Source organism: Primulina eburnea, chromosome 4, assembly GCF_022965805.1.
Source record: "Primulina eburnea isolate SZY01 chromosome 4, ASM2296580v1, whole genome shotgun sequence".
NCBI lineage: Eukaryota > Viridiplantae > Streptophyta > Magnoliopsida > Lamiales > Gesneriaceae > Primulina > Primulina eburnea.
The window spans coordinates 28048901-28120989 of record NC_133104.1 but is presented as its reverse complement, the minus strand read 5'-3'; the positions used below and the strand labels follow the sequence as shown (position 1 = coordinate 28120989).

The 72089-nt window shown below is 36.8% G+C and overlaps 1 protein-coding gene and 1 long non-coding RNA gene across 5 annotated transcripts; both read left to right on the top strand.

Moving 5' to 3' along the window:
* Positions 1–41808: 41808 nt before the first annotated feature.
* On the top strand, positions 41809–42288 carry LOC140830368 (uncharacterized). Its single transcript, XR_012117605.1, has 3 exons — positions 41809–41850; positions 41919–42128; positions 42204–42288. It is a non-coding gene; the product is annotated as an uncharacterized lncRNA (long non-coding RNA).
* Positions 42289–42376: 88 nt separating this feature from the next.
* LOC140829809 (uncharacterized) lies at positions 42377–45962 on the top strand. 4 transcript variants are annotated; one of them, XM_073193099.1, is made up of 8 exons: positions 42377–42496; positions 42585–43315; positions 43454–43684; positions 43799–43975; positions 44042–44149; positions 44231–44294; positions 44386–44484; positions 45744–45962. In XM_073193099.1, the coding sequence occupies exons 3-8, from the start codon at positions 43503–43505 to the stop codon at positions 45840–45842; spliced, it is 729 nt and encodes a 242-aa protein (XP_073049200.1). In that variant the 5' UTR covers positions 42377–42496; positions 42585–43315; positions 43454–43502; the 3' UTR covers positions 45843–45962. The 4 variants fall into 4 exon arrangements, with proteins under 4 accessions (XP_073049200.1, XP_073049201.1, XP_073049197.1 ...); XM_073193100.1 differs by having other exon boundaries at positions 43420–43684; positions 44114–44149; XM_073193096.1 differs by having other exon boundaries at positions 43420–43684.
* Positions 45963–72089: the final 26127 nt, after the last annotated feature.

Here is a 72089-nt window from a genome sequence, read left to right as displayed (position 1 = left end):
ATTCGTTTGAGCATGACTTTTAAAATTGCATCAAAATGTGTTATTTTGGGTTGGTTGTGCACAGGATTAGCGCCGCAGCGCTCGCCAGCACCCGTTCTGCGCAATCCAGGCGCCGCGGCGCTAGGCAGTGCGGCATTGCTAGCGCCGTGGCGCTAGGAAGTGTCGCAGCGCAGCACTGTCCAGCGCCTAGGCGCTCGTCCATGACTTTTTAAAAGCACTATTTTAGGCTCATGTGTTCTATGTTTTGGGAAATGTTCACACATCATTTTAGGATCTGTTTCGGGAGTTGACGTCATGGTTTAGTACAATGATTAAAGGAGGTCAAGTCCCGAGCGATTTAGAACGTCATAAGAAAATTGTCATTTTAGGTGGTGAGCACGATTATTATGTCTAAGTATGGAAATTAAGTGCTTGAACTCTTGTTATTATGTACAGCAGCGGCCCAAGCGAGTTCCAATCAATCCCTCAACGCCAAGTAAGTATGTTTGACGTGCAAAGATAATACTTTTAAGTTTTTGAGGTATGCTAAATGTCTTGTAACCAATTATGTATGTGATTGGAAAGCGGTAAAGCATGACCAGGGACCAATCCACCCCGTTAAAGCATGAACGGGTTTAGATCAGGATTGGAAAGCGTTAAAGCATGAACGAGGACCAATCCACTCGTTAAAGCATGAACGGGGATCTCATGTATGTGGCAGTGGATCTTCCCTATCAGCCCAATACTGTGGTGTAGTCTAATCGGATAGAATATCTGCTGGGATATAACTTCTAGGAACCCACATCATGTCTCGGTATCTCACAATCATGTCGCTTACTGTATACAAGATACTACCCTTGGCCTCATCCCTCTGCTTCCACTTTGCCAACTGCTCATCTGCTGACTGACCACTGCGAATACGGTCTAGAAGGGAAGACTGAATCATCAAAGTAAATAGACGGGGAACTCTACCTCGAGGATAAGTCTCTAGATCAAACCTCTGCATCTCAGACTGAAGAGGCCTCGAAATCGCTAGATGAGCCATCACTGCGACTTTCTTGCTCAGTGCATCCGCAACTACATTAGCCTTACCCGGGTGGTAGCTAATGTCATAGTCATAGTCCTTCACTAGCTCCAACCAACACCTCTGACGCATATTCAGCTCTTTCTTCGTAAAGAAGTACTTGAGGCTCTTATGGTCGGTAAGATCTGGCACTTCTCCCCATACAAATAATGCCTCCAAATCTTCAAGGCAAATACTACGGCTGCCAACTATAGATCATGGGTAGGGTAATTTTTCTCATGGATTTTCAGCTGACGAGAAGCATACGCTATCACCTTCCCATGTTGCATCAATAATGCGCCTAAACCGAGTTTCGAAGCATCGTTTTACAAAACAAATCTCTGGACCCTGACGGCATGGCCAATACTGGTGCTGAGATAAGAGCTTGCTTCAAAGTATCGAAGCACTTCTAACACTCGACGCTCCACACGAATTTAACATTTTCTTTGTCAATGATGTGAGTGGAACTGCGATGGAGGAGAATCCCTGAATAAATTTCCGATATTACCCTGCTAGCCCAAGGAAACTACGGATCTCTGATGCATTCTGCGGCACACCCCAATCTCTGACTGCTGCAACTTTCGCTGGGTCTACCTCAATACCACTGCTAGAAACAATGTGGCCTAAGAACGCCACCTTCTCTAACCAAAACTCGCACTTACTGAACTTTGCGAATAACTTGTGCTTTTGCAAGGTCTGCAAAACTGTGGTCAGATGTCTGCTTTCATCCTCTTGATTCTTCGAGTAGACGAGAATGTCGTCTATGAATACTATTACAAATTGATCAAGATACGGCTGAAATACGCGATTCATGAGATCCATGAAGATCGCTGGCGCATTCGCCAGACCGAACGGCATCACAAGGAACTCGAAGTGGCCATAACGAATCCTAAAAGCAGTCTTGGAAACATCGGCATCTTTCACCCTCAACTGGTGATAACCGGAACGCAGATCAATCTTTGAGAATACCGAAGCTCCCTGCAACTGATCAAATAAATCTTCAATCCTCGGAAGTGGGTATTTGTTCTTACTGTAACCCTGTTCAACCCCCGGTAGTCAATGCAAAGTCTCATTGTACCATCCTTCTTCTTCACAAACAAGACTGGCGCGCCCCATGGTGAAAAACTCCGGTGAATGAACTCATTGTCAAGAAGTTCTTGAATCTGCTTCTTAAGTTCTACCATCTCTGTCGGTGCCAATTGGTACGGTGCTTTGGAGATCGGAGCCGTACCTGGCATAAGCTCAATCGAAAACTCCACCTCTCCCTCGGGTGGCATACCAGACACGTTCTCAGGAAAAACATCTAGGAAATCCCTAACAATCGGAACATCTGAGGCTGATTGACTGGGTGCCTCGGGGGCAGATATAAAAGTCGTTAAAAACGCCCGACACCCTCTATGCATGAGCTTCCTAGCCTGGACACAAGATATCAAACGCGGTAAATGAAAGTACATGTCTGGCTCGAATAAGAATTGCTCCATCCCAGGCGGTCGGACTAGAACAGATCTCCGCTGGAAGTCGATCAAAACTCTGTTCCTTAATAGCCAGTCCATCCCCAGAATGATGTCAAACTCTGGCATCGGCAGAACGATAAGATCCGCATAAACAAGATTTCCATGAAGCTCGAGGTCTATGTCTCGGATCACATTAGTAGTTGTCATCTCCTCAGCAGAAGGCAATACTACTGAATAGGCTATATCTAGCCCAATGGTCTTGACCTTGAGAAAGTTAGCAAAGGTCTACGAAATAAACGAGTGGATAGCCCCTGAATGTATCAAGGCTTTCGTAGCTGAACCCGCTATAAAAATTCTCCCTGAAAGATTGGAACGCTAAGCTGAACCCAATAGTTACAAGAGCTAAACTTATAGACATGCAAAAGCCAGAGTTCTCCTAAATTTAATTCCCAAAAATAACACTGATTAGAGCATGCAATCATATCATCAATTCTATTTTCAAAACCTCGACCCGAAACATAAATTCCCAAAACATTGAATTTCGAATATTAACTCAAAGCTTTAAGATACCTGTCATGAGCATGGTGTCTGGGTTCGTCTCCGCTGCATGGAGAGCAAAGACTCTGCCTTGAGTAGGCAGACTCGCTCGACGGCACTGCTGCAGCAAGTGGTCTGGACTACCACACTTGTAACACTTCCCTGAGCCATACATACATGCTCCGGCATGGCGGCGTGTGCACTTAGGACAGACTGGGTGCTCAAAGTTCCTCGGGACTGCGTGTCCCTGCTGCTACTGTCCTCTGTTTCTTGGCGGGCTGCCTAAAGTGCCTCACCTTGGCACCGGCATCGTTCGCAATCAGGGGCACAAAATGGCAACCCCTCTCAAATTTATGGATGAACTCCGTAACAGTCAAGTTTCTCTGCCTCAGGGTCATGAACTCCCTGGTCAATCTAGAACGCACTTCGTCAGTAAAATATTTGGAGTAAAATACCTCTGTGAAGCGCGTCCAACTAAGAGTAGCCAAGTTCAGGGCTACTGATTCTCCTTCCCACCATAAACGGACATCTCCTCCGAATAGATAGATGGCACAACGAACTCTGTCTGCATCCCCAAGCTCCATAAACTCAAAGATAACCTCGAGGAACTTGTTCCAGCCCTCGGCAATCATAGGATCGCTAGTCCCGGATAATCCTTCAGCCTCATCTTCATGAAGCACTGATAGGTAGCCTCAGGCCCTGTAGGCCTGGCTGTATCAGCGTTGTTCTCCGCAAACTGTGCGAAGAACTGAGTCATCCCAGCTAACATCTGGGCATTCATGTCCGATGGAGGTGGAGGTGGTAAATCTCTCTCCTACCTCTGATTCTGACCGTCCTCCTGGCGAGGTTCATCCTCTCTCGTGCGCTCAAGCATGCATCTAGGAGGCATATTGTTCCATATATAACCCATACATAACTAACATGCATAATCTCTATGATTTCTTTAAATTTAAATAATGCGTAATCGAAATCTGAACGTAAAATATTTCATGAAAACATGTTGTTAAAATATTTCATGCTGTAAACAAAATGCGTAAATGTAAAACTTACAAACCGAAGGCGTGACTTCGTGAGCTTCTCGAGGTCAGTAATAGTACAACCCTTTACAAGAACCTGGCTCTGATACCAGCTGTAGAGGCCCGAAATTCGTATTTGAAAAATTGCGGAAAAATTTAAAATTTTCTTTTAAAATAAGTAATATGCATCATTCATAAATTAAACTGGTCAAAGGTTCAACATAGCAGTGGAAGTAAATGTCTGTTTTGATACAACAAATTTAAAATAAGCAATCGCGATAAAAATGTTTGATCATAAAAATGGTAAATGACCTGAAGCATGAGGTCATCGGGTTCCTACTACTGTCGACCCAAGATGGCTCACTGGTCCCCGCCCTCAGTCCCGACCTCATCAGTACCTACAACAGTCAAGTCTAGTGAGTCTAAAGACTCGACGTGTATATATCGTAAATAACAAGTAATTATAATAAAATCGCATGCAAAGTAAAAATATCATGTGTATGGCGTAACGTGAAAATATCTTGTCATGTATAATTATAAATACGTGCATAACTGAACTGAAAATCGTAAGTGAAATATGTGAGGCCCGGGGCCGAAGAGGGCGGGGGGTGATCGCCGGTGCCATCAGTTGCACGGACAATGAGCGGCTCCTGGCAGGCTTCTAGGTGGAGGGAACATGAATGAACCGACCCACACGGGAATGAGAGGGATTCCGAGACTGTGCAATGTAATAGACTGAACAGTTGAAGAGGGCTTAAAAGATTTGATTGGTACTACTCATATCACGAATGTAGTATCCCGATGCCTAATTTGAGTTAATTATTGGATTAATTGTATTTCGGTGGGATCGGAAGGACCGAACCGGGTTCGGATCGTCCGAAGTTGGTTCGGATCGTCCGAAGTGGGTTCGGATGGACCGTTCTGTTCGGAGTCAGACGAGTCATGTCATGTCAGAGTTCGGATCGTCCGATCAGGGTTCGGATCGTCCGAAGACAGGTGGCTGGACACGTGGAAGACATGCAATGTTCGGATCGTCCGAAGTGGATCGGATCGTCCGAAGTGTACCGGATCGGAGCGTCCGAAGTGGATCGGATCGTCCGAACGTTGTCTATAAATAGAAGCGCGAGGCTTCACTTTTCACTCGCCAATTCCGAGAGTTCCAGAGCGTTTTAGTCGTTTCTGATGGGTTTCTAGTCTTTTCCCGAGGTTCGGGCACTAGCGGGGAGCTACTGGTTTTGTAGCGGAGCTGTGCTCTAGTTGGGGGCTAGCGGCATCAGTGGGCTGACTACGGACGCAGGTATAGTTCTGGGTTCCCTTTGAGATTTGGGAGTATCTATTAGTCTAGTTAAGGCTTTTAGATGTGGTTTAGTGATATGGTATCACTTGGATTGTAGGCTTGATTCTAGGGCTGATTGCTAGGATCTACTGGTTTGAGGTACGAAAGTACTATCCGAGATAGCAGGATTGAGTATGCTTTACTATGTGTTGCATGTTTATGTGTTGCATTATTATCTGTCATATGATGCATGGTTTATTATGCGGCATTTGCATAATCATGTTGAGCCTGATTATCTTTGAGATAGCCTGTTGAGAGGGTGCTCAGCCCTCATTTGGTATGGGAGCCACCTCCTGGTGCGACGGCGCAGAGTGCTACATACCTTGACGTCATTTGTCTGAGCAGTATTTCGTTATACCCAGATCCTGGTATCCAGTACATTTTGCATACATGCATGTCATAGTCTTGTATACTCATGCTTTCGGTACTGAGCGTTTTATGCTCACGTCCTCGGTTTATCTCTGTTTTGGACACCCTATTCGATGGGGCAGGTCTCAGGTTAGACGGTCCAGGAGGGAGTGGACAGGGAGCTGGCAGAGGTTGACCTGTAGTTGTTGGTATTTGTTCTTGGAATTTAGTTCGATCTGGTTGTTTAAGTATTTTGTACTTACAGATTCGATTGGGTTGTATTATTGTTTTTCCGCTGTTTACCTGATTCAGTTTTAAATGTTAATTTTGCATGCTTAAGTTCTGATTAGTAGGTGATTCTGGAACGGGTCACTACAACGAAGGTGCATCTTCTTTTCGGTAGCTCGTCACATAAGAACTTCAAAGTTAAGCGTGCTTGACTTGGGGTAATTTTGGGATGGGTGACCTCCTGGGAAGTTTCCCAGGGTGCGTGTGAGTTAGGACATAAGCACGCTGGAAAGACTCGTCTTGGTACAGTGAAGATAGTCGTCGAATCTGGTACGTTACAGTTGGTATCAGAGCCGACCTCTCTTAGTACGGTGTGGTTCGGGGACGAACCAAGCAGAAGCTGGTGGGCATGTGAGGCCCGGGGCCGAAGAGGGCGGGGGGTGATTGCCGGTGCCATCAATTGCACGGACAATGAGCGGCTCCTGGCAGGCTTCTAGGTGGAGGGAACATGAATGAACCGACCCACACGGGAATGAGAGAGATTCCGAGACTGTGCAATGTAATGGACTGAACAGTTGAAGAGGGCTTAAAAGATTTGATTGGTACTACTCATATCACGAAGGTGCATCTTCTTTTCGGTAGCTCGTCACAAAAGAACTCCAAAGTTAAGCGTGCTTGACTTGGGGTAATTTGGGATGGGTGACCTCCTGGGAAGTTTCCCAAGGTGCGTGTGAGTGAGGACATAAGCACGCTGGAAAGACTCGTCTTGGTACAGTGAGGATAGTCGTCGAATCTGGTACGTTACAGTTGGTATCAGAGCCGACCTCTTAGTACGGTGTGGTTCGGGGACGAACCAAGCGGAAGCTGGTGGGCATGTGAGGCCCGGGGCCGAAGAGGGCGGGGGGTGATCGCCGGTGCCATCAGTTGCACGGACAATGAGCGGCTCCTGGCAGGCTTCTAGGTGGAGGGAACATGAATGAACCGACCCACACGGGAATGAGAGGGATTCCGAGACTGTGCAATGTAATGGACTGAACAGTTGAAGAGGGCTTAAAAGATTTGATTGGTACTACTCATATCACGAAGGTGCATCTTCTTTTCGGTAGCTCGTCACATAAGAACTCTAAAGTTAAGCGTGCTTGACTTGGGGTAATTTTGGGATGGGTGACCTCCTTGGAAGTTTCCCAGCGTGCGTGTGAGTGAGGACATAAGCACGCTGGAAAGACTCGTCTTGGTACAATGAGGATAGTCGTCGAATCTGGTACGTTACAAAATATTTGCTCGATAGAGCCCTGTCATGAAATACCATATAATAGTTTTCTGTTGAGAATATGTTCTACGCAAGTGGCTCATAACGTGAAATGAATCGTCTGATCAGACTAAACCACAGTATACCGGGCGGTAGAGATCTACCAATACATGAACATGAACCGGTCAGTGACCACCGGATGAAGTAATAATCCCATGATAAGCTGCAATCCCATTAATGTGAAGTGGCCACAAGCAATATCGCATATATCTAAAAAATGAACATTTTATATTTTTATGCACGTAATATAATTAAATCTTGTATTATTTTACCGAATGGGTTGGATCGTTCCGAGGCTCGCTGCGACCTAATTGTTATATGAAAAATATGCAAATGATTTTACCTTGAAAATAACTTAGTCATTGAACCCAAAAACGGGCCAACTAGACCAACAACTAAAATTCTAACCATGACTCCTTACCAACCCGAACCATCATTTAGTCATTATTAAAATACACCTAAAATGATTAAATAAAGCTCCAAAATCTGTGCAAATCGAAATTTGGTGAATGGAGGTCAAAAACAAGAAACGCTCTTTCGAGAGTCATTTTGGCACATTACACCGTAAATTCTCGTCCGACCTCTAAACTTAACCGAATCCCGAACGGCCAAAGACATGACCTTCCTAACTCGATGAGGTACTGTCCAGTCCAAGGCCATAGGCTAAAAGCCAACTGAAAACTCAAACGAGCCTCTGACCCTAAGCACCAAGTTGCTGTCCAAAATTACAGCAGCAGCGCTTGCGTTTCCTTGCTTCGTTTTCGAGGCTATTGGCCATTGGGGCTTGAACCACCGACCACAGCCTCTTCCCAACATCCTAAGGTATGGCATGAACCATGGCTAAGGGCCTTAGGCCAGCCACAATCCAATCCAACATGTTTGACAACACACGCTTCACCCGAGAGCGCATATGGCACGCGTGGGGTATTGCAATTTTCTTGCTGTCATGCATCCTTCCAGTGGCCATTTGATTGACCATGGCATGATCTAGACATCATGAGTTATTGTATGAACTATGGCTAAGGGAAAAAAGTCAACGAAGATCCATTCCATCCTCAAAACCGAAAACCAACTTGTGCAAAAAATTTCAGAAATTGAAAACCGATGGGGCGTTGTTCTTGTTTGTTTTAAAAACTGTTAGGAACCACGAACCAAGCCATGAAAGGCCGACTTGGACATGTCCTAGACATTTCAAGGAAGTACTATGACAACGGTTATAGGTCCAAAGGCCAACCGAGATCCGAACCACAACCTGGACAACCCAAAGATCAGAAATCGCGACTCAAAAATGCACCATGGACGAGTTGATGTCCCAATTCGGTTTTTCTGGGGTGAATGGCATGCAACTAATGAATTAAACCCTTCCTAAAACACCCTATAACATGACCATAAGGAGCCTTGAGCCCCTGGAAATTGAACCAACCCTGAAACAACTAAAACATACCAAACCGTGAAGGCATAGGAGAAACAAAAATCTGTGCAGAATTTTTCTTGTTCTTGTTGCTGAAAATTTCGGTTTTTGCCTTCTTAATCATGCACATGAAATGTTACTAAAATATAGGACTTGATTGAAGAGCAAGGAATAACATATACATGCCTTGGAATTTTTTGGAAAGAAAAACAAACAATTACGACGACGCGGCGCGGAAGAGACGGAGTTGCTTTGCTTCTTGCTTTTCTCTCTTGTTTTCTTCTAGTATCCTAACGATTTTTCTCTCCGAAAACCTACTGAATTTTGAGACCAAGGAGAGGGAGGGGAGGCTAGGGAAATAAATGGGAGGTTGCAAGATAAAAGGAAGAGAAAAATCTTGTTATCTTTCTAGTTTGTGAGAAATGGAATGATATGTGATATGATTTGATTTGAGAGATAAATTGTGGGATGAGGGGCCCGATTTCTTGCTCACAAAATAAGGGATGATATTGTTTAATTGTTAATTAGTGGTGAATAAAAGTGAAGGAAATCATCTACCATGTAAAGAATAAGGAAAGAAATTAAAAGATGGAGAGTTGACAATATTTTTAAATTTCCTAATGGAGGTGGCCGATTTTATCATTTAAAATATGGGCAGGAAATTGCTTAAATAATGCATTTTAAATCTTTAGAGTTTTATCTACCCATTAAATATTTTAGTGAATAAATAAATTAATTAGTGAACTGATAAAGATAAAAAATTGTACATTAATTAAATGTTTTATAATATAAATATATAGTTTTTGTTTTATTAAATGTTTAAATATTACATGTTTTATAATAAATTGTATAAAATATAAGTTGTGTGTAATTATAAGTTTTTACTATTTTTTACAGGTTCGATAAAACAAGAATAACATTGGCGTTGCAAATGGGATTAAGATGATTCTTGGACCTATAAAAAGTTGATTATAATATCTACAATATTGTTGACAAGCATGAAATAAAAATCCTCTCACAATTGGGATCAAATTAAGCAACAAAGAAAGTTACCAAAGGAGTGGCAGTTTTACCATGCTCTAGTATTTTGACCATATCTCTCAAATTACTTGGTCAAATATTCTGAAAAAAATACCACAACTAGACAACTCAATTATCCACATGTTTCTTTTTATGTGAAGAAGCAAATTCGGAGAAGAAGATTTTCAAAAGTGATGTGTAATATAATATTAATTTCTTGGAACACCAATGAAGACTTATGTGTAAAAAATAATATTTTATTTGTGGTTGTCTCCCCAAATTTGGCTATAAATAGGGGTGCATTGTAATGTATTGAGATATCCCTTATTCTATGAACAAACCTTTGAGTTCATAATATTTCTCTCTATATTTTTCCTTTATTTCTTCATTTAAATATAATTAGCATGTTAATTTCATATTCAAAGTTTTACACTTTGAATAATGAATAGCTAACTTCCTAAAGTTGAGATGATAAGGTGAAACTCTTGGCATGATAATAAGGTTATTAAAAGGTAAGAATCTATGTTTTATATTATTTAATCATTATTTATTATTTATGTTATATTTATTTCTTTAAGCATTTTTATACCCTACATATAAGTGGGAGTTTTGATTTATTGTTGCTATATGTTACACTAAATTCTTGGAACCATTTAAATGTTAGTTTGGTATTACCAACCATTTAAAGTGGATGCCTTGATTTATTATATATAAATATATTATAATATTAAATTCTTGGAACCATTTAAATGTTAGTTTGGTTTTACCAACCATTTAACTTGGATTCCTTGATTTACTATATATAAATATATCATAATAATATTTTCTTGGTACCATTTAAATGTTAGTTTAGTTTTACCAACCATTTAAAGTGGGAACCTTGATTTAGTTTTTACAAATATATATATATATATATATATATATATATATATATATATATATATATATATATATATATATATATATAGCTCAATAAAACATTTATAAGTTTTGGTATATATTATATATTTATGAGATAATAATTTATAACATAATATAAATATGATTATTTAATATATTGGAACCATTTTATTAAGTGGATTTCAATATTATTCGTTAATGTTAACTTTATTAAAATACCAAGAGTGGATCCTTTAATCTCAACTACTTAAATTAAAATTTGAACAATTAAAATTTACCCATTAAATATTCAAACAATTAAAATTAAAAAGAAACAAAAACAAAAACAAAACAAAAAGACATTGTAGTGGACTTGTAATTACCTTAGCCTCCTTGTGGATACGATATTCGGACTCACCGAATTATATTACTTGTGGACAACCTGCTCTTGGAAGTGCAACAATCAAAGTCGCCACAAGTTTTTGGCGCCGTTGCCGGGGAAGTATAATTTAATTTCAAGTTTATTTAATATTGTTTATAGTTTATTTTTCTTTATTTGAATTTTTATTGCTTTTGTGTGTTTTTTTTTCTTTTTCTTTTGCATTTGCATGAGCATTTGGCCACGTACACTTAGTGGTCGACTCATTCGAAACAACCCTTTATTTTTACAAAACATGGCGGAAGAACCCATCCAAGAAAATGAAGATGAAATTCAATCTCAACATGATCATGATAGACGAAAAACACTTAGAGATCACATGAATCCTACACGTACTAGTACACCTTCATGTCTAGTTTTTCCCCCTGATGCATCTCATTTTAATTTTAAACCTGGTATTATACAACTTTTACCCAATTTTCAAGGCTTAGATTCTGAAAATCCATACATCCATTTACGAGAGTTTGAAGAAGTGTGCAACACATATAATGATCTAAATTGTAGCATGAACACCATTCGACTTAAGCTTTTTCCTTTTTCTTTAAAAGATAAAGCTAAAACTTGGCTACAAAATCTTAGATCGGGATCCATTCGAACTTGGGATGAATTGCAACAACAATTTTTGAAAAAGTTTTTTTCCATCGCATAGAACAAATTCTTTCAAAAGGCAAATCATCACTTTCACTCAAAAACAAGGAGAAACTTTTTATCAGTGTTGGGATAGATACAAATAATTGCTTAATCTTTGTCCACATCATGGTTTTGAAATTTGGAGGGTTGTTTCTCAATTTTATGAAGGCTTAACACCTAAAGATAGGCAAATGGTTGAATTTATGTGTAATGGAACATTTGAAGATAAAGATCCAAACGAGGCAATTGAGTATCTCGATTCATTAGCTGAAAATGCTCAAAATTGGGATACTATAGGTACAATCGAACCATCAATCAAGATTCAATCTCCTACATCTGGTGGAGGTATGTACACTCTGAAAGATGAACATGATCTTCAAGCTAGATTTACCTCTTTGGCAAGAAAAGTTGAGGCACTTGAATTGAAAAAGAATGGTCAATTAAAATATGTTCAAGAAATTGTGTGTCACATCTGTGATACAAGTGATCAATTTACAAAAGATTGTCTCACTTTGCCCTCTTTTAAAGAATGTCTCCATGAACAAGCCAATGTTTTGAACAATTTCAAAAGGCCAAATTTTGAACCATTTTCTCAAAATTACAATCCAGGTTGGCGAAATCATCCAAATTTTAGTTGGAGGAATGATAATGCTGCACAATTTTCACAACCACATTTCCAAAATCAACAAAATTTTCAAAATTATGCACCTTATGTTCCTCCACCTAAAAGAAATTTGGAAGATACATTGAATTCTTTCATTGCAAAGCAAGAGTTTATCAATACTCAAACTGCTCAAACCATGACAGATTTGAAAGATACTCTTGCTAAATTTGCATCTGCAGTTAATGTTCATAAGAAAGGTAAATTTCCTTCACAACCTATGCCTAATCCCAAGGATCATCATTCACAAACTGGAACTTCTGGAACTCAACCGATGGATCAGGTAAAATCTGTTATTACCCTTCGAAGTGGTAAGGTTGTGGAAAAATCCATTCATGAACCTTGTGAAGATGATGATAAATCAACTTTAAAGGGTAAGGAAGTGGAACCCATAACTTCCGAAGAGGAGGTTCAACAGATAGTGTCACCACCATTCCCTCATGCACTGAAAAATAAAAAAAAAACAAATTTGAATTCTGATATATATGATATTTTTAAACAAGTAAAAGTTAATATTCCTTTATTAGATGCAATAAAACAGGTACCATCATATGCTAAATTTTTGAAAGACTTGTGCACTGTGAAAGAAAATTGAATGTGAAAAAAAAGCATTTTTAGCCGAACAAGTAAGTGCAATCATTCAAAATAATAATACTTTGAAATACAAAGACCCTGGTTGTCCTACTATTTCATGTATTATTGGAGAACGAAAGATTAAAAAAGCCTTGCTTGATCTTGGAGCTAGTGTTAATTTACTTCCATATTCAGTTTATCAAGAACTCAATCTAGGCGAGTTAAAATCTACTTCGGTAACACTTTTACTTGCTGATAGATCTGTTAAAGTGCCAAGAGGTATGGTAGAAGACGTGTTGGTCCAAGTTGATAACTTTGTATATCCTGTCGATTTCATAGTTTTAGATACACAACCTATCGAAGCTTGTAATGCAATTCCTGTAATTCTGGGTCGTCCATTTTTAGCAACTTCTAATGCTCTTATAAATTGCAGGAATGGAATAATGAAGTTGTCATTTGGTAACATGACCTTGGAGCTCAATGTTTTTAATCTTTGTAAGCAACCACATGACAAAGGAGATGAAAGTGAAGATGAAAATCTTATTCAAACTCTTGTGGAAGAAAACATTCAAGAAGGGAGTACTCGTGATCAATTAGATATTTGTTCAATTGAAACTGTTAAAGAAAATATTGAAATTGATCTTGATGATTTTATCAGGTATCACTCGTTACCAGGATCAGAGAAAGAATTTGATGCAAAATATGAGAACAAAGACGAACCACCCATATTGGAGTTAAAAACCTTGCCAGAAGAATTGAAATATGCATTTCTTGGAGAAGATGAAACATATCCGGTGGTAATTTCTTCCAAACTAGAAAGTGATCAAGAAGGTAAATTAGTTGATATGCTTAAAAGACATAAAAATGCAATTGGTTGGACACTAAAAGATCTCAAGGGCATTAATCCACTAATTTGCACACACAAAATTCATTTAGAAGAAAATGCTAAAACATCTCAACAACCACAAAGGAGATTAAATCCACACATGAAAGATGTTGTGAAAACTGAAGTTCTCAAACTACTTGATGTTGGGATTATCTACCCTATTTCTGATAGTAAGTGGGTAAGCCCAACACAAGTAGTTCCGAAAAAATCTGGCATCACAGTGATAAAAAATGAAAAAGGTGAATTGTTAACAAGTCGAGTCCCATCTAGTTGGCGGATGTGTATTGATTATAGAAAATTAAATGACACCACTAGAAAAGATCATTTTCCATTACCATTTTTTGATCAAATTTTAGAAAGAGTAGCAGGTCATCCATACTACTGTTTTCTTGATGGATATTCAGGTTATTATCAAATTCCCATTGCACTCGAAGATCAAGATAAAACTACATTCACATGTCCTTTTGGAACATTTGCATTTAGAAGGATGCCATTTGGATTATGCAATGCCCCAGCAACATTTCAAAGATGTATGCTAAGCATTTTTTGAGACATGGTTGAAAATTGTTTGGAAATTTTCATGGATGATTTAACTGTCTTTGGGAATACATTTGATAATTGTCTTGAAAATTTGGAAAAAGTTTTAAAAAGATGTGAGGAAAAAGGTCTTATTTTAAATTGGGAAAAATGTCATTACATGATTACTTCTGGAATTGTTTTGGGACATGTCGTGTCATCTCATGGAATTGAAGTTGATACAGCAAAAGTTGATGTCATTGCTAATTTACCCCCTCCAAAAACCATTAAAGAAATTCGCTCATTTTTGGGACATGCTGGATTTTATAGGAGGTTTATAAAGGACTTTAGTTTAATCTCTAAACACATTTGTAACCTCTTAACAAAAGACACTGCATTTGAGTGGACTCAAGAATGTCAAAATGCTTTCGATAAAATCATTCGACATTTAACATCAGCTCCTATCATGCAACCTCCTGATTGGTCTTTACCATTTGAAATCATGTGTGATGCGAGCGATTATGCAGTCGGTGCAGTATTGGGTCACAGAAGAAACGGTAAGCCTTATGTGATATATTATGCAAGTAGAACTTTAAACAATGCTCAAATGAATTACTCCACAACTGAAAAAGAACTACTTGATGTAATATTTGCATTAGATAAATTTCGTTCTTATTTGATTGGATCAACGACTATTATGTTTACTGATCATTCTGCTATTAGATATTTGTTGACCAAACAGGATGCAAAGCCACGACTGATACGATGGATTTTGTTGCTCCAAGAATTTGACATTGTGATCAAAGATAAAAAAGGAACTGAGAATGTCGTAGCCGATCATTTATCGAGACTAGTAACAGGATCATCTTGTGAAATGACACCAATTAACGATAATTTTCCTGATGAACATCTATTTAGTTACTACTACACCTTGGTTTGCTAACATAGTAAATTTTCTTGTGACAGGAAAAATGCCACCGCAATGGAGTTCTCAAGATAAAAGAAAATTTTTTAATGAGGTAAAAAACTTTTATTGGGATGATCCGTATCTGTTCAAGTATTGTCCGGATCAAATTTTTCGACGTTGCATACCCGAAAATGAGGTAAGTAGTGTCATTAAATTTTGTCATTCAGAAGCATGCGGAGGACATTTTTCTTCAAAGAAAACGGCTGCAAAAATCTTGCAGTGTGGATTTTATTGGCCCACTTTGTTTAAAGACACCCACGAAATCTGCAAGATTGTGAAAATTGTCAAAAATTGGGTGCGATTTCAAAACGAAACATGATGCATTTGAATCCTATCATTGAAATTGAAATTTTTGACTGTTGGGGAATTGATTTTATGGGACCTTTTTCACCATCGTTTGGATATTTGTATATTTTAGTTGCAGTTGATTATGTTTCCAAATGGATAGAGGCAATTCCATGTCGAACAATTGATCATAAAATCGTCATCAAATTTTTAAAAGAAAATATTTTTAGTAGATTTGGAATTCCTTGAGCCATGATAAGTGATGGGGGAACTCACTTTGTTAATAAACCGTTTGCTTCATTAATGAAAAATATATGGTATTACTCATAAAGTAACTACTCCTTATCATCCCCAAACAAATGGACAAGTTGAATTAGCTAATAGGGAGATAAAGCAAATTTTGGAAAAAACTATTAACTCAAATAGAAAAGATTGGTCTCTGCGACTTAATGATGCACTTTGGGCATATCGAACAGCTTTTAAAACATCATTGAATATGTCTCCCTATAGGTTGATTTATGGAAAACATTGTCATTTGCCTATGGAATTGGAACATAAAGCTTATTGGGCGATCAAAACTTTAAATTCAAGCATGGATGATGTCAACAAATTGCGTAAATTGCAACTTAATGAACTTGATGAACTCAGAAATGACGCGTATGAGAATTCAAGTATTTATAAAGCAAAAATCAAATCATTTCATGATAAAACAATTCTTAGAAAATCTTTTGAGATTGGTAAAAAAGTTTTGCTTTATAATTCTCGACTTCACATATTCCCAGGAAAATTACGATCAAGATGGACAGGCCCATATGTTGTAAAGCATGTGTATCTTTATGGAGCTGTGGATATTGAAAATCCTAAAAATGGTGATGTTTTTAAAGTGAATGGACAAAGGCTTAAACCATTTTTGGAAAATGAAATCTTTCAAGAAGAGTTTATTTCCCTTTCTGATCCTTAAATTTTTATGTTGCATTTAATTTTGTTTGTTTTTATTTCAGGTTTCCTTAATCTTTTTATTTTTCCGGTTAAATGGCGGATAACGGTACTCCGTGACTCTCATAGTCGGTTAAATCAGTTTCCCACAATTGCTGATACAAAAATAAAAAAAAAATCATTTCTTTTCTTTTCAAAATGGATGAAATTCTCTCAAAAATTTGTAAATATTTTCCCTCTGTTTCTGAAAATGTTCTAAGAAAAATTTATGCAGGAAGGTGTGAAAGATTGAGATTGCTAATGCAAAAAGGAATTCCAGAAGATATTCGTCTTGTAATAGAAGCTAAGGTCCGATTAGGAGGAAAAGTTCCACAATCATTGCTCATTCGGTATTTGCCTGGATTAGGAAAAAGCACTTATGCGAAAAAACAAAGGGCCAAAAGTTTAGGGGTTTGTCATAAGTGTGCGAGATGGACTTGTGACAAACGATGCAGATCTTTGGGATGTGTTTCCAATAACAGAGAAGATAAAATTGGTTTCATTAAGAATGGGCTGAGTAAGGAGTCTTTAGATAACATCTTATTGACTCTTGAGACGCATTCTAGTGGACATGTGCATATTGAACTTCTCCGTTTATGGAAACAATTCCAAGATGAGCGTCATAGTCTTGGGAATCCGACTAAAAAATACCCTGTTTGCCAATTTATAAGAAAATTGGATGGGAATCATATCCTCGACTCATAGAAGGCGTTGAAGCCGTTTCTGGACGTAAAACCAGAGGAAAATTGTGAGCCACAATCACACTACTGTTTATATGCATGTGTGTCATTATTGTTTTTACTATTTATTCTGTTTATAGCTGTGACCCATAGTTTTGTCATGATAACATATTACCCCTATAAAATCTCTCATCTTTCTCTCTATTTTCGCAGAAAAAAAAAAGAAAGTAAAAACATGGTTGGATCCTCTGCCCAAACATTGAAAAATATTTGTGTTTTTTGTGGGTCGAGTCCTGGAAAAAATGAAGTGTTTGTAGAAGCAGCGAATAATCTTGGAAAGACATTGGCTGAGAGAAAAATTCACTTGGTATATGGGGGAGGTAATATTGGGTTAATGTGATCTGTTTCAACATCTGCTCATCTTGGAGGTAGTCAGGTTTTGGGTATTATTCCTACAGCTTTAGCTAAAGGAAATATTACATGTGTTACGATTGGGGAAGAATTAAAAGTTTCTTCTATGTATGAAAGAATCACCAAAATGATTGAAAATTCTGATGCTTTTATCGCACTACCAGGTGGTTTTAGTACATTAGAAGAAATTTTTCACACTGTTTCTTGGGCACAACTTAATATCCATAATAAACCTGTGGGCTTGTTGAATATCAATAATTATTATGACAGTTTGTTGACATTTCTTGATAAAGCTGTGGAACAGAATTCCATTTCAGAAAATTAACGACGGATGCTCATCTGTGCTTCGACTGCCGTTCAATTAATTAATGATTTGGAATATTTTGTTCATAAGCCTGATCCGATGATAACAAAGATCAATTGGTCGCAATCAAGCAGTAAGAAAAGAAAGTTGGATCATTGATTCAAAAGTCGTGGATTGGTTTGCGTTTGTTTCAGTTTGTTATCTTCAATAAAATTCCAGGTGATATCTCTTTCATTGTGTACTCTCTATTAATAGTTATTTTGACATTAGGGACAATGTCATATTCTGATTGGGGGGAGAACAAACTTATAAAAAAAATTAAAAAAATTTTTTTAAAAAAATATAAAAATATATATATTATTTTATAATAAAATCATGTTTATTGCTTGTATCTTTGTAATTTTTGCAAAAATATCATACATTACATATTTGAAAGGTTTAAATTAGAAAATGTATTAATCTATCTAAAGATGTTTAATTTTTATTTGAAAAAAAAAAATCAATTTTAATATTCTGATCAATATAAAAATATGATTTATGAAATCTTTTTGAGTGATTAACCATTGTGATAAAATCAGGTATTAAAGTATATGGCCCAAGATATACCTTATAAGAGTGCCTAAAATTTTAAACTCACACATATTTTGTGAGTGAGTGGAGAGGACTGAGAAAACAGCTTTCGAGCCTTTATTGATCATGAGAGAGACTATTTATTGTTTAGATCTTGAGTTCTTATTTTGAAAAAAAAATGATATTTCCTGAAAAAAAAAGAGGAGAAAAATACAAAAAGAAAGATATTGAAGATCTATGTAATTTTTAAGTTATATGCTACGACCTATATATCTCTCATAAAAAAAAATAATAAAAAAAAGAGAGAAATTTATTGTACAAATTAAATAAATATGTGGTCAAGAAGCATAAACTTAATCTGATTCCATGATGTTATGAAAAAAAAAATATATATATATCAGGAAAAAAATATATAATAAGAACGACTAGATTTTGAATCAATGGATTTTCTATCTTTTGATTAGTTTGGCTCGTCTGTATGTCTGCATTTTGTAAACCATTTTTCTGAGCATTTATCTGTATTCCAACTCCATGAGAGAAATCTTTGCCATAAATTGAAACATTTATTAACCTGTGAGGATATGGAGTTGAGACTCTTACTAAGAATTTCTGAAGGCCGTGTACATTTAACTACCTGAAACAAGCTTTGAATTGATCAGTTCAGATTGTTTCATCAATTATAATTAGAATGATCTTGATATAACTTTGACAGTTTTCAAATTTAATTTAAACACTTGGATAGTTTTGATTATATTTGTATTTAAATTAATCAATATGTTTTGTGTTGCTATTAACGCTTAAATTGCTAGGGACTAGCAATAAGCTGGTTAGGGAGTGTGATAAAGATAAAAAATTGTACATTAATTAAATGTTTTATAATATAAATATATAGTTTTTGTTTTATTAAATGTTTAAATATTACATGTTTTATAATAAATTGTATAAAATATAAGTTGTGTGTAATTATAAGTTTTTACTATTTTTTACAGGTTCGATAAAACAAGAATAACCTTGGCGTTGCAAATGGGATTAAGATGATTCTTGGACCTGTAAAAAGTCGATTATAATATCTACAATATTGTTGACAAGCATGAGATAAAAATCCTCTCACAATTGGGATCAAATTAAGCAACAAAGAAAGTTACCAAAAGAGTGGCAGTTTTACCATGCTCTAGTATTTTGACCATATCTCTCAAATTACTTGGTCAAATATTCTGAAAAAAATATCACAACTAGAAACTCAATTATCTACATGTTTCTTTTTATGTGAAGAAGCAAATTCGGAGAAGAAGATTTTCAAAAGTGATGTGTAATATAATATTAATTTCTTGGAACACCAATGAAGACTTATGTGTAAAAAATAATATTTTATTTGTGGTTGTCTCCCCAAATTTGGCTATAAATAGGGGTGCATTGTAATGTATTGAGATATCCCTCATTCTATGAACAAACCTTTGAGTTCATAATATTTCTCTCTATATTTTTCCTTTATTTCTTCATTTAAATATAATTAGCATGTTAATTTCATATTCAAAGTTTTACACTTTGAATAATGAATAGCTAACTTCCTAAAGTTGAGATGATAAGGTGAAACTCTTGGCATGATAATAAGGTTATTAAAAAGTAAGAATCTATGTTTTATATTATTTAATCATTATTTATTGTTTATGTTATATTTATTTCTTTAAGTATTTTTATACCCTACTTATAAGTGGGAGTTTTGATTTATTGTTGCTATATGTTACACTAAATTCTTGGAACCATTTAAATGTTAGTTTGGTATTACCAACCATTTAAAGTGGATGCCTTGATTTATTATATATAAATATAATATAATATTAAATTCTTGGAACCATTTAAATGTTAGTTTGGTTTTACCAACCATTTAACTTGGATTCCTTGATTTACTATATATAAATATATCATAATTATATTTTCTTGGTACCATTTAAATGTTAGTTTGGTTTTACCAACCATTTAAAGTGGGAACCTTGATTTAGTGTTTACAAATATATATATATATAGCACAATAAATACTTGACCATATTTATAAGTTTTGGTATATATTATATATTTATGAGATAATAATTTATAACATAATATAAATATGATTATTTAATATATTGGAACCATTTTATTAAGTGGATTTCAATATTGTTCGTTAATGTTAACTTTATTAAAATACCAAGAGTGGATCCTTTAATCTCAACTACTTAAATTAAAATTTGAACAATTAAAATTTACCCATTAAATATTCAAACAATTAAAATTAAAAAGAAACAAAAACAAAAACAAAACAAAAAGACATTGTAGTGGACTTGTAATTACCTTAGATTCCCTGTGGATACGATATTCGGACTCACCGAATTATATTACTTGTGGACAACCTGCTCTTGGGAGTGCAACAATCAAAGTCGCAATTCAGTGGTGCTCAATCTTTCCGAGAGCGAATGGGGAAATACATCTATCTCACTAAGGAGACCTCGAACAAGATGTATGCTGAAGCCTCTGTTTTCAGAACAGCTAACTCAAGAACTCACAACGCCATCATGCTTGCTCAAAATGATATACTCACTCGTTACTGAGCATGATGATATCTTTCGATCCCTGTCTACTTCTGTGGAACTTTTGGATTCCAAGATTGACTCTCAAAATCAATCTATCAATGCCTTAGATAATCGCATCTCTTCTCAGACCCCGTATCTGGAGATGCTAACCGATGGCATTCAAAATATTTCCGGCAGACTGAATGATCTCTTTACTCATGTAGTGGCCGCTGATGCCAAAAAGGGGGAAGATAGAGGAGATAGAGGAGATCAAGCGGGAGTTAGGCAAACAAAAGATGAGGCTGAACCTTCTAACAGAAGAGATCAAGAACCTCAAAATGAAGAAATCTTTTACAGGGACATTGGAACCGATTGATTTGTTTACTTTAATGCGTTATTAACAATTAAGTATAAAACAAGACTGATTGTTTTATAGCTTTTCTGCAGGAACCCATTTCGGTAATAAAGCTGATTCTATCAGTTATCTGAAGACTTCTCTGATTGTGAACGTTGAACTCAGTCGATTATATATACTTGGATCAAATCCTTGTTAAAGTGACACTTCGCATAATATCATTTTCAAGGAACAAAGCTACTCTCTTATCAAACGAATATCAGTTTTCCTTGAGCATTTTAAAAGTTCAACACAAAGAAAAGTAGCACACGCTTCATAGCTTATATCTGATATTTTGTAGATCATCTTGTGCTACTAATTCTTACACTCTTCACGATCTTTACTGCACTAATATTTTATCAGAAGAGTCTGTAATCTGAAAAGAGTCTTTTCAGAACTTTGTGTTTCGCATATTTGTGAGTTGAGAAACTAAGAGTTTCAGTAGGCTGAGGTGTAAGTCCTTCTGAAGTGGGTGTGTACAAGTGTTGTACTGTAATATCCAAAGTCTTTTAGTTATACCTTCTGGAAACAAAAGAAGGGGAGACGTAGAAGAGTTTATCTTCGAACTTCCATAAACAACTGCTGTCTACTGCTTTATTGTTGTTTCAACTACTTCATCAGATTGTTTCCGCACGTTCTACTGTAATCAGGTGAAAGTATTCGCACAAGATCAACTACTATCCTTAACAGGATTTTAGTACCTCATCAGAACGAAAAACGAGTAGAGTTTATTCACCCCCCCCCCCTCTAAACTCAAGTTCGATCCTCAACAATTGGTATCAGAGCAGGTTATTCTTGTTTGTGAAAAACTACAACAAATGGCACACTTCAGCAAGATCCCTATGTTCTCTAAGGAATATTTTGACGACTGGAAGATAAGAATGCAAGCTCATCTTGCAGCACAAGATGATGACATGTGGTATGTCATCACAGATGGTCCACTGAAAATCTTAAAGCCTAACACAGCTGTTGCTGTTACTGACGGTGCACCACAGATGGTCGAAAAGGCAAGAAGTGAATGGACCAGTGAAGATAAGAAGAAGGCCAATCTTGATAATGTGGCGAAGGATATACTGTATAAAACTCTTGACAAGAACACTTTCAGCAAGATAAAAATGTGCTCTACTGCAAAAGATATTTGGGAAAAGCTCATCCAGATATGTGAAGGAAATGAGCAAACAAAAGAAAATAAACTGTCTGTAGCAATGCAGAAGTTTGAAAATCTGAAAATGAGAGCTGGTGAAACTCTAAATGAGTTTGATGAAAGATTCAGTAGCTTGGTCAATGAGCTAGCTGCTCTGGGTAAAGAGCATAGCAACAGAGAAATAGCCCTCAAGGTGATGAGAGCCTTACCCAGAGAATGTGATGTTAAAACAATGGCTATGAGAGTATCCAAAGATTTGAACAAATTGGAACTGCACGACTTATTTGCAGATCTAAAGGCCTACGAGTTCGAATTGGAAGTGAGAAGTGGAGAAGAGCCTTCAAGCTTACCCACCAAGGCTCTTGCTGCTACTGCTACTGCCTCGACCTCCTCTACTGTTGCTGCAGTTGTACCTCAGGCATCACCTGCCGTGATCATTGACAATACAATGGAGAAGACTGCTGAACAAATCAGTAGTGATGCTATGTCCTTATTTGTAAAGAAATTCTCCAGGTTTATAAAGAAAAACCATCGAACCTATCAAGGTCCCAATCGCAACTTCAAGAAAGATTCACCATCTGGTGATATGGGATGCTTCAACTGTGGAAAGATATGTCACTACATTGCTGATTGTCCTAAACCAAAGAAGGATGATCAAAAGAGAAATGATTACAAGAGGAATGACAAAAAATCCAGAAGAGATCGAAAAGCGATGATTGCCGAAGAAAGCAAATCTAAGTGGGCGGACTCTAGTTCTGAGTCATCTGACTCAGAAAGTCATTCCAGTGACAGTGATGCAGAAGAAGTCAAATGTCTAATGGCAGACAATGACTCAACCTCGACATCTGGAGAGGTATTTGATTTTGACTCTAGTGAATTTACACGAAATGACTTGATTGATGCACTGCATGAAATGGTAAAAGAGTATTCCAGACTTTCTCAATCATTTGAAGAAGTTAAGATTGAAAATCAGAACTTAAAAAATCAGAACAGTAAGTTAACTTGCTTGCAAGTAGACAGCTGCAATGATTTACAAGTTAAGATGAGTAAATTAATAACTGAGAATGAAAGAGCCAAAGCAGATTACCAGAAAGTGCTTTCTGAAAACCAGAAGTTGTCGCTACTCGTAAATGCTTGGAACAAGTCTTCTGTTTCATTGGAAAAGATGCAAGAATTACAAAAACAGTCAGGAGATAGGAGTGGTCTCGGTTTTTGTAATAATGAAGGCACTTCTGAAACATATACTAAGCCAACACTGAATATGTGCAAAGGGAAATACATTCACTTTGTGAAATCCAGTGTGGTACAGGAACCAGAAGTACCTACTGCTTCAGTTGAAAGGAATGTAAATCTGACGAACAGAAGAATGCACTATGGTCTGGGTTACGTTAAACCTAAGGAAAAAGTTGACCAGAGTTCTAGATTCAGAAAAGAATTCAACTATGGAAGACAACATCCTATGAAGGTTAAAAACTACCAGTACTACAACTCTAAACCTGTTCAGAAGAGATACAGACTGGAAAACAGAAACAGAAGGGAAGAACAACATTTTGGTATGCATACTGTTAGAAATAACAGACCTTCTGTTGCACACACATCTTTGGATACCCGAAGTACAAGGTCACCAAGAATTGTACAAATGTGGGTTCCCAAAGGACTGATAAGGCTTGGACCCAAATAGATTTGGGTACCAGTTAGTAAAATTTGTGTTTGCAGGAACAACAGAAGGAAGCAGAAATCAGTAACTCTACATGGTATCTGGACAGTGGTTGTTCCAGACACATGACTGGACAAAGAAACCTACTTTCCGAGATAGTGAGCTGTACTGGACCAAAGATAACTTTTAGAGACAACTCAAAAGGTAAAACCATGGGTAAGGGTAAGATTATCCATGGTAATATAACTATTAGTGATGTGTTATTAGTTGACAATCTTTGTTACAATCTTATCAGCATTAGCCAACTATGTGATAATGGGTATTCTGTGGCTTTTCAAAAGCATTCATGTATAGTTAGAGATTCTGCTGGAACTACTGTGTTAACAGGAAAAAGAGAAGGCAATACTTACAGAGTCTCTTGGAACTCAAATCATGTTTATACTCCTACATGCTTAGTTGCTTCTCTTAGCAATAAACATTGGCTATGGCACAAGAAACTGAATCATCTGAATTTCAAGTCAATCAATTATCTCAAGAAGCAGAATATAGTCGATGGATTACCTGACATTAATTTCGTTAAAAATCACGTTTGTTCTGCTTGTCAGCTTGGGAAACAGATAAGATCCAGCTTCAAGACCAAAGATAGCAAAACAACTTCAAGATGTCTGGAACTACTGCATATGGATCTATTTGGTCCAATCCCATCATGAGCTTAGGGGGAATGAAATATACTCTTGTTGTTATTGATGATTTTTCTAGATTCACGTGGGTAATCTTTCTCACAGGAAAAGATCAAACCAGTAGTCTCTTGATCAAGCTTCTGAAAAGGATTCAAAATGAAAAATCTTCTACCATCATTAAAATCAGAAGTGATCGGGGTACTGAATTCACTAACAAGTATCTTGAGTTATATTTGAATAAGCAGTGAATTCATCATGAATATTCAGCTGCCAGAACTCCTCAACAAAACGGAGTGGCTGAGAGAAGAAATAAAACTCTAAAAGAAGCAGCTAGAACAATGCTAGCAGATGCAGACATTTCTCAGCGCTTCTGGGCTGAAGCTATCAATACTGCTTGTTACACGCAAAACAGATCTATGGTCAACAAAAGACACAACCAGACTCCGTATGAAATATGGAAAGGGAAGAAGCCCAATGTATCTTATTTTCATGTGTTTGGTTGCAAATGTTTTGTACTAAATAATGGCAAAAATCATTTGACGGCATTTGACTCAAAATCAGATGCTGGAATATTTCTTGGTTACTCTGCTGTAAGCAGAGCCTTTAGAATCTTCAACAATAGAACTCTTAATGTTGAAGAATCAATTCATGTTGTCTTCGATGAAGACAGCAGTGCTGAAATTTCTAACATATCTTATTTAAGTAACATGTTAGACATGATTCACTTGGAAATCGACAGTGAAGATGATGTAGAAGCAAATACCAAGGATCTTCAAAATCCAGAACCAGACATTCCTATAGTGGAACCAGAAGCACAGACTCTGGATCTACCAATACCAGCAGAAGATGCTCAAGAGCCTACTACTGGTTCTGTAGAAGACAATCTTAACATATCAAATCAGGAAGATGTCCACTCAAATCCGTTTATCTGGAGAAAATCTCATCCTCCATCATTGGTTATTGGTAATCCAGCAGCGCCGTTGAGAACCAGAAGGCAAATGCTTAATGAATACATGCATGCTGCTTTTATAGCTCAGGATGAACCAAAGAAGATTGAAGAAGCTCTTCTGGATCCTAGTTGGATTGAAGCCATGCAAGAGGAGCTGAATCAATTCAAACGTAATGAAGTGTGGTTTCTAGTACCTAGACCATCTCATCAAGCTGTCATTGGAACTCGGTGGGTATTCAGAAACAAACTCAATAAAGAAGGCACAGTGGTGAGAAATAAAGCTAGATTGGTAGCTCAAGGCTTCAGACAAGAAGAAGGCATAGACATTGATGAGACTTATGCACCAGTAGCAAGGCTCGAAGCAATCAGAATATTCTTAGCCTTTGCTGCTTTCAAGAATTTCAAAGTATATCAAATGGATGTGAAAAGTGCTTTTCTAAATGGTCTTTTACAAGAAGAAGTATACGTCGAACAACCTCCAGGTTTTATCGATCATTTCTCTCCGCATCATGTATTTAAATTACACAAAGCATTATATGGTCTAAAACAGGCACCTAGAGCTTGGTATGACACTTTATCACAATTTCTTATTGATCATGATTTCACCATCGGAGCAGTAGATAAAACTTTATTTACTTTAGTCAAGAATAAGCACATTCTTTTAGTACAGATCTATGTTGATGATATTATTTTTGGGTCAACTAACCCCAAATTATGTGCAAAGTTTGGAAAATTGATGCAGGATAAATTTGAAATGAGTATGATGGGAGAATTAACATTCTTCCTAGGATTACAGATTAAGCAATCAGAGACTGGAATCTTTATAAATCAAGCCAAGTACACCAAGGAGCTTCTGAAAAAGTTTGGAATGGAAGCATGCTCTGCTGCTTCTACTCCAATGAGCTCATCTATTAAGCTTGATAAAGATGAAAGTGGTATTTCAGTAGAGGTAACTCAGTATCGAGGTCTTATTGGTTCTTTATTATATTTAACTGCCAGTAGACCAGATATCATGTTTGTTGTTTGCATTTGTGCTCGATTTCAATCTAACCCCAAACAATCTCATTATATTGCTGCTAAGCGTATTTTGAAGTACTTGAAAGGAACTCAAAACGTCGGCTTATGGTATCCCAATGATTCATCGTTAAATCTTATTGGATATTCAGATGCTGATTATGCAGGTTGCAAACTAGACCGAAAAAGCACAAGTGGTTTTTGTCAATTTCTTGGTGATAGGCTGATATCCTGGTTTAGCAAGAAACAGACTTCCATAGCCACATCTACTGCAGAAGCAGAATATCTGGCTGCTGGAAGCTGCTGCTCTCAAATACTGTGGATTCAACAACAGTTAAGAGACTATGGGATTCAAGCCTCCGAATCACCTATATTCTGTGACAATACCAGTGCAATTGCAATCACACAAAATCCAGTACTCCATTCCAGAACGAAGCACATAGACATCAGACATCACTTTATTAGAGATCATGTGCAGAAGAAGAACATTCGTCTGGAATATGTTTCTACTGATCAACAAACAGCAGATATCTTCACGAAACCCTTACCAGAAAATAAGTTTTCTTACTTTCGTAATTCTCTTGGTTTAATAGATTTAACTTGACTGTTTTCTGATATCTTAGTTAAGTTTCTATTATTACGTGTTTGTTATGGCATTGCACTAACAGTAAGCTTTTTGCAGAAAAGCAGAAGAGAAAAGTCAGATAAGCAAAACTGGAATTTTATTAGAAACCATTTCAGTACTTTACACAATGCATAATGAAAAACAGTAGATCTTCTTTGCTATTTAATCAGTAGCGTTACATGTAGTGCTTGTCTTCTGAAATAGGAGCTTTCTGACATTTGCTTGCAAAGTACTTCAACAGGAAAAAGATGGTCTTCTTCGAAAGAGAAAGGCCTAGAAAGAATCTAGCAAGCTTAGGTCTTGCCAGCACTAATGTAATTTTTAGATGCCTTACAGGGCATCAGAGAGGATTTCAGCATCATCAATCCACCAGCACTCTCTTATTGCATTAGCATGCTTCTGGAAGAAATCGATGCTATATTTTAAACTCAATCGAAGCAAAAGATCTGCATAACTGTGGAAACTACAACTCAAGGAGTGTATTTCAAGGATCATTACGGCATTTTTGATACCCTCAAACTTCTCTCTGAACAATTTTGCTTCATCTCCTGAATCTAACTCTAACTCTCCTTTTACTTGAGTTGTCATTGTTCTTGCTTACCTTCGTTCAAGCTTTGCAGGTATTTATAGAGGGAACAAAGACTCTTGTGAATCACACGATTGCGACTGTTCATTTTCAAAGACTCAGATTGAGAGATAGCCAAGAGTCACTTGTCGCAATTATGACTACTTATTAATTGCATTTACCGAGGGGGAACAGTATCTTAGTGAGACTAAGAATTTGACACCTTTTCAGAAAACAGATAGGATATTTGTCTTTTCGATAAATCTACAAGTCTGCTGGTTTTGACAAAGTGCTCGCATATTTCAGCACTCTGAAACTTCCAGCAGACGTTATCATAAAATGACAAATCCTTTTCTGATTTCTTTTAGTAACCGTCTGGACAGCCCGCGCTTTTTCAAAATTTTCAAAATCATTCGTCTTTCTGACAGTTTCTGCAAAGCTTTTCAAACACTCAACCAAGAACATACTGACAACTGTCTTTATGTTTATTTGCGGCTGTATATCTATTTCATATTTCACATTTTCACCTTCACTGTTTCATAACTATCATTATTCAGCTACTGCTTTCTCTATATCATAACTAACTACTGCAAATTTTTCTGATCTCATCTGCATACAGAAATGGCTGGCGCATATACTCTCAACGCTTATCAGGTTAACTTTGCTTCCATTCTCACCATCAAGGATGAGAATCTCTTGAAAATATTTCAGGATATTGAGAAATCAGGACTCCGATCAGGACTCCGGAAATTCATGGAAGCACCAGCAATTATCTACAAAAATGCTCTCCTGGAATTTTACGCCAAAGCAACAGTGCATGAAGGAAGAATTGTTCATACCCAAGGAGATGCTTCTATTTCCATTGATGCTGCACACCTAGGAGCAACCTTCCTCCTTCCACTTTCGGGTATTTCTGAACTCTCTGATATTTCCAATACAGATATGTCTGTTGCTCTAAGCTCTTTCTCCGCATCTGGAGAAGAAGTGTCTCCTTCCTGCCACAAGAAATTGCTCAAAATAGAGTATCAGATTCTGGCCGATATTGTGGCCAAAGCTATTTTGATCAAGGCTGGCACCTTCGATAAATTGACGAAGGAGAAAGTTCAGGTCATGACTGCCATCACCAAGGGGATTAAGGTGGATTGGAGTCATTTTATTTTCAGAATCATGAAGGATATGGTTATTCGGAAGAGTTCTGGTTTCGCGGTTCAGATCAGTGTTTTGCTCAAAGATGCTGGTTTCGCATCTACCAGTGATCTCGATGCTACCTCTGTTACCATGATTGATGCAGCCAATGTTTTGGCTCTAAGGCCTAAGCCAACAGTGGCGGAGTTTATTGCGATGAAAAAGGAAATTGGGGAAACTGCTTCTGAGGCTCCTAAACCTCAGAAGAAAATTTCGAAGAAACGATTGATTATTTCGACGGATTCCGATAAAACAGCATCAGAAGAATCTGCTGCTGCTGTTCGACCAACAGTACCGACCCCAGCCAAGAAGAAACCGCGCACCATTCTCAAGATGAAAAAGACAGCAGCACTGTCTGAGATTGAGAAAGTACCTATTCGACAGGTATTTCCAGAAGCGGTTCCTTCTGTTCGATCGACTGTTTCCTCAACTGCACTCGCTACTGCGTCCATCTCAGCACCTTCTTCTGCTACTGCTTTTAAGCCATCATTTGGAATCGTTATTCGGGAACAGGCAAGCGGGTCTTCTGCTTTCCGACCTATTGCGCCCATTTCATCTACTGACAAAGGGAAAGGGAAAATGATTGAAGAACCACCTACTTTTGGTCACCAGACCACTGTCATTACCGGCGTTGACCTTCATCTAGCAGAGATTGAAACTTCTGTAAACGAGGACATAAAATTCTTTGATGAATGGCATACTATCATTACTGTTCCACTCTTTTGACTACTTCAAAACAAGAGGGAATTACAGCAAGTTGATGAATGCAGAAAGAAAGACTTTTCAGCTGGCAAAAACAGAGAATGTCATCGAGGCCTTGCGCAGACGGAACTTCATCCTCGATCAACTAAAATGTCAGAAATTAGAATCAGTTTCGAAAGTTCTTCAATCGAATTTTGATCATGCCGTTCCTACTGCTGTTCAGGATCAAAATGTTATTTTAATTCTATCTGACAGATTAAAACAGATGAATGAGCAACTTCTTGCTCAAGAACAAGGCTTTGGAGAGCCTACTGCTTATCATGTTGGCCTTGTCCCGATCTTTCAGCAGAATCAGACAGTTGAGGAAAGGACTACCGCCTCCCCAAAGGCTGCTGCTCTTAGTACTCCTGCATCTCCGACTAGGCCCTATTCAGTCCTCATCACCATTGTCTGTACATGAACTGGCTTCAGTTGAGGAAGTCATTGAATCAATTGTCCCTACTGTCTCTACCACTTTAGAATTGCAGGCTTCTGGATCTCCTACCCCAGGACAACAAGCAGCAGAACCAGATACTACTTCTTTACTGCCGAACTTAGAGTTGTTTTCTGCTGCACATCAAGAAGAAATGACCGTTCTTCTGGAACAGCCCTCTGCACCTTCTATTGAAGCATCTTCAGTTGCACAGGCTGCTACTGTACCTATGGAAGAAGTTTTGGCCTCTGACTTGGCTATTCCTACTGAAGATACTACTCTTCCTCTGGTTGCTGTTGAGCCTACTGTTTCTACACTTCCAGCAGACAGCAGAGCAGACCCTGTTCCTTCTACTACTTTAATAGATGCTCCTCATGTTTCTACTGCGTTGACTGTCTCCCTCTCTATTTTGACTGCGACAACTTCTCGTCTTTCTGAGATCAAACAACGCATTCTTGAACGAACCTCTTCCCCGGAATCAGATGCATTCAACCTCGAACATCAGATTCAATGTCTACAAACCGACCTCAACAACATTTCTGATTTAGTAAAACGCATGTCTTGTGAAAACCTTGCGGAATTCAGTGGTGCTCAATCTTTCCGAGAGCGAATGGGGAAATACATCTATCTCACTAAGGAGACCTCGAACAAGATGTATGCTGAAGCCTCTGTTTTCAGAACAGCTAACTCAAGAACTCACAACGCCATCATGCTTGCTCAAAATGATATACTCACTCGTTACTGAGCATGATGATATCTTTCGATCCCTGTCTACTTCTGTGGAACTTTTGGATTCCAAGATTGACTCTCAAAATCAATCTATCAATGTCCTTAGATAATCGCATCTCTTCTCAGACCCCGTATCTGGAGATGCTAACCGATGGCATTCAAAATATTTCCGGCAGACTGAATGATCTCTTTACTCATGTAGTGGCCGCTGATGCCAAAAAAGGGGAAGATAGAGGAGATAGAGGAGATCAAGCGGGAGTTAGGCAAACAAAAGATGAGGCTGAACCTTCTAACAGAAGAGATCAAGAACCTCAAAATGAAGAAATCTTTTACAGGGACATTGGAACCGATTGATTTGTTTACTTTAATGCGTTATTAACATTATCCGTTTGATTAAATGATTATCTGTTTTACTTAACGATTTTCTACTGTTTAGGTTTTGGCATCACCACAAAGGGGGAAATTGTTAGATATGAATTTTATTGTGGCGATGATAACTAAAACCAGTAGACCAGCAGACCAGAACAACAGAATAGATTATCAGTAGCTGCTGCTCTAGTAAAACTAAACCAGTAGAAAAAGGATAACAATACAAACCAGTAGAGAATGACTTCTAACGTTGCTATCTTAATTGTTACCGTTAAAGAGTTCCTAGTACTAGTATTAATTGTAGCATTAAATACTATACGGAGTCATTTAATGCATATTACCCAATTAAGTATAAAACAAGACTGATTGTTTTATAGCTTTTCTGCAGGAACCCATTTCGGTAATAAAGCTGATTGTATCAGTTATCTGAAGACTTCTCTGATTGTGAACGTTGAACTCAGTCGATTATATATACTTGGATCAAATCCTTGTTAAAGTGACACTTCGCATAATATCATTTTCAAGGAACAAAGCTACTCTCTTATCAAACGAATATCAGTTTTCCTTGAGCATTTTAAAAGTTCAACACAAAGAAAAGTAGCACACGCTTCATAGCTTATATCTGATCTTTTGTAGATCATCTTGCGCTACTAATTCTTACACTCTTCACGATCTTTACTGCACTAATATTTTATCAGAAGAGTCTGTAATCTGAAAAGAGTCTTTTCAGAACTTTGTGTTTCGCATATTTGTGAGTTGAGAAACTAAGAGTTTCAGTAGGCTGAGGTGTAAGTCCTTCTGAAGTGGGTGTGTACAAGTGTTGTACTGTAATATCCAAAATCTTTTAGTTATACCTTCTGGAAACAGAAGAAAGGGAGACGTAGAAGAGTTTATCTTCGAACTTCCATAAACAACTGTTGTCTACTGTTTTATTGTTGTTTCAACTACTTCATCAGATTGTTTCGGCACGTTCTACTGTAATCAGGTGAAAGTATTCGCACAAGATCAACTACTATCCTTAACAGGATTTTAGTACCTCATCAGAACGAAAAACGAGTAGAGTTTATTCACCCTCCCCCCCCCCCCCTCTAAACTCAAGTTCGATCCTCAACACATTTCAACAATTAAACTTGGAGCCCTTGGGGTTACCAAGACTCCTAGCTTGTACAAAGTTTTAGCTTCCCACTACCTTTTATAAAATTAAACCTTGGAGCTCTTGGGGTTACCAAGGAATCCTAGCTCTGACCAAGCCTAAGCTCACTATAACCCCAAGGAATCCTAGATCTAACCAATCCTAAGCTCACTACCTCCTTGAAGTCTTTGTTCAGAGCAATAACAAATACATTTGTAATTGACGTTTAAACTTCTCTGAAATGTTGTTAAAATTGTGTACACTTTGTCTCCATTCTCTTGTAGCTGAAGATCGACGGTAACCTCTAGTTATTTCGACGATTATTAATGCTCATGTTCGAGTTCCTACATGTGGTAGAACACAGGTGACCTACTAACCAACCACCTAGGAAACATCTGGATCACGAACATGAGCATTAATAATCGTCGAAGTAACTAGTTGCGAAGTAAAAACCAAAAATTCTACTAGTGAAAATATGCTAAGAATCAAATGAATTCGAGATCCTGAAAATGAAATCAGACATGGTATTTATACAGAGGAAAAAATTAGCAAAAGTCAAACGAGCACTTGTTTTATCAAATTCTAGGGGATCAAGCCCTAGCTTGGGAACTGAGCGCATCCTCCCCTATTGAGGTAAGTAAATCAACCTACGAGATCTTGTTGTACGGGAGATAAGGACATCCACCTTGTCCTGTATAACCAGGTCACCTATCTCCTAGCTCGGCTATTTGGTCGACCTCGGGAACATTATATGTCTTTATCAAAAATCACTCTTCTAACATGTAGGATGTAGACAGATGAAGGGTGGTTGCCCTAATATTTGTCCAAATAGTAATATCTTGAATGATTCTATTCCATTTTACGACATGAAGCATGTAGTTGAGAGCCCAACTAAGGCATGGATGCTCGACCAAGGCAAGGAGCTTGGAGCTCAACTAAGGTATGGGAGTTAGGTCTAGGCAAGCTGCTGCGAGCTCAAGTAAAGTAGGGGCTCGACCATCCTCTGTTATTTGGACACAATGAATTTGGCCGACCTGTGGGCTTTTACCAGGGCTCGTTCCTAACGGGTTTCCGTTTAATATGTATTCCATTTTTAAAGAATAATGCATATTCAACCCATGAGTTCAAAACAATCTAGCATATTTACTACAGTTGTAAGAATTTCTATACCTGTTTTTGTTTATTTTTAAAGGATTTAAAGTGCAATTCATTTTACACTTGAGATATTTATTTTTCTTTTTGAATTTTTACTAATGCAATTTGCCCTGTTATACATATATAATTCTTTTTAATGTAGGAATTAAACCTTTTCAGTATTTTTGTAATGTATTTACAGTTTTCCAAGTTTGCAAATTTAAATGATAAAACTGAATCCGTCCTAAGTGTGATTATATAGTAGCTTATAACCAAATAATTTGAATTTTGTGGGTTGTATTCAACGATGATATTTAATGACTTTCAACGACTTTTTAAATGATAGATTTTTGTTGATTTGGTAGATTTTTATCGACTTTTATAGAATCTAACAGATTTATAAACAGAATTCCATGCACATTTGTAGACTTTTTATAAGATTTTTGTAGACATTTGCAAATTTTTTTATTAATGGTACAAATTTTGTATTTTTATAAATAAATATTTTTTTTTATTTCTTTGAGCTATTAATTATTTGACATAAATAACATCTTCACTTTGAAATAAATTTTATAATATAAATAAATTTAATTATTTAAAAAGTAAATATGTTTAATATATGAAAAAAATCACAACTCAATTTAACAAAATCAAAATTTCGATCATCTGCCTATTCAATATGCATAAATAATTAATCAATAAAATTTTAATTGTGCAATCCGGCACAAGCCAATACAAGCTTCGTCTGTGTTGTATATGGAAATGGAGGAGCAATTTTGAATATTTTGAACCGCGATTTAAATATATCAAATATCCTCTCAATGAAGTTTCTCCAAGAAGAATGACAAAGATTGAACAACTCTTTTGCATCTTCAAGGAGACGACCTTGGCTAGTGAATTCTTCGAGATGATAACGAACACCTCTAAAAAGATCCAAGAATTGACGTCGATTTGCATTCACGAAAAAAATTTACATATCAAACCGTATTTGTAGAATCAAGTAACCAATGGATGACATATATAACCTTAGAAACTTACATTACAAGAATAAATGCTTATGGTGACATTCATAAACTGTGAGAATATTTGGATTGGATAAATATTGGAGGAGGGAAAAATAGATAAACTAAATGTGGGAATAAAAAAACATATTAGATTAGTTATCTTGACATTTTTAATTGATGTCATTTTTTATATGGAGGAATCAATTATTTTCTCTTCACCAATATTTATGCAACCCAAATATTCCCACATTTATTTATAGCGACAATTTTTAGTTTTTTAATGATTTTTTACGATGTGGGAAAAATAATTGTTTACCTCCATATAAAAAGTGATATCAATTAAAAATGTCAGGATAACTAATCTAATATGTTTTTTTTATTTTACACATTATTAATTTTTTACAAGTGTCAATATTAAGTATTTGTGACAACATTTAATTAAAAGTGTCCACAAAAAAGTGTCACAATAGCCATTTATTGTTGTAGTGTTACAAAATTTTTAAATAAGTAGAATATAGAACAAACAATTATTTTATGGCACCTTAAGCCCATTATTTCTCGATAAAGCATCTGTCAATATGTTTGAATCATGGGCATATCCCTCTCATGTGCTCTTGGAAAATTATGTAATGTATCTTCAATGTTTCCCCTCTCCAACCAGTCAGTTGTGCAACAAATCATCTTCATTACAGATTTCTAATTGATATAAATTTAAAATAGTTAATAAAATCTATTCCAAAAAATTTTAATTTAATATAATCTGTAACTTTTTACACAAAAAATCAAGATTTACTACTGATTAATAAGCACATAACGTGTGCAGATTACTAATATTTATAAAATATGTCCGTGTTGATGATTGAAGAGTTTTTTTTTTTTCAAAAAAATTAATTAGGTGTTAGCATCTATACTTAATAATTGATCTCTAAGCATACCAATTACTTTTCCCCGAATATCCCTCCACTACACCACTCGCATTCTTATGGCAAAAACATAATAAAATAAAAGTTCAATAAAAAATTAAACAGAGAAACAAATTACTCAAACATAAATATTATAATTTATGTAAAAATTATCATCCAAATTTATGTAATCAATTTTTTAATTTTTGAATCATTGGTTTGAGAAAATACAAAATCAAAACATGTTATTTTTTAAGAAACTGAAAATCAGATGTACAGACTTCCTCATATCACATTATATGCAAAAATTTGGAGCACGCACATAAACAGACATACACAAACAACGAACGGAACACAGAAAGAGATATATAGATATCATAGTATGTTTTTGTAATCAAATCAATAATAATTCAAGAAAAGAATCATACCTATGAAATTCGAGGAACCATCGACTTGTCTTTAGAGAGGATAAAAGCGTCGTCTATGAATGAGTAAGAGAGATATATGGGTGAAAATGATATTTTGTTTGATTAAAAGTCTACCAAAATTTCTAGGGTAAGTAGAAGACAATTTTTGAGTTTCTAAAGTTGTACCTAGAGTTTTAATGTTTGTACATAAATAATTATATTAGAATCATTGTAAATCTATGGAAATATTGAATACCTATAGATTTTTATAGAGTTTAAAAAGTCAAGATTGAATACTTCTAAACTTTTTAATACTCTAGAAAAATCTAATTTGAATACCACTAAACTATTATAGAGTTTATAAAAGTCTATGTTCAATACATCTAGGCTTTTAAATCCTACAGAAGTCAATGAAAGTAATTAAATTTCCAATATTGAATACACATCTCTTAGTTTGATCTTAATATTTTATTTTTTATTTATCATTCTTTTAAAAATGAATTTGCTACTATATATATATAAGGTAAATTGCTCATAAATCCCCAAACAAATAAGTTTCTGGAGAATTTTGAAAAAATTATGAATCCGAACTTCGGTTCGAGAAAAATAATTTACAAGGAATATTCCAATATTTTGGAACATAAACAAGTGCATCTAACTATTGTTAGATATCAGAAACAGAAAAGGAAGCTACTGCACCCCATGTAAAATCTCAGGTAAACTTATGATTCAAACAAATAAGTTTCTGGAGATAGTTCCAGATTCCTCTAAGCTCTCTTCAGATCTTAGGAAAATTCAAAAGACAGTACAAAATTATGGCAATATGCTATACTTTGTACCTCAAAGGGTTGAGAAAATCCTTGAAACCCAGGAAGAAATTCTTGAGATATTAAGGGATATTCAAACAAGAATTCAAAAACTAGAACAACAACCAAGTTCTAGTAAAAGAACTTCAGGAGGATGGTTACCACCATCATTTGGTACCGAACTTTTGTTACATCAATAAGGGAAGACCAGAGTGGTGTCAAAATCTTTGACTAAAGAAGAAAAGATGATCAATCTAATTAAGTTTGTCTCAGAAAAGAAATTAATCTGATGACAACTTTAGAAAGGATTGGTCTGGAGGATCTACAAGAGCTTGCGTAATCTTTCGCAAATCTCAGAGTAGTATATCTAAAGATGAACACAGCAGTAGGTGAAATACCACCTACTATAACTTGATCATCTTCTCAGGAACCACCAAGGGAAAGTATGGGATCTCATAATATAAATATGAGAGAATCTCAAACTGATTTCTATACTGGTGGAGGATCACACCTAGCGGGAACAAGAGCAAGGAGAAATCAAATTCCTTTGCACCAAACACCCTATCGGAAAACTGTTTTGGATCCTATACATCCTTACGGGGTTATGCTTAACCTTGATGTATTAGACTTCAAAAATAGAGAAGATCTCATAGACGATTGGACATATGCTATGAGAATTGCCGCAGGAACACTTGATCTCAACAAAGAAGGATTCATTAAACTGTTAGAAATAAGTCTTATGTGATCAGTGAAAATTTTATGGGACATGACTTCTTTAGACATGAAAGAGTCGGTCCTAGCTGGTGAATCTCTTAGTGAGATCGCTGGAAAAATGACTACCCTATTTAAAGCACACTTTATAGGGGTAGACTATTTCAACAGTCAAGATATAGAGAAAAAGAAGAAATATATTCAAGCTCTGTATAGTCTAGAATTACATGATATATGTTTGGTGGATGAATACACACTAGTAGAAAAATCGGATTTTACTTCGGCATGCATTACTTAGGCAATAATAAATTACGAAGTAATACATTACCAATAACTTCAGTAATAAAACAAGCGAAGTAAAAAAATATATTTTACTTCGGATGTTTAAAAACACGGGCTTCACTATATTTTTTTATTATATTTTACTTCGGCATATCAATGTTGATGAAGTAAAAAATAAGGAAATAAGTGCATACTGAAGTAATAAGATGAAACGATAAGTTTAATTAAATATTTAATATATATCGTTTATATCATATATTCCTTCGATCAGAGATGTACGCGAGCTCATTCGATCTATCCACATTTTCCTTGAAAATTAACCCTAACTCCACCGCTGTTCCACTCACCGTCGTTCGCTTCGAACCACCAACACCACCGCCGTTCCACTCACCGAGAGGGAAGCAAAACCCACCACCACCACCACCGTTCTACGCACTGAGATGGAAGAAGCGACTGAGATACACAACCGCCGTCCCCTGCACCTTTGTTTCTTCTCCATTTGGACTGGAACGATATTGCTTTACCTGTGTTAGTCCGTCACCAGTTTCCCGAGGTATGGTATTGATTGGAACGATAATTTATTAATTTCTTGTTGTCGCCTTGGTTGTCCGTCTCTAGGTTCCTAATTTTCGGCATTGTCTAAAATATTTGTTGTCCCCTTCTTGTTAGGCATTGTCTAATTTTCGGTTTTTCTAACTTACATGCACTGTGTGTTGAGGACTGGACATGAAGGTGTTTGTTAGTCATTGTCTCCGTCGAATTTTTTTGTTTTTCTAACTTATATGCATCTGTGTGTTGAGGCTTTTCCAATCGTGCTATGAAGAGATATCTATTTTTATGTACTAATTTTCTTGATTAAAATGTCTACTTACAAATGTTGTTTTATTATCATCAATATGTTGGTCACCTATAATCTGCCTCCAAATATGTGTATGAAGAGAAAATTCATCATGCTAACTATGCTCATTTCAGGCCCTAAACAGCCAAGAAACGATATAGATGTCTATCTTGATGTGTTAGTTGAAGATTTGCAATGATTGTGGGATGGAGTTGATGGTGTCTATGATGCTTATCGAAAACAATTTTTCCCTCTTAAATCAGTCTTACTATGGACCATCAATGACTTTCCAGCCTATGGTAACCTTAGTGGATGTACTACACATGGTTATTATGCATGCCCAGTATGCAAAGAAGATACTTGTGCAAAGCATTTGGAAAATGGGAAGAAAATGTAATTTGTTGGTCATAGACGATTCCTACCACGGTTTCATCCATATCGGAGGCATATGAAAGAGTTCGATGGTATGGAAGAACATGGAGAATCATCTACACCATTATCTGGGGTTGCTTTGTTTGACAAGCTTTCTGACATAAGGTGTGTTTTCGGAAAGAAGATTAGTGTGAAAGGTAAAAAGAGAAAGAATGCAAAGGACAATAATTTGAAAGATAGTAAAGAAGAAAAAGATTTTGGATCAACAGATTTCAAAAAATGTTGGAAGAAGAAATCAATTTTTTTCAATCTTCCTTATTGGAAACACCTGCATGTTAGGCATTGTCTCGATGTGATGCACGTAGAGAAAAATGTTTTCGAATCTCTCATTAATACTTTGATGAATGTTAAAGGAAAAACTAAGGACAATGTGGTAGCTAGGTTGGACATGGTTCAAATGGGAGTTAGGCCTGAATTGGCACCTAAATTTGGTGAAAAAAGAACATATCTTCCTCCTGCTGCATTCTCATTCACAAAAAAAAAAAGTTACAAGTTTGTCAGTCGATAATGGATATAAAAGTCCGAGAAGGTTTCTCATCGAACCTGGAAAATCTTGTGTCCTTGTCTGAGTTGAAATTGATTGGCTTGAAACCTCATGATTCTCATGTTCTAATGCAGCATTTCCTGCCAATACTCATACGTGATGCGTTACCAAAACATGTTAGATATGCCATCATAAGATTATGCTTCTTCTTCAAAGATATTTGTTGCAAGGTGATAGATGTAGCCAAGTTAGATAAGCTGCAATCTGACTTGGTTGTTACACTCTGCTTATTGGAGCAGTATTTTCCCCCTTCTTTCTTCTATGTCATGCTTCACTTAACAGTTCATCTTGTTCGAGAAGTTCGATTATGTGGACCAGTGTACTTCCGATGGATGTACCCGTTCGAAAGATCCATGAAGGTGCTCAAGAGTTATGTAGGCAGTCGAAAACATCCTGAAGGTTGCATTGTTCATAGATATTCAGTTGAAGAAGCAATTGAGTTTTGTTCGGAATACCTAAATGACCTTGATCCTATTGGGTTCCCTCAATCAAATAGCGATCCCAAATCAAACATTGTTGGCTTCTTAGCATGCAAAACACCAATTGTAGTGCCACAAGTTGACCTTAAACAAGCACATTTGATTGTGCTGGAAAATACAGAAGAAGTATCTCCCTACATTATGTAAGTGTATTGCATTATTCTATAATTTTGCACCCATGTGATTGTCAATATTTAATATCCAACACAAATTGTTATATAAATATTTCCACAGTGAACATAAATATTTCCTGAAGTCAATGTTTCCGAAAAAAGAGAAAGATGAAAGGTGGATACAAGATGCTCACAATAAGAAGTTCATTGACTGGTTTCGTGCAAAGTTTAGGTGGATAAATCTGCTTTTATGCGATTTGCGGTGAACATTTTGGAGCTAGTATTTTAATCACCCTATTCTAATTGTATAAATGTCAGGTGGATGCTGAAATAGATAGCTGCAATGGTGGAACGGCATCAACATTGACATGACTGGCTCATGGTCCACGTGTGCAAGTCATTAAGTATAGTAGTTACGTGATAAATGGCAATTTATACCAAACAAAGGCACGGGATGATGAGAGAGTTTGCCAAAACAGTGGGGTTTCTCTAGTTGCTAGCACCATGCTTGTCTGTAGTGCCAAAGATAAGAATCCCTTGATGACTGATGTGACTTTCTATGGAGTGATTGAAGAAATATGGGAGTTGGACTATCATCAATTTCAAGTTCCTCTTTTCAAGTGTTCGTGGGTTGCAAATGACAAAGGAGTAATCAACAATGATGAATGTGGATTCACCTTGGTCAATATGAACAAAATAGGGCACAAGAATGACTCATTTGTCCTTGCAAGTCAAGTCAATCAAGTCTTTTATATTGATGACCCATTACAAAAAGGGTGGTCAATTGTACTCCTATGCCAAATCGATGTTACGAGGGAGATGATGATGGTTGGACTAGTATTCCTGATTCTCGACCAATTGATGATGTTGATACTCATTGTATTCCGGCTCATGAAAGTTACTTTAGATCAGAAACTGAGGGTGGCTGGGAAACGAACAAGAAAAAATGATGTGTTTCACTTTTATGTCATGTTTTTTGTTATGCTATAAACATAACCTCATTGCTATTATTTATGTCATGTTTATTATTTATGTCGGGTTTCTACAAGTCATGTTTATTATTGTTTCTGTTATTATTTATGTCATGTTTATACATGTCTTATTAGAATTATTGTTTATGTTATTTTAATGGTTAATGTTGTTGTGTCGGTTTTAAAATTGGTTTCATTCATGTAAATATGTAGAAAAAGGCTCAATGGGTCGTAAAAAAAAAGGACGCAAATGATACAGTTGAGATTATACAAGGAGTACATGATGATAAGCTAAACGAAGTTACTAATTCAGAGCACCCTATACTTACTGATGGAGAAGAACATCCTGTAGATGTGCAGAGGAACAAGCGAGGCCCTACGTTGATGGGTAAACTATTTGCTACTGCCAGATGGGGGAAAAAGCAAAGATTGATTATGATGACATGGGGCGGCCAGCATAAAATGCAAATGGAAGGGCTTTACAATCATACATTAATTCTATTGCTAGAGCCATGGTGCCAATCAGTATAAAGTCATGGCATGAAGTTCCAGAAACCATAAAACAAAAACTGTGGGAAGAGATTTCGGTAAGTACAAGCTTCAATTTGAATTTACAATCATACTTGCACCTCTAAATAATCTGTTTTTGTTGCAGAATGTCTTTGAACTAGCGCCAGAAAATGAGTATGTTGTGATGAATTCAGCATCTCAGAAGTGGCGAGATTTCAAAAACAAATTGACTAGTAGATTTGTTTGGCCGAACAAAGATAATCCTGAAAAGTTTATTTCTCCACCAAGTCAGTATCAACTCCCACTAGCGGATTGGAAAGCATTTGTGGATGCGAGACTGGATCCATCATGGGAGGTACTTTAATAATTGATATGTTTCCTCACGAATTTATTAAATTCAATACTTAACTGAGGCAACATAATGATGCAGGTTACTCATGAAAAACAAAAACAACGGACCATGCATTGTAAATATCACCACAGAAAGTCTCGCAAGGGTTACATCGGCTTGGAGGCTGAACTGGTAAGAAACAGAGCAATATATTTGTAATTTTTAGCATGTTCTTTATGTTATTAAACATATGAGTTTTGAAATTGTAGTGGAACAAAAAATTGGTTGCTGAAGATGAGGAAATTGATAGATCTGTGCTTTGGCGTAAAGCTCGAGAAGACAAATCTGGCAACATAACATGTTCAGAGACATCAGAAGTAGTTGAAAAAATTGTAAATGTTTAGTTTTATTCAATCGCCATATTGCCTAGATAAATAACACTGTAGATTGTGAATTGATTTGTCATGTCTCCAATTGTAGGATGAATTGTTGGAAAAGAAAGGCAAAGGAGAGTTCAAATCTTCTGGAATGAATGACGTGTTAACCGCTGCCTTAGGAAGCCAAGAACACTATGGAAGGGTTCGAGGTGTGGGAGGTTTCGTAAAACCACAAGTATACTTTAAAACTCCAAGAAAGAAGAGAGAAACAATATCAAAAGCTGTGATTGAAAATGTAAAAGCACAATCGGAGGAGACTAAAAGTTTGAAAGCTGAATTGGAGATGCTGAGGTCTCAACTTGCTGCTGTGATTCCATTAATCAATGATCGATCTTCTGAGACTGTAGCATCAAACAAGTTCTCAGGAGTGAAAGACTCAAAATTGTCAAATGATGTGCAAGAAGTTTATCATTGCGGCACTTCAAATACGAAGGTTGTATGTCTCTGAATTTTGATGTCAATTAAATTCTATTCACCTCCATATAAAAATATATCATGTCTTTTTGTTCTTGAAAGGGGAAAAAATGTCACCTGGCTGTAAAAGAACGCGCAAACGTGGTGACTTATGGCACAATAATATCAGAAGGAGGTCCAAATGTTATGATTCACCATGTTGCACTTGGGGAAGAGAACTTCAAGGTATCTATTGATGTTATCGTAGATGAAAAAGCACAGCTTCCGATCCCAATTAAGTTTGGACCAACAATCATCAATGATGTTGTTGGAGTCATTGTTGGTTGGCCTAAAGAGTTGGTTATTTTTCCAATGACAAAGGTACTTTCGGTTTTCATTTGACTTTGTGTTTGCAACTGTCAGATATGTTGCTCGAACAATGTTTTATTTTAAAATACTTGTATGAATAATATTTTAAATTGTAGAGAAAGGGGAAACCTCAATCATTTGTGCTTGCAGATGTTCTGGTCAGCGCGACAATTTCAAAGAAATTGAGAAAACATTACCCATGTCGTGCAAGTATATCTACTCTCATGTTGTTCGATTGCTGAATGAATCGGATACCATATGCATTGAGTTTGAGGACGCTATGTTTGGACATACTAAAAGCATATGGTTGCTGAGAGAAGATATCGTACGCTTTATGGAGAAGAGGGAGATAGGTGCCAGACAAATTTTAGTTTACATGGGGTATATATAATGTCTAACTTACAATATTTGTGCATTTATATAATATTTTTTGTGGTACTTATTCATATTTTGAAAATTTTCTAAACGATATATTTGTGCATCTATATCATGCAGTCACCTCTACAAAGATTTGAAGAAAAAAGACAAGGCTGATTATTTTTCGTTTGTGGATCCCGGTAATATACCTACATGCCCGATTGGCACAGATGGCCGTGACTTATCACAACATATTGCTGACCAGTTGGAAGCAGTGTGTAGAGATAGCATCTGCCTCATCCCATACAACACTTGGTAAGAATTTAATTATTTATAGATTTCTACTTCATGGTAGTCAATGCTGTAATTTCATATTTTCAGGTACCATTGGATCTTGACAATCGTCAACGAAGATAAGAATATGATATATTTATTGGATTCTACGTCCAACAGGAACCGAGATGATACATGGAAAACTATTGTGACAAAGTAGGTAGTAGATTATGTTGATTTTGAATACATTAACTTATAAATATGCAAAAAAATAACTTCTTACTATTTAAAATGTAGTGGGGTGAAGATGTACAATGCCTCCAAGGGTATTTCTAAAGGGCCGGGTTTTAAAGTATTGACGGTATGTATCGTACTTATTTATGAATACATGAATTGGTAGTGGTTATTAATTAGATTGTGATTGTAGCATTAACTTTTCAATTCCATGATAGGGTAATCTGAAACAAAGTGGTTCGGTTGAGTGTGGATATTGTGTGATGAGGTACATGAAAGAGATAGTCGATTGCGATGATCCACACTTGGAGAAGATGGTGAGTTTCTTCTTGGGATAAATTCATTGATTGATTGAGATGAATTTTTGTCATTAAGATATATTTTATTGTTGAGATAATGTGTTGCCATTGTGATATATTTTATTGTTGAGATAATGTGTTGCCATTTGTTTTATTTGGTGGGCTGTTGGTTTTATCAAGAAATTTGAAGCCCAGAAATCCTATACGGGATTATGATTCTGGACTGTAAGTGTTGTCTTTTTTTCAAGATTCTTGTATCATTTCCAAGTGGCACAAATTCAATATGTTCTTACTTTTAAGTTGATTTTGCTTCTTGAAACAAGAAGTTGGGTTGCTTCAGATTTTGTTGGAGTTTAAGGTGATCTGGTTTTGTCTTTTCCTGTTTTTTTGGTCTATATCTGTCCTCACGCAAATGTAAATGCAACTAACCATCTTGAAGGAATTGACTGGTACTTAACATTGGTTCCCTCATATCGGATTGAACTCGAGACTCTTGTTGTCTGCGTTTATTGGTACATGCATAATGTTAATCATATCAAAATTGTCTCATATATTAATTCTTTTACGTTAATCCTCAAATTAATATGGTTTTACTTTTTTGTGACAGCTTGTTCTTCGGAAAAAAATATATTGTACACGGGAAATTCTTATAGTTGTTTTTAAGCATTGGGTAATTATATTTGTGTTCCAAGATTAAGTTTTAATTTTCCTAGCTAGCTTGGCGGCTCATCCAGCCTTACGTTTTTTATGTTTTAATAATTATAATTGACACATATTTGCAGGGGCATATCCGAGTTTAGGGGGCGCATTTCTTCACCGGAAATTAAAGACAATTTATGCCTTTTGTTTGTGTTTTGTATGCTTTCGGTTTGATTTGTTATATATGTGTGCGTTACTGGTCCATGGATAAATAAATTTGCTTGGTGTTCGATATGCTACATCATTTTTCTATTTGGGTGGTGACTTGTTTCAAGTTTTGTGGTTTTTCGAAATTATTTATATAATATCTTGATTAAATTGGTTTAGTAAGTGCAATTTTCTTCATGCAATTGGGGTAATCTGTAATGGATGTAGACTAGATGGAAACAACAGGCGCTATCTCAGCTTGGAGAGTGGTGACATGTTATGAATTTTTATCCGGTGTTATTTCAAAATGCAAATGAAATAAGTTCGTACTTTCAAATGAAACATGCCTCTACCAGTACTGATATATTTTATATCTGTCAATTTTTATTTGAAATAGAAGAATCTAATGTATTTTCTTTTTCAAATTTCAGTTTGCAGGATGCATCAAGAACCAATTTTACACCCAATGTCAATATGACGAGGTCAGAAGTGAATGGAGTGAATTTGTTTACTCCTATGTAGGTGCTTAGATGGATGGTGTATGTTGGGATAAATATTTTGTTTCTCATTGTGGAATTTTGGATATACTTTTGGTTTTGTGGATACATTTTTTGGGTTACTTGTGGATTGATGAATATGTAATTGTAGATTCGTGGATATTAATCATTTTTAGATGGATAATTTATGAATTTAATTATATTAGTGTATTAAGTCATATATTGTGAAGTTTTTTTTTTAACAATTACTTCATCAAAATAAAAAATAATGAAGTGTAACAGATAAATTACTTTGTTGTTATATGAAAATTGTGAAGTAACATAATATTAAATACTTCGTCAATAAGAAATCAGACGAAGTGATAGAATTAATTTACTTCAAAATTGTTCTGTAAAAACGAAGTTGTTTGCAAATTTACTTCACCAAAATACAAATTACTGAAGTCTTTCAAACCACTTACTTCATCAATAAATGCAAATTGTGAAGTAACATAATATAAAATACTTCAACAAATAGGATAAATGCTGAAGTTATGATAATATTTAATTCGACAAATAGGATAAATTGTCAAGTTGTTTGTGTCTATTACCTCATCAAAATACGTAATTACGAAGTCTTTCATATGAATTACTTCGTCGATTATTGTAAATAATGAAGTAACATATTATTAACTACTTCGCTAAATAATAATTAAGACGAAGTTATATATAATATATTACTTCATTATTTACAATAATCGCTGAAGTAAAACACATTTCTTACTTCGGCACCGGTCCAATTCTGGACCGGTTTTCCTTCGAAAACCAGCCAATGACTTCAGTATTTTCAATCATACAACTTCGGTTATTATGCGAAGTAAAAGGTACATCTATTACTTCACGTCCATATACTTCGGCAATTAACTACCTTATTACTTCATTGAATATGCTAAGTAAAAAGCGAATTTTCTACTAGTGACATTATGTTATTCACTAAATATAGATGGAATTCAAGAGTCGAAGAAGATATAGCTATGCAGCTTTTCTTCGCAAAAATGCCGAGTCCCTGGAGAGAAATGCTCATTAGGGAATACGTACCTGGAAATCCAGATACGTTGGCACGAAGAGCCTCTTTCCTCAAAGGAAAATTGGCAGAATGGTGTCACATGGCGGCATTACAAAAGAATTACAAATGCTTAAGGGGTATTAACAAAAGAACTTTTTTGTGTTGTAAGGAAAATGATCTTCCAACAATTATTGGAAGTAAACCACAAAAGCATAAGAAGAAAAGTTTCAGGACTCATCCTTATGCTCGAAGTGGAAGAAATTCTTGGAACCAAGAACAATATGGTCTATACAGAAAGTCAGATATTAAAAATCTGAACAAAGAAGTGGACCATCAAGGAGTAGGATATCGAGTACATCTCGAAGTACAGGAAGGACACCTACGAAGATGACTTTCAGAACGGCTCATACTCGAGCCAATAAAAGTTTCAAGGATTGTAATTGCTGGACATGTGGAGCAAGAGGTCATATCTCGACTAACTGTCCAGAAAATGAAAAAAGAGGTATTATGTGGGGACCCGGACGCTAATCAAGTTCTTAATCATCATTGGGACTAATTAATCAATTATAGTAATCAGGGTCTAATTTTTTTTTTTTAAAATGCGGAAGGTAATGGAATCAAACTCCTATACATATCAGTATGAAAGTATAAATCTCAAACATCATACAATAATTTACATCTCAGGTTCAACACCTAACTATCAAGTGTTTAAACACCTATCTCTAGTCCAAGTCCGGAATCACCACTCTAATCTCGATCTGTCTTCACCTCTGTGACCCTGTACCTGTCCCACCTGTTGTCATGCACACATACAAACAAGACAACAGCCGGATAACTCCGGTGAGATATAAAAATCTCAGTATAAACAATGTATTAAATGCAATCATATAAAAAATATATAAAAGCATAAACAAACATCAAAACATGTATCTAGTCTGACTACATGAATCAATGACTCGTGATCTAATCTTATCTTATCTCAAATCTAGGGATCCCAATCTAATTTAGACTTTGGTATGCTGTATCGAGTGTCTACGATAGACGTCGATCTACATCTAAAGCTCATCGATACACCGTAAGTCTAGAGTCTTATCGGTTCTGAGAAAGACTCGGCGGTTCTGCCCTAGCTAGGCTGATCTGCCCTAGACTCGAACTCTGACTCTGCTCTAAGTCCATAGATTAACATATCAATCTGATAATCTGCAAATATCAATGCAATAAAATAAAGTATGTGATTTAGGGAAACTCAAGTCAAACCTAACTCGAGTTGTGCAATCCCGAATCAACATTTATTTATACCTTTCTTGCTGTCGCTCTGATATAGTCGAAGTCTTGATTCAAAGTCTGTCACTGTTCAATCTGGCAATGACAATATCAATATTCTGTATCAATATTCTAATCAAATCGCAACATCTCTGTTTTATCAAATTCTGACGGTACAACCGTACAATCTTGCGATACTGATAATACTATATCCGTCTAAACCAATTCCAATAGTTTACAATCAACCACCGTACAAATCTGACATTACATCTCAACCAATTTCATTCTGAAATCATAATAATTCCATATGGTATCCGTTTCTCAATCTGACTTCGATTCTACGCTGTCTAACATGTCAAGAATAACATATATGACGTGTATTCAATTCTAACAACATCATAATTTCAAAACATGTTAAAACGTAGTAAAAATTACGTCCTGTAGTAGCCTGCGTTGATAGGAACACAGTGCCGTACTCGGATTCAATTTTGGACGAACGGATTGCTCGTAAATCAATTTCTAAAATCAAGAATCAACTTTTCCCCTTCACTTTCGTTTTCCTTTCTTTCTGAGGAAGTATTTGCATGTATATATATATATATATATATATATATATATATATATATATATATATATATATATATATATATAAACCAACGTTGCATAATACACCACATGTCTATTTTTCATTTTGCATGACTCGCGCATATGCGCGACATTACTGGCGCATATGCGCGAGACCTACTGTTCTCAGCTTTGGCAACTCGCGCATATGCGCGACTTAGTTCCGCGCATATGCGCGATGTCTTCTGGACATCATTTGCATAGGCTCGCGCAAATGCACGACATCTTCCGCACATATGCGCGAGGTCTTCTGCCTGTTTGGCGCACGTGCGCGCATTCAGTCGCGCATGTGCGCCAACCCCTCTGGACCTCTCGCGCATGTGCGCGCGTATACTCGCGCATGTGCGCCGATGCTACTGTCCTCGCACTTCAATTTTCACACGTGATCTCCTTTCATGTCTCGGTTAGCCCTTTCATAATCGCATTAAATTAGTACTCAATAATGGTTAATTAACCGTGATTAATTCTCGGGCATTACATTTCTCCCCCCCTAAGATACGATTTCGTCCTCGAAATCATAGGCATTTTATTCGTATCAATCAGGAGTATATATACAAAACTGTATAAGAAATTACATCATCGAAATAACTCTGGGAATTCTTGTCTCATATCTGATTCAGTTTCCCAGGTTGCTTCTTCAGTGCCATGACGAGTCCATTGAACTTTTACAAGTGGAATTGTCTTCGTTCTGAGCTGTTTTTCTTTACGATCAATAATCTGAATCGGTTTTTCAACATAGCTCAACGTCTCATCCAGTTCGGCCTCGTCTGATCTAATAGCATGTGAAGCATCAGGAAAGTACTTCCTTAATAACGATACATGAAAGACATCATATATCCCAGATAATGAAAGCGGTAAAGCGAGTCGATAGGCACGATCTCTTATCTTCTCGAGAATCTCATAAGGCCCGATGTATCGTGGAGACAGTTTCCCTTTCTTGCCAAATCTGACAACTCCTCTGAAAGGTGAGATCTTCAAAAATACTCGGTCTCCTACGTCAAATACCAACGGTCTGCGTCGAACATTGGCATATTTGTCTGTCTGTCTTGCGCTGCCTTCATTTTCTTTCGAATTAGCTTCACTTTTTCTGTCATATCTCTGATCATGTCAGGTCCAATTTCAGGCACTTCAGAGATATCATCCCAATAAAGAGGGGATCTGCACTTCTTTCCGTACAACGCTTCAAATGTTGCCATCTCAATACTCGTCTGATAGATGTTGTTATACGAAAACTCACAAAGCGGCAATGCATCTTGCCAATTAGTGCTAAAATCTAGCACTACTGCTCTTAGCATATCCTCCAGTGTCTGGATAGTCCGTTCTGACTGTCCGTCGTTCTGTGGATGATATGCGGTACTCAGATTTAACTTCGTACCGAGAGCTTGCTGCAAACTCTGCCAGAAGTGCGAAGTAAATCAAGGATCACGATTCGATACAATCGACTTCGGCACTCCATGCAATCTGACCACTTCTCTGACATAGATCTCTGCCATCTGGTCAAATCTGTACGTCATCTTGTACGGAATAAAACATGTGGATTTGGTCAATCTGTCAATCACGACCCAAATCGCATCACAACCTTTGGAGGAACGCGGCAACTGCGTCACGAAATCCATGGAAATATGATCTCATTTCCATTCAGGAATGGACAAACTCTGTAATAATCCTCCTGGTTTCTTTCTTTCTGCCTTCACCTGCTGGCAATTCAGACATTTGGAAACAAATTCGGCGATATCAGTCTTCATTTGTTTCCACCAGAACTGTCCTTTCAAATCGTTATACATCTTTCTGCCACCAGGATGAATACTGAATCGACTGTTGTGCGCTTCTGACAATATCTGTCGTCTCAAATCTGAAACATTTGGCACAACCAGACGATTATTCACATACAAGACGTTGACACGTACCTGATATTCTGATCGATGTTCTGTTCTAACCATCGATACTGATTTCTGTACATTCTGATCACTTCGCTGAGCTGCCTTAATTCTCATAATCAGCTCTGGTACTACTTGCACCGTATAAAGTCTCAACGGTCTATAATCTGTTTCAAATTCTAATCCAGACAAACAGCAGTCTTCTATCAAATTTGAAACACCAATCGTCGATGAGGATAAAGAACATACCTTTCGACTCAGTGCATCAGCTGCTGCATTAGACTTTCCTGGATATTATTTTATTTCACAATCAAAATCTTTAAGCAAATCAAGCCATCTTCGTTGCCTCATATTTAATTCAGATTGTGAAAACAGATATTTCAAACTCTTATGATCAGAATATATCTCAAACTTTTCACCATAAAGATAGTGTCGCCATATCTTTAATGCAAAGACAATGGCTGCCAATTCTAGATCATGAATTGGATAACGAGTCTCATGTGGTTTAAGCTGTCTTGAGGCATAAGCGATAACATGCCCTCGTTGCATCAGCACACATCCCAACCCTCTGTGAGAAGCGTCGCAATAAACCACAAAATCACCAGTACGGGATGGAATAGTCAACACCGGTGCACTGGTCAACCTCTTCTTCAACTCCAGAAAACTGGTCTCACATTCTTCAGACCAAACAAATGGATCATTCTTCTGAGTCAGCTGAGTAATTGGTTTAGCTATACTCGAGAAATCTTTAATGAATCGACGGTAATATCCCGCTAAACCCATAAAACTGCGAATTTCGAGCACTGACGTCGGTCTTGGCCAAGAAATCACGGCTTCCACTTTACTGGGATCAACTGATATACCATCTCCAGATATAATATGACCCAGAAATACTACATGTCTTAGCCAAAACTCACATTTCGACAGTTTAGCATGTAACTTCTCAGTCCTTAGAATTCGCAACACAGTTTTTAGATGCTCAGCATGCTCACTCATATTCTTTGAATAAATCAAAATATCATCGATGAAAATAATCACAAAATCATCGAGATATTTCTGGAAGATACGGTTCATCAATCCCATGAATACAGCTGGAGCATTCGTCAGACCAAACGGCATGACAATAAATTCATAGTGTCCATACCTGGTTCTGAATGCCGTCTTTGAGATATCAGAATCTCTGACTCTCAGCTGATGATATCCTGATCTCAAATCGATCTTGGAATATACTGAAGAACCCTGCAAATGATCGAATAAATCATCTATACGAGGCAAAGGATATTTATTCTTTACCGTTGCCTTTCAGTTGCCGATAGTCGATGCAGAGTCTCATCGAACCATCTTTTTTTCTTACGAATAATACTGGAGCACCCCAAGGAGACACATTCGGTCTGATGTACCCCTTGGCCAGTAAATCTTCCAACTGATCCTTCAATTCTTTAAAATTCAACTGGTGCCATTCTGTACGGAGCTCTAGAAATCGGTACTGTACCTGGCATCAGTTCAATGCTGAAGTCTATCTCTCTAACTGGAGGTAATCCCGGGATCTCATCTGAGAAGACATCAGCAAACTCACGTACTACTGGCAGATCTGCCAATGCTGGACTCGACTTCAGTAAATCTACTGAATATACAAGGAACCCTTCTGCTCCTTTCTGTAACAATCGAGTCATAGATAGTACGGATACTAAAGGAATTCTCGATCTAGAGCCCTTACCGTAAAATTTCCACTCTTCAGCCATATCTGGTCTGAATCTCACTATCTTGTGGAAGCAATCAACTGTCGCTCTGTACTTGGTCAGCATATCAATACCAATAATACAATCAAAATCGGACAACCCAAGTACGATGCAATCTAACTCAATCTCATGCCCGTCATACTGTAGCATACAATGTTTAACCGAATTCACGGATATCAAAAAAATCGAGCTTTTTAGCAATCCGGCTAGTAAATTCACATTTTTATTTAAAAGAAAACTTTGTTTTTATTTTATTTAAAATCTAGTTAATTTAAATGGGCTTTAATTTATGGCTTAATAGGCCTAAGCCTATTTAGAAAATTAGATAAGTATTTAAAGTATATTATTGCCACAAATAATCTAGATTTATTCTATCGGCCACACACTTTCAAACTTTTAAAACTCCCCTCTCCTCTCCCTTTTGCAATTCACGGCTGCACTCCTTCACCACACACACGGCACTTTATTTTGGAAAGAAAAATCGGCAGCAGCGTGAGTTGGGAGCTTTCACGTGGAGTCTAGCCTCGTCGTTCCTCCGTTCTTCGTCGTCGTCGGTTATTCGAGCGTATATAACGCAAAGGCACCCTCTAATCTCCCTTTTCTCATCCATGATACCATAGTATTGTTTATTTAATTGATGCATGAACTGTTAGCAATTTTCGAAAAAGAAAAAAAGGGACCCCTCTTGTGCATGCTTCAAATTACCGAGAATTACCAAGTTGTTGATGCATGGATTCACGTTTTTATTGTGTGTGAGGGCTGCCATGATGTCTAGGGAAAACTAGGCGATAAATCTTCTAACCTAAGACGCACACACGCCCCACAAATATAGCAAGAAGATCAAGAACTGTCCAGAACTCGAAATCAACTTGGACTGTCAAGCTTCGAGCGATCGGGTCAGGGATTCGATAGGGCTGGGGAGGCTTGGCTTGGTTCCAGGACTAGTCAAGGGTGTGTGGGTGCCATAGGAGGAGTCCTAGCCAGGCTAGGACCCGTTGGGGTGATCAGCGAAGAGTCCCGTGCAGGAGGGACTCTCGCCGAGAGACAGCGCGCAGCAGCGCTGTCTGTTCCATCCTTCGCCAGGGGGTCGGGGGCTGGGTTGGAGGGGCTGGGACTGGGTTAGAGTGACTCACTAGGGTCCTAAGCAAGTGTCCTTGACCGGGGTTCAAGGGCTGGGTCGTTGGGTTAGGGTCTAGACATCAAAACATAGAACCCATGCAAATAGGTTCTCTCGGCCAGCACTAGCAGCGGGTTGGGTTGTCTCGTTTTTGGGTTTTGGGTGGGTTCCTTGTCTAACTTAGAGTCCAGTAGGTAAGTTTAATATGTTGGGCAAGTTTTGGATCGATATGGTTCGGGGGTAACTCGATAAATTTAGGAGTTGGCTCGGAGTCGAAGTTTAGGTGCCAAATTGAGTTCTAAAACAAAGAAAAATTGGAAAACGACTCACGGGGGTCGAGTCGTGATCCATAAGGGCTAAAATAATATAAAAAGACTAAATTTAGAATTTAGGAATTTTATATTAACGTTTGGTATTTTTCGGGATTAAAACACCGTTAAAATCACTAATAAAAGATAAATTGAAAAAGTCTAAGTTGTAAGCCAAATAAAATTACAAAAAAATTCACGTAAGCTTAAATAATTATTTGGGACATGTTAGAGTCATGAAATCAAGAAAAGTATCGAAAACGAAAAATGTCGAGTCCAGGGGTAAAACGGTCATTTTACACCGGGAAATTAGTAAAGGTCATGGCAGTGCCCTATTTGCTGTTTTATATGTTAACATGGAATTTTAAATGTATATGGATGTTTTTATGATGTCTTATGCCAAAATGCTATTTTTAAAGGATTATGGAATTTTAAATGTCTATGGATTTTTTTTATGATGAAACGTTAACGTAAAAGACATGCTGCATGCGTGGTTTAAAATGAAAAAAATGTTATAAGCATGATTTTTATTAAGTGATGATAACATGTTGAATGATGTGAATGGATTGTGACTAACACGATGATATGTTGGAGATATCGTGAGGGTTATGGTCCCAGTGGGAGCCCGACGATCGTATTTCCTCGGACACGGATATGTATATGTATATGATGATATGATATTACATAAGGCCAGGGCCCAGTTGACCGGTGAGAGTGTTGCTGGTGTCCCCCGCCGCCCAGTACTGTGGTTACATATAGATGGATCCATCGCCTAACACGTATATGAAAGTCACAATCAACGATCTGAATTCAACAAACACGAACATGATCATGAATATGAATATGGATACGAATATGGACATGAATATGAATATGTTTAAGTGATATGTTTATGCCTTTTGAAAATGTTTTTATGCATCATGAAAATGTTTACGAAAACGTTTATGTTTAAAGTTTATGCATCTTCATGAAAACGATATTTTAAGTACAAGTACTTTTCACCGTTATATGTTAACTGTATTATGTATTACTCGTTATAAAGATTATGGTGTGTTGAGTCTTTAGACTCACTAGGTGTGATGGATGCAGGTGGTTCTGAGGAAGGTCTTGATGAGTGATACTACTGGACTGATGGCGCACACAACCCGAGGACCAGCGCATTATTTTCCGCATTACGTTTTATGATTTCTTTTAAAGATTTTAAGACCATTTATTTACGCTTTTGAGAGGTTTTTGGAGAGTTTAGTATGGGCTACACTTTTCAACATTTATTGCTTTTTAGGTTTGGTAAAACGTTTTACGATTTCTGGTTTGACTATCCCTTTTCAATTTTCAAATACTAGTTGGATGATTTACTTTAAAAGGGTGCAAGATTATTTTTATGTGCATGTGCATGCAATGACCGAAAATGTGAGAGATTTAAAAAAAAAAAATTTTTACTAGTACTTTTAAAGCAATAAAAGATGAGGACGTCTCAGTTGGTATCAGAGCGGTGGTTCCTGTAAAGGGTTGTGCCACCATCAGCGCCGGGAAGATCAGTCGTCAAGCCTCTAAGTTGTAAGTTTTACATGCTTTATGTGATTTTATGATGTTACCTGCATGAGTACATGACTTATATGTTTACGTCACATGTTTAATAGTTTTATGATAATTTTTGATTTATATGCTTTATGATTTTTATACGTGATATGAAATGAAAAATTATTTTATTTTAACGCATGTTGGTTTGTGGTGGAATTGGATTATGTCGATTTTTGGGTTTTAGTATTGACGTTCTAATTTTTGGGCTATAAGATAATCGAGAATATTATGAATTCTTTGGGACACGTAGATTTTCTGAGAAAATATTTATGATTCATGGTTACTAGTCGAATTAATTTTTGGGAATTAGACGTAAGGAATGATTATTCGAGGATTACAACGACTTTAAGAATAATAAAATAGATAAATTGGGATTTTAAGTTGATGAAAGGCAAGATTGGTTATAGAAATTTATTTTTGGGTAAATAAGTTTAAGTTTATTCAAACTATGTTATGGGAAACCCGTAGAAGGAAATTACAAATGATAAAAACTTATGGGTTAATATTAGGATTTTCGAAATTCAAGACCAATTAGGATGATTTTTGAGGAAATTAAGATGTTATTTTGCAAATATTGAGGAATTTGAGGACTAGTTTAGCAATAAATGCGAATTAAATGGTTTAATTAGTAAGAATTTTGAGGATTTAGACTTTTAAGAATATTTGGAACATAGGGATATCTTGGGTTATAATGTTTTAAGGAATGTTAAATCAAAGATTTTAAGGATGAAACAATAGTAGGCTTGAAAAATCTAAGAATTTGAATGTGTGTTTGGGATTTTAAGATGTAAATTGATAGTTGATGAATATTTTGGGTATAGAATAAGGAAAATAATATACGATAAGTTTGATTGTTTATCTTTTAATATTGGGGATCGTAAGAAAAATTGAAATTCGAGGTTATAATAGTAACGGCACTTAGTCTTTATGGGTCTTTTTAAGTTGCGATTTGAAAATAAGGATTTCGAAGAAAAATTTATTGGGATAAAGAGACGTAAGGACATTCTAGAGTTTAAGTTCTATCAGAATAAGCGCAGCGGAAGTGTGGATTTTTGGGATACTAGAACTAAGTATAACTTTGGGTTATTAAGGATAAGCGAATTTCGAGGACGAAATTCAATTTAAGGGGGGAAGATTGTAACGCCCCGAAAATTTTAAAGTTCACGTAAACCACATGCGCGCAAATTATTAAATTCTTTGTATTTAAATTAAATGTTTTAATTGCATTAATTAATTATGTGACATGCATGTTTATTTGCTAAATATGATTTTTATTATCATCATGCATAAAATTGTATTTTTAAGGATTATTCAAGCAACGATCGAGGAACGGGGACCGAGGGCTGAAAAATGTCAAATGTTTTTATTAAATGATTATTTTTAATTATTTTAAATATGGGTGATGCTTTTTCTTATTTTTGAAAATAAGAGGTTTTGAGATGATTTTATACGCCGGGACGTAAATTTTATCAGTGTTGGTTTTTCAACAAAAAAATCGAGCTTTTTAGCAATCCGGCTAGTAAATTCACATTTTTATTTAAAAGAAAACTTTGTTTTTATTTTATTTAAAATCTAGTTAATTTAAATGGGCTTTAATTTATGGCTTAATAGGCCTAAGCCTATTTAGAAAATTAGATAAGTATTTAAAGTATATTATTGCCACAAATAATCTAGATTTATTCTATCGGCCACACACTTTCAAACTTTTAAAACTCCCCTCTCCTCTCCCTTTTGCAATTCACGGCTGCACTCCTTCACCACACACACGGCACTTTATTTTGGAAAGAAAAATCGGCAGCAGCGTGAGTTGGGAGCTTTCACGTGGAGTCTAGCCTCGTCGTTCCTCCGTTCTTCGTCGTCGTCGGTTATTCGAGCGTATATAACGCAAAGGCACCCTCTAATCTCCCTTTTCTCATCCATGATACCATAGTATTGTTTATTTAATTGATGCATGAACTGTTAGCAATTTTCGAAAAAGAAAAAAAGGGACCCCTCTTGTGCATGCTTCAAATTACCGAGAATTACCAAGTTGTTGATGCATGGATTCACGTTTTTATTGTGTGTGAGGGCTGCCATGATGTCTAGGGAAAACTAGGCGATAAATCTTCTAACCTAAGACGCACACACGCCCCACAAATATAGCAAGAAGATCAAGAACTGTCCAGAACTCGAAATCAACTTGGACTGTCAAGCTTCGAGCGATCGGGTCAGGGATTCGATAGGGCTGGGGAGGCTTGGCTTGGTTCCAGGACTAGTCAAGGGTGTGTGGGTGCCATAGGAGGAGTCCTAGCCAGGCTAGGACCCGTTGGGGTGATCAGCGAAGAGTCCCGTGCAGGAGGGACTCTCGCCGAGAGACAGCACGCAGCAGCGCTGTCTGTTCCATCCTTCGCCAGGGGGTCGGGGGCTGGGTTGGAGGGGCTGGGACTGGGTTAGAGTGACTCACTAGGGTCCTAAGCAAGTGTCCTTGACCGGGGTTCAAGGGCTGGGTCGTTGGGTTAGGGTCTAGACATCAAAACATAGAACCCATGCAAATAGGTTCTCTCGGCCAGCACTAGCAGCGGGTTGGGTTGTCTCGTTTTTGGGTTTTGGGTGGGTTCCTTGTCTAACTTAGAGTCCAGTAGGTAAGTTTAATATGTTGGGCAAGTTTTGGATCGATATGGTTCGGGGGTAACTCGATAATTTAGGAGTTGGCTCGGGGTCGAAGTTTAGGTGCCAAATTGAGTTCTAAAACAAAGAAAAATTGGAAAACGACTCACGGGGGTCGAGTCGTGATCCATAAGGGCTAAAATAATATAAAAAGGACTAAATTTAGAATTTAGGAATTTTATATTAACGTTTGGTATTTTTCGGGATTAAAACACCGTTAAAATCACTAATAAAAGATAAATTGAAAAAGTCTAAGTTGTAAGCCAAATAAAATTACAAAAAAATTCACGTAAGCTTAAATAATTATTTGGGACATGTTAGAGTCATGAAATCAAGAAAAGTATCGAAAACGAAAAATGTCGAGTCCAGGAGTAAAACGGTCATTTTACACCGAGAAATTAGTAAAGGTCATGGCAGTGCCCTATTTGCTGTTTTATATGTTAACATGGAATTTTAAATGTATATGGATGTTTTTATGATGTCTTATGCCAAAATGCTATTTTTAAAGGATTATGGAATTTTAAATGTCTATGGATTTTTTTTATGATGAAACGTTAACGTAAAAGACATGCTGCATGCGTGGTTTAAAATGAAAAAAATGTTATAAGCATGATTTTTATTAAGTGATGATAACATGTTGAATGATGTGAATGGATTGTGACTAACACGATGATATGTTGGAGATATCGTGAGGGTTATGGTCCCAGTGGGAGCCCGACGATCGTATTTCCTCGGACACGGATATGTATATGTATATGATGATATGATATTACATAAGGCCAGGGCCCAGTTGACCGGTGAGAGTGTTGCTGGTGTCCCCCGCCGCCCAGTACTGTGGTTACATATAGATGGATCCATCGCCTAACACGTATATGAAAGTCACAATCAACGATCTGAATTCAACAAACACGAACATGATCATGAATACGAATATGAATATGGATACGAATATGGACATGAATATGAATATGTTTAAGTGATATGTTTATGCCTTTTGAAAATGTTTTTATGCATGATGAAAATGTTTACGAAAACGTTTATGTTTAAAGTTTATGCATCTTCATGAAAACGATATTTTAAGTACAAGTACTTTTCACCGTTATATGTTAACTGTATTATGTATTACTCGTTATAAAGATTATGGTGTGTTGAGTCTTTAGACTCACTAGGTGTGATGGATGCAGGTGGTTCTGAGGAAGGTCTTGATGAGTGATACTACTGGACTGATGGCGCACACAACCCGAGGACCAGTGCATTATTTTCCGCATTACGTTTTATGATTTCTTTTAAAGATTTTAAGACCATTTATTTACGCTTTTGAGAGGTTTTTGGAGAGTTTAGTATGGGCTACACTTTTCAACATTTATTGCTTTTTAGGTTTGGTAAAACGTTTTACGATTTCTGGTTTGACTATCCCCTTTTAATTTTCAAATACTAGTTGGATGATTTACTTTAAAAGGGTGCAAGATTATTTTTATGTGCATGTGCATGCAATGACCGAAAATGTGAGAGATTTAAAAAAAAAAAAATTTTACTAGTACTTTTAAAGCAATAAAAGATGAGGACGTCTCAGATCGTCTCTCAGTCTGTGCTGCTGATTCCGATGACTCGGCCCCCTGAGCTCTCTGCAAACCTTTCTGTGGACACACTTTAGCAAAGTGTCCCGGCTGTTTACAGAAATTGCAACTACCAGTCACTCCCTGGCATTGCTCAGTAGCATGTCTTCCTCCGCAAGTCTTGCAATAGACTCCAGTGTAACTCTGGCTCGGTCTGGAACCACCGGAGCTGGAAGAACTACTGTCAGATTTCTTGAATTGCATTCCCCTGGCTTTCAAAAATTCTTTCTTTCCTCCACTACTGCTGCCACCCTCAAATCTGGGAGGTGGTTGTTGTGGTCTCGGTGCTGGAGGCACAAATGAAGCCCCTTTCTGTCTCATCAGACCGGCTTCTGCTCCCTTTGGCTCTGTTCAGGGCATCAGTAAAATTATTCGGTTGCCCTGTGTTCACCAATGTGAAAATATCGGGGTTCAGGCCATTGATGAACTGATCAGCAGTAGCTTCTTCGCTGTCAGTCACATGTGGAGCAAATTTCAGCAAGGAGGAGAACTTTGACACGTATTCCTCTATGTTCATCTGTCCTTGCTTTAGATTGGCAAACTCCGCCCCCTTATCCTTTCGGTACGACACTGGGAAAAATCGTTGATAAAATTCAGTTCTAAAAATATCCCAGGTAATGTTCGTACCTCTGTGCTCCAATGCCCTCTTTCTTGTAATCCACCAGTCCTTGGCAACGTCGTGTAACTGGTGTCCAATTAATTTCACTCTCTTCTCATCTGTATACTCCAAGGATTCGAACAACATCTCTATATCATCAAGCCAACTCTCACACTCCACAGCGTTCTCTGTACCTTTCAAGGTTGGCGGTTGAAATGACTGAAATCGTTTCAGTAACGTTTCCATTGGAGTCGGTGTGACATCCATTGTAGGATTGGATGTACTTCCCTGTTCTGGTACTCGTCTCGGAGGCATATCTGATAATCAAATAGATTAGCAACAAATACCACAATTCTGTTTCAATCCTCCTCTGATCATCTTACTGCTGATCTAGAATCAGTACTGATCCAATCTCAATAAAACATATTACTATATCAAATAAGATAAACAAGTAACATGTAATAAAGAAGTAAAACATGCTAGCATTCAAAAGCAGGAAAGAAAACCTCAATCTACCCCGCTCACTAGCCTCTTCTATCTCAATCTAAAGGATCTATCGCTCTGATACCACCTGTTGTGGGGACCCGGACGCTAATCAAGTTCTTAATCATCATTGGGACTAATTAATCAATTATAGTAATCAGGGTCTAATTTTTTATTTTAAATGCGGAAGGTAATGAAATCAAACTCCTATACATATCAGTATGAAAGTATAAATCTCAAACATCATACAATAATTTACATCTCAGGTTCAACACCTAACTATCAAGTCTTTAAACACCTATCTCTAGTCCAAGTCCGGAATCACCACTCTAATCTCGATCTGTCTTCACCTCTGTGACCCTGTACCTGTCCCACCTGTTGTCATCCACACATACAAACAAGACAACAGCCGGATAACTCCGGTGAGATATAAATATCCCAGTATAAACAATGTATTAAATGCAATCATATAAAACATATATAAAAGCATAAACAAACATCAAAACATGTATCTAGTCTGATTACATGAATCAATGACTCGTGATCTAATCTTATCTTATCTCAAATCTAGGGATCCCAATCTAATTTAGACTTTGGTATGCTGTATCGAGTGTCTACGATAGACGTCGATCTACATCTAAAGCTCATCGATACACCGTAAGTCTAGAGTCTTATCGGTTCTGAGAAAGACTCGGCGGTTCTGCCCTAGCTAGGCTGATCTGCCCTAGACTCGGACTCTGACTCTGCTCTAAGTCCATAGATTAACATATCAATCTGATAATCTGCAAATATCAATGCAATAAAATAAAGTATGTGATTTAGGGAAACTCAAGTCAAACCTAACTCGAGTTGTGCAATCCCGAATCAACATTTATTTATACCTTTCTTGTTGTTGCTCTGATACAGTCGAAGTCTTGATTCAAAGTCTGTCACTGTTCAATCTGGCAATGACAATATCAATATTCTGTATCAATATTCTAATCAAGTCGCAACATCTCTGTTTTATCAAATTCTGACAGTACAACCGTACAATCTTGCGATACTGATAATACTATATCCGTCTAAATCAATTCCAATAGTTTCAATCAACCACCGTACAAATCTGACATTACATCTCAACCAATTTCATTCTGAAATCATAATAATTCCATATGGTATCCGTTTCTCAATCTGACTTCGATTCTACGCTGTCTAACATGTCAAGAATAACATATATGACGTGTATTCAATTCTAACAACATCATAATTTCAAAACATGTCAAAACGTAGTAAAACTTACGTCCTGTAGTAGCCTGCGTTGATAAGAACACAGTGTCGTACTCGGATTCAAGTTTGGACGAACGGATTGCTCGTAAATCAATTTCTAAAATCAAGAATCAACTTTTCCCCTTCATTTTCGTTTTCCTTTCTTTCTGAGGAAGTATTTGCATGTATATATATATATATATATATATATATATATAAACCAGCGTTGCATAATACACCACATGTCGATTTTTCATTTTGCATGACTCGCGCATATGCGCGACATTACTGGCGCATATGCGCGAGACCTACTGGTCTCGGCTTTTGCAACTCGCGCATATGCGCGACATCTTCCGCGCATATGCACAATGTCTTCTGCCTGTTTGGCGCATGTGCGCGCATTCAGTCGCGCATGTGCGCCAACCCCTCTCCTCCTCTCGCGCATGTGCGCGCGTATACTCGCGCATGTGCGCCGATGCTACTGTCCTCGCACTTCAATTTCACACGTGATCTCCTTTTGTGTCTCGGTTAGCCCTTTCATAATCACATTAAATTAGTACTCAATAATGGTTAATTAACCGTGATTAATTCTCGGGCATTACATATTAAACGCTTTGATCCTACCTCGGATATTGAAGAAGCAGTTTATTACCAAGATCTTATTCAAGTATACCGGTTTGAGGATATTGCCTCAGATGAAAGTATATATGAAGAAGAATAAGTCTTAAGTCAGGAAGAATCTGATGGAACAGAATCAGAATCTGACTGAAGATGAGGTGTTTCGACACGAAACACATGAAGATCTATCTGGGTTTTTCAGCCAGACAGCAATATCTCATAACATGGTTCAGAGAATCATGAGAGAAAATTCGAGTCTAAAGAGATATCAAGGTTTCTTTGCAGGACAGATAGAAAAGTTCTTAGGAAGTCTTGGCCTAAGAAACAGAAAGCATCATCTAATCTATAAAGTTTCTAGAAAGAAAATGGCTATCCCAATGGAACTTACAGGAAATAGAATGGAGATGCAGTTAAATCCTTCCGAAGAAATTAAGGAGGAATTACAAAAACTCAAGATAGAAGTAGCAAGGACCATGTCCTGGATTCATATCGGAGCAATCCAGATTATGATAAAGGCTACTTTCAAAGAAGGAATAGATTCACCTATTGATATTACTATATGCGATAAAAGAATGGGGAATCTACAAGATTCAATACTGGGAACAATCTCAGGAAACCTCTGTGCAGGAAAGACTGTAGGAGTAATCTATCCAAGGATAGCCTACAACCTGGCAGATCGAGATTTCAGCCGAGCCTTGACATTGCATCAGAACTTCAAGGAAAAAGGTTGATGAAAGAAGGTAATAGACCATATTCTATTACCTATCAAATTTCATAAGCTCTATCTAATACACATCATTCTGAATTGTTTATTAGAAACAAGTTTATTGAAATACAAGAGATATTTAGAAAAGTTGCTCAGGCAATTTATCCAGAAAGAATTGAGTTTTCTTTAATACAGGAAACAGATATCCAAATCCAAGACAAACCGATTCTACAAAGGAATCAAAGTCTTAGATTGGAATCAAGAAGACTATCTTTTCAAGGAGATAGAATAACAAGTTACAGATGGGGAAAAACGCCGGTCATAGAAACCCAACAGGAGCTGAAAACTTTTTCTACAATAGGAAAGCTTAGATGCCCAGAAGGATGGAAGGAAATAGAAATAGTATTTGATATTACGAAGAAATGGAATCAATTTTCTTGTAATACCATATATTATTTGGAGCAACCTACGATAGGAACTTACCAAGGACTGATTAATATCGGAGAACTGGAAGTCTATATCCAAGGAATTCAGGGAAAGAATCAGATCGACTAATTCTTGGACTAGAGTTTCTCGAGGAACACAAACCTTGGAATCGTCTAGAATATGGAATGGAGTTTATGGCAGAGGATAAAATGTGAAAAATCCAATGACCACAAGTCCATTTTCCATATACATTCCAATAGGAATGTTATATGAACAATATAAGGCAGAATACTTTGCTGCTTATATTGATTCAGGGGCTGGAATCTGCACAGCAAAACGAGGAATTTTTCCAAATAATTTGGACGAAGAATTACCCAAGGTTGTTGGGAGAGATTTTTCTAGAAGAATCTTAATCCTATGTAAAGGGATTAAGAGGACTGAAATCATGATTGGCGGTGCTAGACAAACACCTTGGTACAAGGTAAAGAAACCACCAATTTATTTTCATGATACAAGAGCTTACATATTGTTAGGAAATAATTTCCTACAAATGTTTAAGTCCTATACTCAAGAAAATGAGACTAGACGATTAGTGTTCACAACACCCTGTGATCACAAAATCATAGTCGAGAGACCACGAGAGGCATTTTACAGAAAATTGCCAATCCAGTTTCGCAGCAAGCGTGGTGATTCAGGAAAACTTATGAACTCAAAAATGAAGGATTCAAGACGGTTTTGAGAAACAATGCTCCAGTTGAGAGCAAATAAGGAACTCCAACCAGGAGATATAGAATTTCTTAAGATAACTCTACAGACCAATGAAGTAGAGTTTGAATCCAATGTATCACTGGAAGATATCAAGAAGAGGATCAAAGAAAACTACAATGAAGATCCCTTGGCATGGTGGGAAATAAATCAACTCAAAGCTTGCCTTAAGATTAAGGAAGGCAAAGATTATGAATTTGTCCGTTGCAAGCCTATCCCAATGAATATCATTGATCAAAGGGATATGCAGATTATAATCAAGGAACATTTGGACCTTGGTTTGATCAAAGCAGGTATGTCACCATATAGCAGTTCAGGTTTTCTGGTAAGAAAGCATGGTGAGATAAAAAGAGGAAAACCCAGACTTGTTATTAATTATCAAGAAATTAATAAGATTCTGGAGTTTGATGGGTATTTTATACCTAGTAGAGAACACTTGATTAGTTGCATTCGCAATGCCAAGATATTCTCTAAATTTGATTGCAAGTCAGGATTCTATCAGATTCAGATGCAGGAAGAAAGCAAGAAATTCACAGTTTTCTCCACACCTCAAGGACATTATATTTGGGAAGTATTACCAATGGGGTTGGCTTATTCACCCTAGATATTTCAAAGAAAGATGGATAATCTTTTTAAAGATTATTTTAAGTTTATGTTTGTTTACATTGACGATGTTTTAATAGCATCTAAAGATATGAATGAACATATTAAGCATTTGGAGATTTTCTCTAATGTTTGCAAGAAATAAGGACTGGTTTTATCTGAAAAGAAAGTAGTCATTGCTACAAGGAAGATTGAATTCCTCGGAATTGAAATCGATGAGTCAAAAATAATTCTCCAAGAACACATAGTGGAAAAGGTGCAGAATTTTCTAGAAAATCTCAAAGACAAGAAGCAACTTCAAAGTTTCTTAGGAGTTGTTAATTTTGCTGGGATGTTTATCAAAAACCTAGCAAAACACAGGAAGGTGTTTAGTCCATTATTGAAAAAAGATGCAAGATTTATATGGATAAAAGAACACACAGAAGGACTTATCCATTTAAAGAAGGTTTGTAAAAATCTTCCAAAAATGGCTATTCCTCAAGACGAAGATGATCTAGTATTGTATACCGATGCCAGTGATCATTGGTGGGCAGCAGTTCTTACTAAGCTCACACCAGATGGAGAACAACCATGTAGATATTGTAGTGGGTTATTCTCAGATGCAGAAGCCATCAGATGGCATATCAATGAGAAATAATTTTATGCAGTAAAAAGGGCTTTTGAAAAATGGCCATTATTCTTACTTGCAAACAAATTCACTTTTAAAGTTGATAATACACAGGTGAAAGCTTTCTAAAGGAATAGAATTGAATCTAAAACTGAGAAAGCCAGATTATTAAGATGGCAAGCACTATGTCAAAATTATATTTTTGATATTGTGATAATAAAATCTCATGAAAATATTCTTGCAGATTTTTTAACAAGAGATGGACATCATTGACATTGATGCTATTATCAAGATGCAGAGGCATTTGATGGAGCACCTTGAAATGCTTCAAACCGAGTTCAACAAGTTGGCCGTTAACGCAGAAGTTGCGGGAAGGCTACAACAAGCTGATAAGATAATTGTCTCTGATCGAATTACAGGTTGTTTACAGGCATATACACAGTTATGGTCTGTAATGCAAATGCCTATCCTCCAAGGAATTGAGATGCCATTGGTTTCCCAAATGGAGAGTTTTTGAGTACATGACTCTATACCTGTAGCGAGGGATTCAAATACCCCTTGCACAAGTGTTAAGTCGGGATCATCACCAGATGAGTCGGCTGAAACAAAAATAGAGACTCCTGATCCTTATCTTGAGTCTTCAACTCAACCCTTCACCTCGAGGATTGAAGATGGAGAGATCAACCTTAGGCCTCGTATTGACAAAGGCAAATCTAAGGTTGGTACTAACGAAGCAACAATTTCTCTATTTCAGGTTTATCAGCAGAATTGGGAGAAATTGAAAACAAGAATTGGAATGAACCCAGCTGCTAACAGTGTTAATGTTTCAGGAAAATATCCCAGGGTATGGATGAAACCAAATTCATATCCAAAGGAGGTCAAGGAATGGTATGAATTTGGGGCTCTTGCCTCAGTTTATACTACATCACCAAGCTTTCCGGAAATTTCTGGACTACCAAAATGGATCCAGGAAGCTGTTCATGAAAATTGGGCGAATAATGATTAATTGTCCAGAGGAGATGTTTTGGAGCTATACTTTTTCAGTGCAGCACCAGAACCAGCAGGGAAAGGTTCTCATGAAGCCTTTCATTTCATCAAGTTAAGGAGGCCGGATACAAATATTTAAAAATTTATCAAGGACCCTCCAACATAAGAAACACCTCTGGTTGCTTCAATTTCTGAAGATGATATGTCTACACGAAGAGCATGAGGTTTATGGGTCTGTCTCACTGATATGGACAAAGCAAGTTCCCGTTCAAATTTTATAATCATTCAGTGAACGGATCATTCTTGTTAAACACCATGACAGGAAAAACCACAAGTTTTGCAAAAGATTTATTCGAGAAAAAGAGAAATCTTTTGTGGAGAATGCCAAAACCAGAAGGAACCTGAATTCGGTAAAAGATTCAAACCGAGATCTGATCGGAAACACTTTACCGACACAAGCACAAGTGGGGATGGACCACATTCACGTTTTCCTCGAGGACACCGAAAACCAAAGATTCCTCGACAAAATTGATGATGGACATGTAACTAGTCCACTAACAAAAAGAAAACCCACCATGTGAGTTTAAGGACATGACCACCAATAATCAGTGGAAAATGACAAGAACCATTGAATACGTAATTTAAAAAAAGAATCCAAAGAAGAAAAACAAGAAAACTGGATCCCAAATTTACACTATAAATAAGGGTAAATGGAACCAGTTAAACACACCAAAATCAAAACTTAAATATCTACCGGGTATATCTGAAAGTCTTGAAAAATAAAATCAATTATAAAAGAAAAGAGGCAGATGCTCTTAAATGGCTAGTCCAACGTTTCCAGGAAAAAGGAGATGAAATTACCGCAGATCTCTTATATGCTCATCGTCAATGGTATCTAAGGGAGATAAAAGAAGATGAGAATTTAATTTCTAAATTAATAATCTAGAAAAAGACATGACAAGAAGGGACCTGTAGAACCCGTAAATTAAACTACGTATAAGCCATGCATAATTCTAGTATTTTAAATTAAATGATTTTATTGCATGAGTATTTAAATGTTTTTCTTTAAAATTTAGTTATTTTATGCAGTAGTTTAAATTTTTATATTTTCAGTTAATTCAGTGAGGTCAGACTGGAGTTGAAGTTTTGAGATAAAATATAAATTTTAGAAAATCATTCCCAGAGTTTATTTTAGCTATCTAATAAAATAATTTAAGTTAAAAGAAGGTTTAAGGAATTATTTAAGTAACTTGAGGTGAGTAGGAAATAAGTTCATTTAGGTTCCATAATTTTTGGTGTTAATTCATTAAATTATTTAAAGGATAGGTAAGGCTCTAAAGGTTTAAAATTTACTAACTAAACAATATTTCCCCAACATATATTTGTTTAATTTTCGGCCCCTTAGATGATTAATCAATTCCAATCGTCTATTGGTATGGCTCCGTATGAAGCACTGTATGGTCGTAAGTGTAGATCTCCTGTTCATTGGGATGAAGTAGGGGAGAGATCAGAGTTGGGTCCGGAGATTATTCAGCAGGCTACCGATGTATTATTCAAGATCCTTGATAGGATGAGGACTGCTCAGAGTCGACAGAAGATTTATGCACATCAGAGAAGGAGAGACCTAGAGTTTGCCGTTGGCGACCATGTCTTTGTGAAGGTAGCACCTATGAAGGGTCTCATGCGATTTGGGAAGAAAGGGAATCTCAGTCCGAGATTCATTGGACCATTTGAGATCCTCGACAGAGTTGGGACGCTAGCTTATCGTGTGGCTCTTCCGCCGAATCTGGCCAGAGTACACAATGTGTTCCACGTTTCTATGCTGAGGAAGTATATGGCGAATCCTTTGCATGTCTTGAATTTTGAGCCGTTGCAGCTTACTCCAAACCTATCTTATGAGGAGAGACCAGTGCAGATCTTAGACAAGAAGGAGAAGAAGCTTCGGAACAAGCTGGTTAAGCGAGTGAAAGTCAAATGGCTCAACCATTCAGAGGAGGAAGCTACGTGGGAGTCTGAGCCAGAGATGAGGAGTCGGTACCCCGAGTTATTCGGTGAGTTTTAATTTCGAGGACGAAATTTCTTTTAAAGGGGGAAGAGTTGTAGAACCCGTAAATTAGACTACGTATGCATAATTCTAGTATTTTAAATTAAAATGATTTTATTGCATGAGTATTTAAATGATTTTCTTTAAAATTTAGTTATTTTATGCAGTAGTTTAAATTTTTATCTTTTCAGTTAATTCAGTGAGGCCGGACTGGAGTTGAAGTTTTGAGATAAAATTTAAGATTTAGAAAATCATTCCCAGAGTCTATTATTGCTAGCTAATAAGTTAATTTAAGTTAAAAGAAGGTTTAAGGAATTATTTAAGTAACTTGAGGTGAGTAGGAAATAAGTTCATTTAGGTTCCATAATTTTTGGTGTTAATTCACTAAATTATTTAAAGGATAGGTAAGGCTCTAAAGGTTTAAAATTTACTAACTAAACAATATTTCCCCTCCATATATTTGTTTAATTTTCGGCCCCTTAGATGATTAATCAATTCCTTGCCAACTCACCTTTGACCCTTTCCTTGTCATCCCTTAGCATGATAATCTTTTCATTTATTAATCACCCTTAATTAATTAATATTAAATCAATATCCTAGCCTTGTTTAGCATGTAGGATTCGGTCACTCTAGTATCCCTCCAACAATCATTTGGTTAGCAAACAATTTCAAATTTCAAAAGAGGTAGACTTGGTCTTGCCATCCCTCTTATATTGCAACCCCTTCCCCTCACTCTCCTAACCACCATTTCCCCTTCCTCACCACCGAATTCAGAGCCATATTGAGAGAAAAATCGTGACCCTCATAGGTAGAAACAAGAGGAAAAATCGAGTAGCAAGCAAGATAGAAAACGCTCCCTCTCCTCCGCGCCGCGTCGTCGTTTCGTTCGTTTTTCTTTTCAAAACGAAACCAGGCATGTTTATATTTTTCCTCGCTCTTCAATCAAGTCATATTAACATTTTTAAACATTATATGATCATCATTTCCATGGTATAACCGAAATATATCAAGAACTTTTCAAAAATAAAAGATGCAGGTTTTCGGCCCTTCCTTGTGCTCCTCACGGTTCACTTGTTTTTGGTGTTTCAGGTGGATGGCTCGTGTCCAGGCTCCCAAAGCTGTATCTAGACATGTACTAAGACATGTTAGGATCATGTTGGTCCATTAGTTCAAGCCCCATACATGCTGGAAATCAGAAATGACAGCAACTTCCCAAGCATGCCCTTTTTTGTGCTTCGATTTTTGTTGTTGCTGTCAAAGGGAAATGGATCTGATCTTGGCTGCCCTAAGGGCTATAGCCATGGTTATAACCTATCCCTATCATGTCTAAGACTTGACCAAGTCGCTCTTTTGAGGCTTGGTCCATGGTTGAATCGGTTTTTAATTAAAGAAACAAGAACAGCCCCTCGGCCCTTTCCCCTACTACATGTGTTGTTCGGTTTTTGGTGGAATGGTGTGGATCTTGGTTGGCCTCTGACCCTTAGCCATGGTTCAAACCATACCCTAGGATGTTGGTAAGAGGCTTTGGTCAGTGGTTCAAGCCCCAATGGCCATTAGCCTCGCAAACGACGCAAGGAAACCAAAGCACAGCTGCTGTATTGTTTTGTGACAGCAACTGTACCTGCGGTTCAGAGGTACATTTCGGGTCCTTGGTTGGCTTTTAGCCTATGTCCTTGGACTGAACTGTGCCTCATCGTGTTAGAAAGGTCATGTTTTTTGCCGTTCGTGATTCGGATCATTTTAGAAGTCGTACGAGAAATTACGGTGCGATGTGCCAAATTGACTCTCGAAAGAGCGTTTCATGTTTTGGCCTCCATTCACCAAAATTTCGGCCTCACCATTTTAGGAGGATTATTTCATCATTTTAAGTGTATTTTAATCATGACTAAATGATGGTTCGGTGTTGGTTCAGGTTGGCATGGAGTCATGATTAAATACGAAGTCGTTGGGCGTAATTGTCTCATTTTTGGATTCAATTACAAAGTTTGGTCAAGAAAATCATTTGCATATTTTTCATGTTAAATTTAGGTCGCAGTGAGCCTGAGAACGATCCAATCCATGTGGTAAAATAATACAGGATACTTCATAATGCCATTTAATTATATTACGTGCATAAAATTATAAAATATTCATTTTTGAGATTTATGCGATATTGCTTGTGACCATTTCACTATCATGGGATCATTGTATCATCCGGTCGCCAGTTACCGGTCAGTTCAGTTATGTACCACCCAATATACTGTGGCATTAGTCTGATCAGACGTTTATTACTTCACCTGGTCGCCAGTTACCGGTCAGTTCAGTTCAGTTCAGTTCAGGGGTCACTTGCATAGATCATAATCTCAACAGAAAATTATTACATGATATTTCATTACAGGGCTCGATTGAGCAAACATTTTCACTATGAGTTTCAGTTCAGTTATGCACGTATTATAATTGCTCATGATAAGTTATTTTCACGTTATGCCTCATGACATGATTTTTTTTTATCCCATGCAATTTTACTATATTATTTACTCGTTATTTACGATATATGCATGCTGAGTCTTTAGACTCACTAGACTTGATTGTTGTAGGTGCTGATGATGTCGGGGCCGAGGGCGGGGACCAGTGAGCTAGCTTGTGTCGGCAGTAGTGGAACCCGAGGACCTCATTTACAGCACTTGCCATTTTTATGCTCAAACATTTTTATGAGTTGCTGGATTACTTTAATTTGTTATTTTGTGCGAAATAATTTCTTTCGCTGCTATTTTTAAACATTAAACTTGATTTATCACTTTATTTTGTGAATGAGGCATTTTGATTATTTTAAAAACAAAATTTTAAATTTTCCGTAAATTTTCAAACACGAATTTTCGGGCCATTATAGGACCACTCAACCACTACATGGTCCATAGGCAAGCTGTAAAGGCTTATCAAGATTTGAAGTCCGAGTTTCAAATCCGAAGAAGCCTTCTATAAATAAGGAAGCAGAAGGAAGATGAAGGCATCGATCAACCTCTTCATTTTTCTTCAAACTATTTGTAATAATTTTATTTCAAGTATATGTGTGTAGTGTGTTCAGCTACTAAACAAGTTTCTCCTCCTCTACAGGAGGTTACTATATATTAATAGAGTGTTATTGTTTGAATAAAAGAGATATTTGCTCTAGCTCCTCTCATGTATTATTTTCAAAATTTTATCTTTTATTGAGAAACGAATTAGAGTTGTGCCAAGTGCTGCTGAAGGAATCTGCGTCTGTAACCATCGGTTGCGATCGTGTGGTTGGCCTGTGAGGAGCAGTTCGTAAAATACGGTGGATATAACCCGGCGGTACTCCGGTCAAAGAGGTAAAAAAATTTAATTTATTTACGGAAGCATGATGAACCATTATTTACAAATG

Excerpts from the sequence above, each read along its gene's own strand:
- LOC140829809 (XM_073193099.1), top strand. The coding sequence starts at position 43,503 with ATGTCGTGCAAGTATATCTACTCTCATGTTGTTCGATTGCTGAATGAA. Across the intron at positions 43,685-43,798 it reads CAAATTTTAGTTTACATGGG|TCACCTCTACAAAGATTTGA; the intron begins GTATATATAATG and ends TATATCATGCAG. Across the intron at positions 44,295-44,385 it reads CGGGTTTTAAAGTATTGACG|GGTAATCTGAAACAAAGTGG; the intron begins GTATGTATCGTA and ends ATTCCATGATAG.